The sequence below is a fragment of the Lissotriton helveticus genome, chromosome 5_1 (genome assembly GCF_964261635.1).
Source record: "Lissotriton helveticus chromosome 5_1, aLisHel1.1, whole genome shotgun sequence".
Taxonomy (NCBI): Eukaryota; Metazoa; Chordata; class Amphibia; order Caudata; family Salamandridae; genus Lissotriton; species Lissotriton helveticus.
Window position 1 is genome coordinate 1,575,591,232 of NC_136065.1, and position 72,089 is coordinate 1,575,663,320.

The 72,089-nt window shown below is 43.1% G+C and overlaps 1 protein-coding gene across 1 annotated transcript; it reads right to left on the bottom strand.

Annotated features, from left to right (window-relative positions):
• Window positions 1-7,976: 7,976 nt before the first annotated feature.
• Window positions 7,977-22,835, bottom strand: LOC144755605 (acidic mammalian chitinase-like). Its single transcript, XM_078644714.1, has 11 exons — window positions 22,755-22,835; window positions 21,037-21,066; window positions 18,323-18,524; window positions 17,352-17,408; window positions 16,959-17,124; window positions 15,061-15,185; window positions 12,783-12,906; window positions 12,503-12,688; window positions 11,633-11,749; window positions 10,704-10,833; window positions 7,977-8,334 (listed from the first exon to the last, which is right to left on the bottom strand). Exons 1-11 carry the CDS (start codon window positions 22,777-22,779, stop codon window positions 8,066-8,068), a joined length of 1,431 nt encoding a protein of 476 aa, XP_078500840.1. The 5' UTR covers window positions 22,780-22,835; the 3' UTR covers window positions 7,977-8,065.
• Window positions 22,836-72,089: the final 49,254 nt, after the last annotated feature.

Here is a 72,089-nt window from a genome sequence, read left to right on the forward strand (position 1 = left end):
AGAAGTCCGGATGGGCACACGCAAATATGAGAAGCTTCAAAAAATGCATTTTGTTACGCATGTGGACATGAAAATGAGAGGAAGAATATTTTGACTATTAAATTGGATTAATTGAAATGGTGACTGTTAGACCTGGCATCATTGGCATGAGTCTCTCCTCCATTTTTTTCTGTTTGCCTCCTCTGTTTACGATGTTTTTGCTGGTAAGTGCTTTGGGCACTGTGCCACTGCTGATCAGTGCCACAGTGCAAGTGCTCCCTATGTGACATTGCTGAATTGATTGAATTCCATGTTTGGCTTATTTGGTTTACTGTCAGTCCCTAGTAGAGTGCACCAGGAGTGCCAGGGCTTGTAAATACAAATGCTGCTAGTGGGCCTGCAGCACGTGTTGTGCCACCCACAAGAGCGGCCTAGTAAAAGTATGTCTGAAGGTCTACCATTGCGAGACCACGTGCAGTCTGGTACTGTCACGCAGACTGCGCAAGTACACCTACTTGCCAGTCCCTAAACCTTCCCTTAACTTCATGTTAGTCACCCCTATGGTAGGCCCACGGGCAGGGTGCATTGTAAGCATAAGGTAGGACAAGCCTGACAAGGTTGGCATGTCCTAATAGTGAATTACAGCCATATTCGTTTTTCACTAGTGTAAGGTAACCTGCTCTCCATCAGTTAGAATGGGCTGCCAGGATTATTAATGCTATAATCCTAGCGGGCTCGGGGAGCATGGTGCAATGTCGAGTTTGGTATCCCTGAACTCAGGGTTTAATAACGCATCCGTTTGTGTGGATGGTTTTTGGACTCTGTGTTTGAAAGTAGCACTTTTAGAAAGTAGCTATTTTCTTGTCTAACTGTCTACCGGTCTCTGCTGGTTCTGGTGTGCGTGTGACAGGAGCTGGGTGGCTCCAGAGGTCTGAATGAGTCAGTGTGGGATGAGTGGGGCATTTGCATTGAGAGTAGGGGAAGAGTAGCTCCTGATAGCCTGCCCTGCCTGATACAATGCTGGCTCCGCCCCCCTGCCAGGCGACTGATGACTCTGTGCCTGCCTGGGACTTTCCTGGCCCACCTCCTGCCGGGCAACTGATGGCCCTGCCCCTGCCAGTGACAATGCTGGCTCCGCTCCTGCTGGGCGGCTGAAGACTCTGCCCTGCACCGTGAATAGGCCAGGTGCTTCGGCCTGGCAACACCCACAACAAACCCAAGATGGGGGGAATTTCCCCTGCATGGACAAAGGGATCAAAGCCAAAAAGGGGTATAAGAGAAGGACCCCTGAACCAAGAATTTAGATCACTTCTGACAAGGAAACCTGAACCAAGGACAAGAAGCCTGCTGATCTAAGGACTGCCTCCCCCTTCTGCCAGAGTGCTGTTTATTGGGGGAATCCTGCATTGCTTCTTTATATTTGCCAAGGAACCAGGAGAGAGGAACTGTGTGTGTACTCTCAATCTTTGCTAAGAAAATCTCCAAGGGCTGGAAGAGTGCCAGTCTCCTGTTGAAGTCACAGGGCTAAAGGACTTCATCTGCTTAAAGTGCTGTTTGCTGGAACTTGTGAATCCAGCACCTCTGAAAGAATCCAGCAATCTCGACACCGACGGACGCCGCCGAATTCAGCTCGACATCGTGAGTAACTACTCCAGTGTCCCGCTTCCTCGACGCCGGCCGCCGGGCCCGATCGACGCCAGCAACAACGCCAGTGAGTAGCGAGTTCGGCTCCAGCTCCAAGTGACCTCGTGTCGGCACCGCTGCTGATCGCATCGACTTCGAGCCCTCTCGACGCCGTGAGCGCTGCTCACTCTTGCAACATCGACGACGCCGTATCCTGCTTCGCCTCGTGAGCGCTGCTCCTGCCTGACTTCGGTCAACGCCGCTGCAGATCGCCCCGACTCTGAGGCCCGATCGACGCCGAAGACGTGACGCCGGACATCTCGACGCCGCTGATCATCGAGTGCTTCACTTTTCCAAGGTACTGTGTTGTTGGGGTCTGTGCGACTCCAGGCTCGACGTAGCGCTCCTCGCGGTCGACGCCGAACCTTTGAATTAACTTTGCCTCGACGTCGTGTGACTCCCGTGTGGGTTACATTGTTGCCAAGAACTGTGTTTTAGAGAAGAAGAGTTGCTTTTGATACTAAAGACTTTGTGCTAAGAAGAAACCGTACTTGAACTATTATTTTTCCTTCCAAGAGTATTTATTAAGATTGTGGTATATTTTTGTCGTTATTTGGTCTTGTGCTAAGCCTTATATAAAAATCCTTATTTTTATAATACTACTGTGTCGTGTCCATTTGTAGTGTATTCACTTTATTACTGTATGTGGTCATAAATGCTTAACGCACTGCCTCTGAGATAAGCCTGTCTGCTTTGCCAAGCTACCAAGGGGGTGAGCAGGGGTTATCTAAGTGTGTGATCCCCTTGCCCTGACTAGAAAAGGTGTGTCCCTATTTGTCAGAAGTGTATACCTCTGCCAACTAGAGACAGCCGCTTCTAACAGTGACTAGTTGGTTGGATCTAGAATCCAGTAATGCAGTGCGTCTGGGAGTGGAGCATGGATTCTGCGCTCCCCACTTCAAGTAAGTTTTCCGCCATATTGTAAATCAGTCCTATAAATATCTTTGATGGCCTGTAAGTGGTCACTGATGGAGGCATTGTTAGCGCCCTCATCCTATTAGACCTGTCAGCAGCATTTACATTGTCAACCTCAGAATTCGCTTGTAGGTTGTGATGGGACATTAGGGACAGACCACACACAAAGTGAAGCAAAGGACTAGCCTGCAAGAATAAATGTTGTGTAGAAAATGCACCTTTGGTTCAACATTTCACAGAAAAACAGCACCTAGTGATGGATTTTAAATGAACAATAATTGATGAAGTAACTGTCATGGTTGCGGATAAGGTTAAAGAGTAATACAGAGATACAGAGGCTGCCTCACAGGCAGTGATAAAATGAAATTAAATCTTACTGCAAATTCGTTAACACACTTCTGTTGCCGGAATTTGTTTTCAGTGATGCCTCAATCAAGATGGCGAAGAAAAACCAAAGGGGATGATGGACGGAGCGTTGACAATACAAACACTCACCCCCAGTCAACTGATCTGGGTTTAATCCATCACCGTTCTTTAGGTTCTTTAGCTCACTCCGCCACCCCAGTTCAGACATGGCCATATGCAAATCAGTCTGACCCTGTGCCTCATGGGAACAGTCCAGCCCGAACTGCCAAGCCATGTCTTCCCTGGACCGGAATCAAGCTTCCCAGGACCGGTTTCTGGCATTACAGCCGTCTTCAGCCGGGCTTGCTTGAATCCAGTGGCAAAGTGAGCATGGGACTCACGTCTGAGAATACCCTGCCAACTTAAGCGAACAAAGAAAAACCAAAGGGGATGATGGACGGAGAGTTGACAATACAAACACTCACCCCCAGTCAACTGATCTGGGTTTAATCCATCACCGTTCTTTAGCTAACTCCGCCACCCCAGTTCAGACATGGCCATATGCAAATCAGTCTGACTCTGTGCCTCATGGGAACAGTCCAGCCCGAACTGCCAAGCCATGTCTTCCCAAGGCCGGAATGAAGCTTCCCAGGACCGGTTTCTGGCATTACAGCCATCTTCAGCCGGGCTTGCTTGAATCCAGTGGCAAAGTGAGCAAGGGACTCAACGTCAACGTCAAGTTGACTGGGGGTGAGTGCTTGTATTGTCAACACTCCGTCCATCATGTCCTTTGGTTTTGGTCAATCAAGATGGCATCCGCTGTAGACAAGAATGTCATAAAGTGAAACTAAGATGAAATATCAAAAGACTTGGTGTGTCTCATCTCATGAGATTTTGTGGTGGTTACCATCTTGAATCCCAAGAATAAGAGGAGACAGCATGGTGAATCAAAGAACTTCTCAAACTTGCTGCTAGAGTATTGGAAATCCTGGATTTTTTGGGAGCCATGCTTTGTTTTTCCTATTGGCTTGGATGTCTGCATCTCTTGCTGCTGCTACTGGTCTTGAGAGTCTGGTAGGAGGGTGTACTATAAACCATGACTGTAATTTCCTGAACTTTCATATTATCTTGCAAGGAGTTGCTTGTGGCTAGATTTGCCCCATGGAATGAACATTACTGAACTAGGAATCATTTTATAAGCCAAAGGTTAAAATTTCTATATATTCGTAAACTTTACTGGTTTGAGAGTGCTGTTCACTTCTATGATACTGCAACATTTCATTTGCTTTTTCTGGAGACTGTTAGAAGTAAGGTGAATTTTTTAACACATAGGGCCTCATAACGGTGAAACCGCCACTGACAGGCTGACCGTGGTGGTCTCACCGCCACCTTAAGGCCATTTTACGCCCGCCAAAATACAATGGCAGGCGGGCGGTTCTGTGGCGGTCGGGTCCCGCCAGTGCGCCAGATGCCTTCCTATCGCTAAAATGGTGGCAGTGCCTACCGCGACTGCCGTGGGGATTAGGTTGATCCCTCCCTGCCAACCTTTCCATGGTGGTTTTAAATACACTCTTCCTTTCAATTAATTGAGAAATGCACCCATTATTAGTTGATTCTTTTGTTAAGCAAAACCTTTTGCCACTTACTCGAAATGACATCTTAATCTTCTTTGTGATTAAGCATTTGTCTTCTTCAGCTCCATTAGTAACAACGTACTTTTCTTTGCGACAATTATAGGAGTATGCTTTGGTACTAACCACTGTAAATACACTATATATAGGCTCTCTATTTAGCAGTATGCAGTTCCACATGTATGTAGGTCACTTATGCCATTGACCTGCATTGTAATTTCTTTTATGTTTGCACATTTCGGTAGATAGTGGTATTTCTTGTTTGACTTGATTATTATTCATGATGACATTCAATGCAGCATTGGTCCTTTCACAACTTTCTAGAGCTGGGATGATACCAATAGATAACTATGCTATTGCATGCACTCCTCGTTACATGCCAGTCCATTGTTTCTATCTTATCTCCTGTACAATGACAAACCTTCAAAACAAACGTGCAATAGCTCTTCTTTTGCTTTGGATGCTGACATCTTAGCCTCTCGTCTGTAGCCACCTCGAACCACTCCTGCGTTTGCTCCACAGTGTTACTGCTTTAATGCATATTGTAAATTATATAACGTGCAACCACTCTTGTTAATGGTTACTTCCCTTTGGGTAACTGCAATCCCAAGAGAGGTTGGTGTTGAAATCCTCCTAAGCCTAAGGGTACCCACATTGAATTTCAGGCATGGAAATGGCTTAGAAGCATTTGCCTCACCTCGCTCCATGGTAGGACCTTTCTCATGCACTCATTGCCATTTCACATGCACCAATATGCCCACCTCGCACATGCCACACAGGCCTTGCCTCACCTGTTATGATTGTTCCTCAACACCAGATCTGTCAGCAAGCAAGCCACCGAGATCTGGGACACCATCAATACTCACTCCCTGGACATTCTCATACTGACAGAGACCAGGCTAAAGCTCACATCACCACCCACCATCGTCACAGCCATAGCCTGGAAGAGGACTTGCCATCATCCACAAGGATTCCATCACCTTCACCACCTCCACCGATGAGCACACAACCTTCATGGAACATATGCACTTTCCACTGCAGACTAGCAACCACACCACCATCAAAGGCACTCTAGTTTACCGACCCCTGCACTACGCGCCACCTTTAGCTATCTCCTCACAGAATGTATCATCCCCGCTGCCATCAGCTTGAATGACTTCATCTTACTAGGTGACCTCACCTTCCATTGACTGAAAAGATCCCAACTCCACTGCCCTACTTAAGAGCCCCGAGATCCTGGGACTCACAAAAATCATCCAAAGCCATACCCACAATGCAGGTTACACCCTCGCCCCCATCTTCACAGCCAGCAACAAGGTCAAGTTCAGCCACCTCGCTTAGCTCACTTGGACAGAGCATTCCTTTTATCCACTTCTTCATCAATGCACCCCATCCCCCACAGCCAAGACTAATAACAACCTCAGGAGTAGCTGGAACAAGATAAAGAACAAAGACTGGACCAACACCCTCAATGCCCACCAACCAAACCTCATCAGTGACTTGCATGATGACATCAAAGCCTCAACAACTGGATCACTACTAGTGCAGACACCCTAGCCCCCCTGAAAAACATCAGACACTCAAGAATCCACACACATGCCAGCTGGTACACTTAGGACCTTAAAAACTCAAAACGCTACAGCAAACTGCTAGAGAGAAAATGGAGAGCCAGTCGAGACACCACCGCAAGAAACAGTTACTAGTCCACGCTCAAAAAATATCACACCCAACTTAACGAGGCAAGAAAGAAAATCCCTAGCTCTCACATTAGAAAACAGCTCCAACATCTGCAAAGAGCTCTGTTAACATTGTCAAAGACTTCTCCAACTCCTCAGCTGTCACCAGCTCCATCACCCCTTCGCAAGACCTCTCTGACTACTTCTCTAATTTCTTTCGCAACAAAATCCTCAAGATTTACAGCAACTTTGACCCCAATGTAAGACACAACAACTCATCAACCACCTGCCCACCACCACAAAATGGAACCACCAGATCACAAACTGGAAAACCCTCACCCCAGAAGACACAGCCGAAATCATGAGAACAATCCACTCCAGGGCCCCACCAACTCTTGCCCCCACAATATCTACTACCAAGTAGAAACTCTGATAGTTCCCACCTCACTACCATCATCAACACCTCCATGCAGAAACCACAGCACTCCAGACACAAAAGAGCTCAGCAACTTCACCCATCTCACTCCAGCCCTTCCCATCCAAAGTCGTGGAGAAAGCTATCCACAAACAACTCTCTAACAACTTAGAACAACACCACCTATTAGACAAGTCACCGTCTAGATTCTGTCGCAACCAGAGCATGGAAACCTATATCATTGCAACAACCGACGACATCCGGATCATTGTGGACAAAGGGGAACCACAGCACTCATAGTACTCAAACTCTCCACAGCCTTCAATATCGTCTTGTAAGGTGTATTCTTCTGTTAGCTGAGTGACATTCAGATCTTTTTTTGAGCACATTTAATGGTTCAGTGCTGCTCGGCTGCCTCTGTTCTTACGCTTGTCTTCAACACTGAATGCACATGCGCAGCTTCCAGTTTGCATTATTATGAGTAGGAGAGATCTCTAATCTTCACACACCCCACACAACAACTCTCATATAGGACTCCCGTTTCATCAAGCATGCACTCTGAAAGGGCACCCATGAACTCAATGTCGAATAGTGTGCTGCATGGACTCGTCATCTGTAATATAATGCTTAATGCTGCTTGGTTGACAGTCTAACATTATTCAACATATGGCATCACTCATCGTACTACACATAGAGTGAAGATGGCGTAATTCAGTGCTCTGGTGGGACTTTTATAATGAAGAGCTCTTAATGCCATGGTACTGACATTCTTTCTGTACATCACCATGGATATTGTGCAGGTGTTGATATTGTAGTACTGAAGAGTGAACAGCAATGTTCATGCTCTGTCACTTTATAATGTGGAAATCTTGAAAGTATGCGGTTGCATAGAGATCACCTTATGAATGGTTACTGTATAGTCTACCTCAAAAGAACTAAACCATGCTTCAAGCACACGAGAGGCGGTGGTGGTGTTTATATTTCAATTCCCCAGTTTATAATTTCACCGACAAGCATAGCATTTGAAACGTTGTCGATAGTTTTTTTAATCTTGGATCCCTAAGTGTAAGTCCTTGAGGATATTCATTTTCAGCTGAATGGTTGAGGTCCAAGGATATAGCTCCAAACCAAGAGGCAAAGGCAGTGTGAACGCTGGATGGACCCCATAAATATTTGTTTCCTGCTGCAAAGAACTTTCAAAGCAAGAGAAGGGCAGGAGTCAGATGACACACATTTTCCATTGTTATCTTGGAGAGAAAGTCCTGGAAAGAAAAGAATCCACATATCCCATATCCCCAAGAGAAAACAAACAAAAAATACTAAAGCAAATAGTTTGGCTGGACATTGATTTATTCGTTCAGTTGTGAATCAAGCCATTCTTTATTTCACAAAGCTCCAACAGGGCTTCTCAGGTGGTTATTTCATGGAAAGTCACAGCAATTGCAGCTTGGCTTAAACACTAATCCTGCAGCACATGACATAGGATATGTTATGTTATTAGCACACTGGTAAAACTTATTGGCGTTGGTTGGGTTGACGTAGAAACCATTGGCCTTGCCAGCACAGAAATTCATGTCAACATCTGCGCTCTGCGTTGTGGTTGTGATTGGTGGAGATGGGGTTATCGGTGGTGGAGTTGTTATCGGTGGGGGTGGTGTCGGACCACATGATGGGCAGCTGCTTTCAGAACCTAAAAAGAAATAGTCATAGATGTACAATTTAAAAACGTTGTATACCACCAGCAGCAGTTGTCTGATGACTGCTAAAAGTGAGACCACTGAAGAATAAAACAAGTCTTTTCTAAAGAAGTCACATGATCATGAAATATGAATTATGCCTATTGACAGTATTTTTAGGCCACCTTTATATATGAGATTGATGCTTGCTGGTCATGTACACAATGTCCAAAGCATGAAATACTGCAGAACAGATTATAATATTCATGCAGTTCCTGGGATATAGTACAGGAATATTGAGTTTTAAATACCATGCTATCATAGAGAATATATTGACAAAATATCAACAAGGTAGGTATGTAGTGGTAAGTACAGATTTATTAGAGAGATGTGGAGTTAAGAATCTTAGATTTAAATCTTAGATTTACACTCACCTATATATACTGAAGTCCACAATATTTTGGTTACCTATATTTTTGTTTCCAATATTTTGAAACACCATATTTCTGTAGTTGATATTGTCTGACATAAAACTGCTCCAAATATTGGCTTGTGCTGAGGTCTATTACAGTTCACCCTAACTCATCCTTAGAGTATACCCCTTACACCTCTCATTAAGGCTTTCAAAGTCTATAACAACTGTCTCCAAACAAAACTGATGAAAAAAAGTGTGTACTATTTTAAAGTAAATTAACTCTATTTTTAATTTTTAAGTCCTGTTTTTCCAAACCATATGGAATAGCACACTGCAAAGTACTTTGTCATAAAACAAGAATGTTTTGTCAAAAATGTAATACTTTTTCATATAATTGTGTTAAACTCCATGATTTTGCTCATAAGCACTTTTACTTATCAAATTTGGAGTTCAAGGCAGCAGTTCAAACTCCATGTTCTATCTGTGAACCGATCAATTGAACAAGAAGTCTATGTGACTTCATAATTATTCCTTATCGTCAAAGTCCAATAAAAAATAGGAAAACTTTGAGGGATTTATGAGAGGCGGTAGTGGCAAATAGTGACATTTGAAAGTGGCCGAGTATGTAGTAGCCGACGTGAGAAAGCTTAAAAGACAAACATTTTGGTTCAGCGTGGGTCCTCCTCCCGAGAAAAAAATTGAAAAAAGATTGGCAAATGGTGCATTTTAAAGCAAACAAATTTTGTGATAAAGCAATGCTTAAAAAGCAGTGGGAACATATAGCCTTGAGATATTAAACACATTAAAAACTGTCCCTTATCTTACTGCATTAATAGGTTCAACAGTTACTGTAATCTGTAAATTGTACAGCACAACAACTCCAGCCCTTAAAATTGTGTGCTTGTCCACTGTCTTGCACTGCATGAGGCATCAACTTTGGATGAAAAATCTCTAATCAAGCTTCGGGAAGCATGCACAGCTGCTGGCTGCAATCAATCATATTGAAAGATGTCCAAATAGGTCTTTAAGTGGGATGAAAAAAGGGGCTCTCTAAAAGGGAACATGTCAATTAAATTTCCATGATTGATTCCCATAGTGTGCCACCCAACCGGTATGTTGGTATCTCTCTGAGATGTAATGCATCCAGAGATATAACACAATAACTGACATACATCTAAAACCTGTCAGTACGATTGGCTTAGTCAATGGCTGTTAGCTATTTAAGATAAGTGAGTAACAACAATGATTTGCTATAAATAATTAACATTGGAAATGTTTCAATTCTGAAATTGTGAGTATGTGAATTAAATTGCATTGAGGCCTGTGAAAGGAATTCTGGCCTTCAGTTATGTTCACTTTATGTTAGAGATGTATGCTCTTTTTCTCCACACATCCCATCCATCTGCAAATCTTCAACCACCTCTCTTTCCTCTTCTGCGCCCTCCTTTTACTTTTCCCTGAATGCCCTTCTTTGCATCTCTTTCACTTCACCACATAAACTGTACTCACTCACAATTAAGCAATTTATTTCCTTTTGGGTTGCCTCATAAACATTTTGACATCTGTGTAACCCCTTCACACACATTTCTACAGAATTTCAATTGCAACTGGAATACATGACCATTGCGCAATGTGCTTTCGGACATGCCACTTTGCTTTGGCTTTCGCCTCAGAGCTCTCAGTCAAAGCCCCTTGTAAACACCTGGCACAGTTCAGAAAGTTGATTTACTGCCTGACTTCCGTCTTCAAAGCGAGGTGGGACAGGCAGCCTGGGACAGACAGCCAAGACTTAAATACATCAATCTGTTTAGAGATATGGTTGTATCTCTAAACAAATCAATCTATTTAATATTTTGCAGGACTGTGTAGGAATTTCAGTGGGGCGCAGCCATGAGGCAATTACAATAGGTTCTTTTGGGCTTAGACTCAATTGTGGATAAATAAGAGCAAGACTTGAAGCATATCTACCTGCCAAGAGATTCTTTAGCATGGTGATGAGAGGGTACTTCCCTTGACCACAGAAAGATCCACCAAAATCGTCCAGGTCAATAGCCCAAACCATGGCACCTCCAAAGTTATTCTCCTTCAAGAACTTCACCTAAGGATAAAAGATATGAGAAAGCAGCTAGAATCTTTCCTGATGAAAAAATCATTAGTTCAAAGAGTTCTAAAGTGGGTACCACCAGAGAAATATGTTTAAGTATCCAGGTTAATGTTAATATTAAACCAATGCACTGATTGTTACTATTCAGAGAAAATCTTCTAAGTCAAAGATCATCAACAATGTGTTCTCCCAATCTCTGATGTGGTGACCCCCAGAGGACATGCTGGTCAAACACAATTCCGCTGTGAAGGAAATTAGGGGATAATCTTTTCTCAAAAAGTATATATTCAAATTCAGTATTCTTTATTTCGAACAGGGGAGCTTGTAAAAGATAAAATGTGAATCTGCAGAATCATGTTATAAAATATTAAAGGTGAAATGGGCACTGTATGACCCTGATCTGCGGTACTTGGAGAAAGATCTTTCTACTATAAATTATAGACACAGCAGTCTTTAGGGCCACTGACACTCAGAGAAAATAAATGTGCATCAAATTTCAAGGAGATCAAATGTGTTCATGCCCAGATCTAAAGACAGCTCCCTTTAGGACCCAAATCTGGAATTAATGAAATGCTCAGTGTGTGTCCATGGATCCTAGGATTGTCCTTTGGTAGCTTCCAAGGTTTACGGTTGAACTCTTTGGCTAGGAAGATATAATTCTATATATGTTGTCAAAGATTGCAGTTAGAGTCGTCTGAATAGACTGCAAGAACCCTTGCCTCGGATGGCAAGTTTTTTTAATAATGTTTTGAATGGAAAGTTAATGATTAAAGATATAAAATGAAACACTCACTTTGCACTTGTAGCTACGCTCATCCTCATATCCGACCCATTCATTCCCTTTGCACGCGTATGAGATCTTCTGCTCTTCACTGCATCGCTTTGTAGCAGAGGGTAGGAATGTGCAAATCTGCAGAGAAAGTATTGTTACTGGTAATATCCACCCAGTGCCCTTACATTGTGTATTCCGAAAAATAACAGTTAAAGTAATGGTTACAGGTTGCTACTTGTCTATATAGATTGTAAATCTCTTGGGAAATGACGTTTTTGGTGCACATAAGTGGAACTTACAGGCATAAAGAAATCCCAGAAATCCGCTGTTAATGATTTAAAGGCTAAAGACCCCTGATTATTTCCACTCACTGATCAAACTTCGAATGTGGACAATCTGTTAGTATGGTATATTTCTCAGAGTTGTAATTGAATGTGATGGAGCAGAACAGTGGGCATTCAAGAGAGTGGAATGGCCATGCAGATTGTGATGAACAAGCACACATTTGTAAACTTTACCCAGGCATTTTTGCAAATCAGTTCCTACCCTGTAAACCTAGGTAAATGTGTAAATGTAAATACCCATTCAGGGTTTGAAAAGAAATTATACATTTACATTTTTCATAGATGTTATGGAGGAGAATTTTTCTCGAGGATAGTGTTGTTTCATATTCCCAGAGGGTTCTTCTGTGGAATGTCTTTGAAGAAGCCACTGAAGCAAGCATGGTGGACAGGGAGTTTGCCTTGACATTTACAATACTTGTGCCACCCTAGAAGGCACCTTTGTTGCGTGGCACATTCTCACAGAGACCTGTATGGTGTATTGTTTCCACATTATAACTGAACCACTAATATTCCGGCACATGACCATGAGAAATATGGAAAAACTTACCTCATAATGGGCCCAGAAGCCAGCTTCACGGGTGTAGGTTCCAGCAGATCCTGCCCCACCAGCCGGGGCACCAATTCTGCAATCAGCCGGATTAGGCAGGCGGAATGTTCGGCCATAGGTTGGGAACCCCATGATCAGTTTCTCGGCGGGAACACCGTTATCTCTCCAGTATTTCATTGCGTACTCCTGCCAATGCAAAAAGGAAAAGATCTTACCCTTTATGACTATTAAGCTTAAGGAGGTATATTAGCCAAGGAGAAGCACGTAGAGGTTTTCTTACGCAGTTGAAGTAAACAAAGTCCCATTTGTCTTCTGGCCCTGCATGGAGAGGGCTGTTGTGTCCTGTGAAGGTGTCCCAGCCTCCATGGAAGTCGTAGGTCATCACACTGATGAAATCGAGGACTCTGTAAGAGAATGAGCTTATTTAAAATCAGCTCATACTTTTGAGGTACAGCACCCTAGTACCTTTCTGACACAGCCACACACTAAGGGCCAGATGTAGGTAAATATATTTTACCGACTCATAAATACCGAATTTTACCGATTCGGTATTTATGAATCGGTAAAATATAAGGAGGGAGATGTAGGTAAATCCAGATGTGGATTTACCGAATCTGTAAAAGTCGGTATTTACCGATTCGGTAAATACCGACCGGTAATGCCAATTCATGCCTATGGGCTTTGAAGCCCATAGGAATGAATGGGCATTACCGATTCGGTATTTACCGAATCGGTAAATACCGAATTTCACAAGGGTGCAGGGGGTGTCACTTTGACACCCTCTAGCACCCCCAGAACAGGTTCGGGTGCCATGTGGCAGGCATACCTGCCCTAAGGGCAGGTCTGCCTGTCATATGGCACAGGTGTGCATGCACACATGTGCATGCACACCGGAATCGGTATTTTACCATCAAATTGAATTTGATGGTAAATTACCGATTCTGTAAGGCTTGTGGGACTCAGAAGAGTCCCACCTACATCTCAAAATTACCGAATCGGTAAAAATACCGATTCAGTAATTTACAGAATCGGTAAATTTACCGATCGGTAAATTTACCGATTCTGCCCCCTACATCTCAAAATCCAATTACCGGTCGGTAACGGCCGAATTCGGCCGTTACCGACCGGTAATTGGCCACCTACATCTGGCCCTTAATGTTGTCGGTGTACAATGGGAGTGAGTCGTTCAAAGTCAGAGACCTTGAAAGACCTCTGCACAAGGAAACACAATCTTCTGCCCCAGGTTTCTACCCAACAGGCATGGGAAGTCTCAAATTAAGAAGCATTCACACCCTACACTGTCCCTTAGGTTCTCTGGCTCAGGTCTGAGCAGCCCAGGCTGGTGGCTGCCTGCATGTATCAGTGTTAAGGAGGCACAATTCCAGGCCCCTGATCTGCAGACACATAAGTGTCAGCTGCCTCTAGGCGAACAGGTCGACTCCTCTTATCACTATCCAGTCTTTGCACAGCCCCTTGCACATGGAGTGCCCTGAATTTAAACACACTCATATTTGGCACATTGGGAAACTCTGGTACATAGGGACAGAGGGGCAGATATACTAGCCCCTTGAGCCACTTTTGCGTCACTTTTCGCATGTTAAAAGTGACGCAAAAGTGGCGCAAGGGGCCCGAGTTTTTTGTTTAAGTTCACATTATTAGATCTAGAGGACAGGAAATTATGTCAGTTCTGGTTCATGGCTACCAACTCAACCAGTAGCCCTGATCTTCTCTGATCAGTTACATAATGTAGCCCACAAATGGAGTCACCACTCTGTGCTTTAAATAATGGGTGTTAAGATTTCTTAACTCAATCACACTCTTTTTATTAACCTCCGAAGAACTAACATTTAAGTCAGGCCTGCTGAGAGTCAATTATGTGACCTAAAAGTTACCACGGACATTGCTCTGGGCGCTCAACCTACTGAGCTGTATTACTGGCTGTCATACGTTTGGTTGACCACATGTGAAGCTGGGATGGAGGGTATTTACCCAGAGATTTTTCAATAGAAGGAGATTGAACATTTAGGTGCATGTAGGGCCCCCTCACCTTTCCACAAGAATCTTCAGATGCTGGACCCTGCAACCCTCCTGAAGGACAGGGGCGGGTGGGCTGAGACAGAAGGGAAGCTTGCAACTGTTGGAGCCACCCCACTGTGACACAGGTTTCACATCTGGGCTCAAAGTCACCCAAATTGCTCATATGCACCTACTTTGTCACCCCGAGCCAATGAATGAGCACGGTGAGAGCCATCTTACTATCCCACCATGCAGTGACTCTGAGACTCTCCAACCCGGGTACGTCACCCCCACAACCGGAACACACTAGCCCAGGTCTTGGGTCTGATGCTTCTGCGTGATCTGCACACACCCAAGACTAGGGTTGGTTTTTGTGAGTATGGTGTGTAGACATTTTACCCAGAAACACTGCCGGGTTGTGTACGGCATTGGCAACAGGCTGTTGGGTCTGGCTAGATCGAGAGCCCCGAGGCTCGTCATCACTGAAGACACCTCACAAGGCACTACTTCCCAGGGCTCCAGGGCCGGGTCTCGGTACTTACTTCCCAACCTCAGCAATCTCATATCCGGCGTCGATGGTTCCTTTGCCGGCGGACACGGCTGCGGTGACCAGCAGCCGGGGGAGGTTCTTGTCCCGGCCCTCCTTCTCAAAAGCTGCCAGAAGTTCCTAGTCCGGCAGAGACAAATGAACAAGGTCTGTTAAGTCACCATTTTTTTACAGTAGCAATATCACCAGAAGTAGATATTTGCACTGATGACACTTGCAATTCTCTGAAAAATGGCATGTAAGTTCTGTATGTCTTTACCCACAGAGAGAGGCGCAGGTGGTGGGAGCATTGCCTGGCACTGAGTGGGCATACACATGCAAAGCACTGTTCCTAGGAAAAGTGTAATTCCAGATGGTCACTTGTGAAAAGGGCTGGAATTGTAGCCAAAGATTTACAAGCAATCCAGAATCCACACGTGCCAGAGACGTTCCCACAGATTCTGGGTAGTAATGAAGGATTACCTAATCAAGGGCTCTCAATCAGATTGGATAAAATTACAGGTGGCAGAGATGAGATAAAACTATATATTATATCTTGTGCAAGAACTGTGCTCGTTCTAACAAACAGATCTCAAACAAGGTGAGTCCATAAAGCCATGGTTCGGGCCGAACCAGGACGTCACTTTTGAAATCATTTGAAAAGAGGGATGGAGAAGTGGGTGCTTCGACGGCTCCTCCTTTTCCACAATCATCACGTTAACATTTACAGTGATAAATATTAACTAATGGACTGGGTATGAACCTTGAAAAACATTATCAATCAAAATAAAATGCGCAATAGCGTTCATACCTTTTTTATTTATTTATGTATTTATAAGTGGTGGAGGGAAGCAACATCAGGGCGCGTGTGGGCGCGTGGTGGTTCGGGGATAAAGCAAAACGGGAGACGAAGGGCAGCAGCAACACTGGAGTGTGAATTGGGGGCTCAAATGGGCGAAAGACATCAATTTGAAGCCGACAGGGAGAAAGCAATGAGCAAGAAGGCAACGAGGGGGAATCGGGGATAAGCATATGAATGAGAGAGAGGAACACAGAGAGAGTGGAAGTATATAGTAATGCGCCCGTGCTCCAGGGGCAGGACACCCACAAGAAGACGAAGGACAGTTTGAACAGCAAATGAATATGAAGAAATTAAATTAAATTAAAGGGCACTAAAGCTAACCATTGTTAAGCAATGGGCGGGCGCTAAGCTCACTCTAAAATAACAATAAGTCTCACGCTATCTAAGAGAAGACCTCATAGCTAAGCACATAAGCAAATACTGGCATTGCCAGTGCTCTCATGTGCCAAGGAGTGTAAGCACAGGCATTCACAAAGTATGTTTAAATATGTTACATGCACAAATGCTCTTAATTACATTAATGCCAGTCCTAGTGGCTTGACAGTGCAGGGAAAAAGTAGCAAGTAAACAAAAAAAATTCGGTATACAAGAAATAAATAATTGAATGTGTCAAACAGAATGATGACTAAGTGTGGTTTTCAGATGTAAAATGATCCCTGAGTATTCAAAGGAAACACTTCCTGGGAGACAGCTACAACATGAGGTTACACGGCAATGTTCCGCTAGGTGGAGCCAAAGCCCGCCACATGTATATTTCAAAGAATTGGCAAAATCATCCATAACACAGCAACACCGCTATCGAGCTAGACCTAAAAAAATCTATTTGATAAACCCGGGATAGCGGTTCAAGGCCTCCTTTAGTTTCCACCCACTGTCCAAGCCCAAACTACCCGTATCTCACGATGGGGCCCCAGTGCCACTGCGTGCAGCGGTGTTTACTGGTGAATGCGTCTGCCGTTTTATCCCAATGGGCCTCATGCAAGGCGCTCAAGTGAACGACCGTGAAAAACTAAATGAAGAATAGCATCTTAAAAGTGCACCCTCGCTCTCACCTCACACAAGATAGTGAATCGACGCTTGTCCTCTGGCGGGCTTCCTCTCGACCCCGGGTATTCGAAATCCAAATCTATTCCGTCGAAGTTGTACCTCCGCAGGTGCTCGATCACGGAGTCGATGAAGATTTTGCGGTTTCCAGCAGATGCGACCATTTCTGTAAACCTGCAACGATGAACGAAGGTTGGTGATCGTGGCGTTTGTAGATTAGAATTAGTGTGCAACTCTCACCATTCACGACTCCATCACATTTTACTTTTTTCACACCCACGTCGTCAGCAATACGATTTAAATCCGAATCATTGCCACTTTTATTGATATGCTCTTTCATTGTTGCCTTTTCCTCTTCTTTCCCCTTTTATCAACAATCCCCGGCCAGTAACCCTCCTTACTTCTGCGTGCCGAAGTTCCATCCTCCCACGGCGAGCAGGGTGAGCATCTGGGGGTTTCTATGCGATGGAATAAAAAGAAAACACAAATGCAGTTAGCTGTAGAGCGGGTGTGGGAGACTGACATCTGTCTGATTACATCATCTTAGGCACAGTTCTCCCACGGTCACAGGGAGGTTTCATCAGATTCTGGTCATGCAAACCTAGCAAGCCAGGCCCGCCAAGTAAGTATCTCTCATAATCCTCAGTGCCAGTAGGAGTCACATGGACGAGTGCCTCGTTCCATGGACACTGGAGAATGGGCAGGACACAAGGCTTACCTGCTGCTCATTGGCAGGCCTACAGACCCACACTTATTCCTTTCTAGCCTCTGTGGTCATCTGCTCCATGGTGACCGCACACCTACCCTCTGCATTGCACCTTCATCAGGTCAGCTTCTTGCATGTGCCTGAGGCTCTTCTGTGGGAGTTTACTGCATTGACTGTTCACCAGATTTCGAAGCAGTGGAGAGCTAGGGGAATGGTGTGGTGCATCGCTAGTGAGAGCGCAGTGCGTGTGAAGTTTGGATTCTCACTTGTAGCACAGGGCCACATTCTGATGCCATACTGGGAGAATAGGCCTAGGTTTGGAAGCCATTTCTGGAGTATTGTTCCCAGTTCTGCAGGTCACAGTGCCAGAACAGTGTAGAAGAGAGCTGGCAAGATGGTGTGAGGTCTTTGGAACAGAGAGGGAAGATGGCCCAGTGCGTTTATGGACATACCTGCCATTCAAAGGGACTCGCAACTACAAAAGGATAAATTGGCATCTTCATTAGTTAAAATATTCAATTTTGGGCATGTTGTTTTCCCCAGACTGATGCCTTGAACTTGCTTATTTCCTTTCTCCTTAATTCATTACCTGAAATCCCTGAGAAGTACCAACATACTCTTTACCACTTGATGGCACAGGTCTTCCAGACATTCGAGGTTACTTACACTTTCTTCAGGTTATTGTACTCGACGTAGAGGACGTCGTCATTCCACTCGTAAGGGGCGATCTTATGGCCGCTCATGGTGGCGAAGGCGTAGACTCCATGGGTGCAGAGGTGGGGGTCGACATTGTTTGGCTTGTACTTGGCGGGTTCTGGTCTGTACTGGGACCAGTTGGTGAAGTAACAGACCAGCTTGTAGGAAAAACCTTAAAGACAGAGAGCAGAGCTTAGAACCAGGCGGCATGGAAAAGCGGGAGTGCCGGGCACTCTGATTTTGTAATAAGTTGAGTTGATATGGAGACACACCAAGTCTCTTTGTTAGGGTGTGAGTTTTGACCTCTGATCGTCTCATTCAGTGTTTGGGGAATCCCACCTTTACCCACTCTGTCAAACATTGTTCAAGGTTAACAACTTGGGGCTCAGTCGCACTCCCTCTCACAGCCTCAAGCTCTCAGTCTCCCAATTAACTTCAATGTAGAGTCAAATCTGAAAATTATATTTTTTTCTGTGAAAACATGTTTTGGCTTAAAACTTACTGTGGATCTTGAGATATCTAGTTATGATAATCATACTGTTCCATTGAGAGGTGTTGAACCCACATCTTTGTTCACCCTGCCATGGTTAGATTTGCCTTGGAAATGTACATTTCTGGCTGTGGTGCTCTACAAATCCTATGCATTTGAACTTCCTAAAAGGTATTGCAGTGCCTCGTTATCACTTTACCGTTCCCACAAGAATGCTCAGAGTACATGTAAAATATGAAAAGCAAAGTGCACCTACTGCGCACAGAACACGAAGATGGCGAGCTGAACTGGTGACTTATGCTGCTACTGGCTACTTGTATTGGACCATGTGTGGCGTGAGCTTGTATTTTTACCTTTCATGAAGTATTGTGGTGGTGCGCTTGGTACAACGTCAAGAGCCCCCTGTACGAGGCTGTGGTCTTTTAAGATGGCTGAACATTTCTTGGAGTTAAGACTTAAGCTGTTGCAGTCGTGTTAGGAACACCTTTTCAAGAGAAGAGCACAAGAACAAAGGAGTTGTCCTCCTGGAAATGAGGAACTCTTACCACCAACACACATCAGGACCTTTCCAGAAGACCTTTTACAGAGTGGTTGGTGATATGGAGCAGAATGGAGTAGTAATTTAACTGGGTGATGTACTTAGAGGTGTCTGAAGATAGTGAGTGTGAGAGAGAATGAACTGTGGAAGACAGTAGCCATAGATTCTCTACTTCCTTCTGTGTGAAGATGTCCATCTTATCATACGTGCCAACATTTGGGAACAAGTAAGCAGGATATTTAGAAAAAAAGGTAGGGAAATTAATTTCCTATCACCTTGTATTGGGCTAGAACTAGTTTAAAGCAGGAGAAAGCTGCTATTACAGGAAGTATATGTTTCTGAAGCAATGAGTGTTGGTTTGCATGCCTTGTGCAGCTGTCTTGGTTGTATTTGGAGAGGAATTCCATGTGCTCGTATCAGAACTTGTTGATCTTTCTTTGTGTTATTAAGGGGAGGGCGTGCACTTGTACGCAAACCTTACATGAAATGTAGTGTTGCAGCAGAGGTTGGTAGTAGGGGTCAGGAGATAGTGTCAATCACTTTTCAACTGGTGAGATCTTCTTGTTTTTTCTTTATCAATGGTTCATTATTTTGTAATCAATTAAAGAAGCTCAACCATTCTCTGAGTTCTACCTTAATCTGTTATAACCTGACACTTTAATGTTTCGCTGGACTGCATGGGTCAAAGCAAACAACTACCCTGTTGCCACAGCTACCTGTAGCATACGAGTCTGTTGGAGGACGTTTTCTGAAAGTCTTGGAATGTGAAGATACTTGCATGGCGTTTGTCCAAATAAAGGGGATGCCAGGAAAGCTACACAACCAAAAGAGAGGTCGTTAATTTTCTACTAATTGCTATTGCTTGGCTCCCATTCCAGGATGGCTGCTGAGTTATTGGTTCAACTAATACAATAAAATATTCGAAAAGTTGTTGCATCGTTCTACTTTGTCACATCCTGGTACATCTTTGTATACACACCCAGTGCTAGGCGGGTCCAGGGAGATACATATCAATTCTGCTGTACTCTTTCTGATAGATGGAGAAAACACACTACAGTTGCTGTTAGTCAGTAGAACTTCGTGTTTTGTGAGACATTGAGGAAATCAAATAGTTTTATGTTCTGTGTATGTGCACTTGTTCTCTGTTTCTTACAGCTGTTTCTCATGATGGCCCCATCATTTCTTAAGTTCATTGTTTCTAATGGTGGGCATGTTAAACTGTACAAAAAAATACACAAACGTAAAAATGACAATAATGAATTGTCTTCAAGCGTTGTTGTTTTTGTTTTTCTTGGAAGCTCATTCTTAGCAGCACAAAATAGAAGTGCCAGTCCAGAATTCAAAAGGTATGTGTTCTCTGGTACCCAGAATGAAAGTCTCCTAGTCACACTATATACCTCACTCATCTATGATTAAAATAAATATGTATCCATATATGGGTATTTGTAAAGCTCAAACCTAGCTAAAGAGCAAAATATCCCTGAGTCTGGGCAGTACAAATGACATGTCACACAAGCCAGCGGACCATAAGTGTACTGTACAGCCCCTCCCAGGACATGCGCCAGGCCACTGCTGCTGACAGACATGCACTTCTCACACTGACAACATCCCAGGGATTGCTCAAACTTCTTTTAAAGGGACAGGCGTTCTTCTTACCTAGCTGCGCCTGCAGCAATAAGGCCAAACCTACAAAAAAAAAGAAAAGCATTGAAAAGCAATTTAGGCTTCTTGTTATAGTCACGGAGGACACAGCAAAAGTATGGGGCCGAGAGCATTACAGGCAGAGACAACAAATAAAGAAATAATATCAACGTGAAATGAAAACTATGCGGCATAACATTAGGATTCCTACAGCAACACGTAAAAAAACACAACATGGCACAAGGGGGTTCCACGCAACGTTATTCAACTCCTAGAAAGGTCTCAATAGTAAAGACCACACGTGCTTTCAAGAACATTCTTCATGATGCCTACTTGACGTCATCTGGCAACACATAAGAGGGGGCTTTAGCAGGCCCGGACTGGCCGTTGCGGGCACCGGGCAATCCCCCGGTGCAGAAAAATCGAGGGAACTTAAGGTTCTCATTAGCTAGCAGTGAACTGGAAGTTTTAAGCGGGAGGAAGGCAAAATGACTTCATTTTATGGTTAGAAACATTGAGAATCTACTGCCCTCATCAGGGTCATAACATGTATGATCACATTACTGGGGGACTGTCAAAGGAATGGAAGTGCCTGTGATTATAACTCCACCCCATTCCAGATCCAACCTTCTCCCCACCCCCACAACCCACACCTGCTGATGAAACCACATTTTCGGGTGGTTTTAAAAAAAAAATGTTTCTAAAGCAGTCCTTAGATACTTTGCACCCACTGGTAGAAGGGGATTTTAATTTCTGGGCAGCGCGCTCATCACAGGGCGAAGCCAGGTACCTCAAAGAAGACTGCAGCCACTCGGCTGTGTGAGCTCGTGCAGCCTGAAAAAGCCTGCTGTAAACAGAGATATTTTACCCGTATTACGAAACGTGCCTAAACCCACCAAAAAAATAATAATTTTACCCATCAAACAGAAATGACAATCAAACCCTGTTACCTTCTGGGCACATAAAATTTGTAGTGAATCCGGTGCTACACAGACCCCACCATAATCACAAATTCCTATCTAGTGCTTACTACTAAATGAATATTTTTTGGGTGGGGTTAGGCACGTTTCATACTTCAACAGACTTGTTAATACCTCCACACACCAGTGAGATTTAGATGCCTTAAGTGTATAACTACACAAACAGAAGAGAGATATTAGGGAAGGATCTAAATATTTAATGTGTGTAACTGTAGCAGGGAGAGATACAAGGTACACGAAAAGTATTTAAATGCCTCAGGTGTATCAATACAGCAGATAACTTGAAGCTATAAGGGAAGATGTTTGTACCTCAAGTGCATCAGTACGACAGAGAGATGGGCGGTATTAGGGTACTATAACTCAGGAGGTGTGTTAATACCTCAGAGGAGATAGATGGGAGATACGAGGGAGCAATTAAGTATCGAAGGTGTATAAATACAGCAGATAGAGAGAGGCGGTATAAGGGAGGGAGGCATTTAAAACCGCAGCAGTATAAACACAGCAGAGGAAAGTACAATGGATCAGGATGAATGGCAGGCTCTTCAGTGGAAGTGGGCGGTGCCTGGACCGGCATCCCGCAGGAGCGGCGGCAGCAGCCCAAAGACCAGATTGCACGAGGCCCAGGTCAGTCAGAAGTAGGTGGGTCCTCTCAGCAGGAGGGCAGAGGCCCCGCGAGGGTGAGCAGGGTCTGTCTGTAGTGTTGGCCCAGGGTCTGCGGGGGCCGTCTGCAGTGAGGTCAGAGGCATGTCTCACCTGCCCAGAGCAGTATCTTGTCCATGGCTGTGCTGTGGGTAGACTCCGCACTCTGCCCGGCGCCGGCTCACGCTTTTATAGGAAGGGGCCGCCTGTAATCAGCGTGGGGCCCGCACACCTGCTGAAAGGCCTTCCAGAGCTCGCACGCGCCTTCGATAACACAGAGAGGGGGGATTACCTGACGTGTCTGGGCCCTGACCCTGGCCTCTAGGAATGCGGAGCCCACAACTGTAAGGTGCAAGGCCGCCCCAGCGGGGGGTGGGAGAGAGGGGGGGGGGCTTTAATGTAAGGAGGACCGCGAGAAAACTGCTCCACGGCAGAGCTGCTGTTTCTTGCAAACCAAGGCCTCCAGATAGCATGCACACATGGCCTATGGATGGTGGAAGGAGAACCCATTAACATCTATCCGGACTATACAGTGGTGTTTCAAAGACAGACGTAGTCCTTCTTGTGGGTCAAACAACATTCGAAAAGGCTAGATGTCCAATATGCCTTGCTGTTCCTGGCAAAATTGACGATCATTGACAAGGAACACACACACTACTTTCCCTCTGCAATGGAGGCCTGGGAATGGCTTGAACTAAAAGGATACCAACTACGAACTGAGAGGGGTGAGGCCACTCAGCCCCACCCTTGGCAGGAACAGCGGTGGCACTGATGGAGGAGACCTACAACAGGCTCCATGGCCGGAGTCCGAGAACAGATGGATGTCATTAGCCAACATGGGGCCTTACTCCACAGGTGAAAGGGGGTAACAAAACAGTGGCTCAGGAAGGGGACACTGCCCAGAGTTACACCTATGAAATTGGATGAGATAATTTAAAATTTGTATTTTTAAACACAGCCAAGGTGCTCTAGAGTAAACATTGGTCTATCTCGTGCCTGCCTGGGAGGTCAGGGAACTGCTACAGGCCACATCTTGCCTGAAATAGTGAACCTGTATCTACACATTCCTGATGTTTGTGTTTTATTCAGTGAGTGAAGAAAGTTCCCCTTGGGTAAATTTCTTAACAGAGATCCTAGCTTGAAGAAACATTTACCCGGATGCACTCTTATTTTCACTCATCACTATCCACACATTTCAGGATTAAGACACATGTAATAGGGAAATCATTATGACACGTAATGTTTAAAAAAATATATGACATATATTTATTATTCACAATACTAAATGTATCAATAAAAATAAGGGAATAGCCCGTCAATCAATGCAATTGGTATCACAAAAATTCATAAAAGCACAAAGCAATAAAATATTAATCACAGTATCCATGAAAGTATAAAAGGAGTGAAAAAACAAAAGCTAGACAAAACAACTCAGTCTTAACAGTTTACACATCCGTTATACTATCATATTAAGGGCATGGAGTTAAGCAGTCTGTAATTAGCTTTTTTGCACCACTGCCCCATGGGCGGATTGTGTATAAAAATCTAGCGTCGACGCGTTTCGATGGAGAAAACTTTATAGATCCATCTTTTTCAAGACTCTGATATAAACACTCTGTATCTTGTAAAACATTTTCATGCAGACACCTGCTATTAAAAAAAGGGAGACTCCCTTAATTGTACTATTTCATAATCTTTTACGTTGGAAGTAGTAATAGAAATCCAAATGTGGCGAAGGCCCCCAAACAGCTTTCTGCTACATATAGCGGGAGTCGCAGTATGTACGGTATACTTCCATGTCAAGACTGGTTATATCTTGTAAATAAGTCTTCCCTATAGTTTTGCCTTTAACCCCTTCCACGCTCATGACAAGCTCAGCTCGTCATGAGCCATGGTTCTCGTGTGCTCATGACAAGCTGAGCTCGTCACGACCGTTAGAACGCTTGCACGCTGGGCAAATTCCCCTGCTGTGCGAGCGTTCTAATGAAATGGGTGTGGTCATGACGAGCTCAGCTCGTCATGAGCACACGACCACCGTGGCTCATGACGAGCTGAGCTCGTCATGAGCACCGGGGTGCAGTGCGTGCCCCCCCACCCCCCAGCACGGCAGGGGAAGGACCCCAGCAGCCAAGCGGTTAATAGGGAACTCGAAGCGTGGTAGGTTGACCGCTTGATTCTATAAATGAAACTCTCTCAGTCTGTCTTATGTCACATTCGGAGATATAGACAAAAACGGTCCCTTTACTCGTTAGGAATCCGTAATGATGTATTACCGGTATGTGTGGTCTTCTCCCTCAGTTCAGTCTGTCTAGACAGGCTGAACTGAGGGAGAAGACCGCACATTCCGGCAATACATGATTGCGGATCCCTAACGAGTAAAAGGACCGTTTATGTCTATATCTCCTAATGTGACATAAGACAGACTGAGAGAGTATCATATATAGAATCAAGCGGTCATTCTACCACGCTTCGAGTTCCCTATTAAAGGCAAAACTATAGGGAAGATTTATGTACAAGATATAACCAGTCTTGACATGGAAGTATACCGTGCATACTGCGACTTCCGCTATATGTAGCAGAAAGCTGTTTGGGGGCCTTCGCCACATTTGGATTTCTATTACTACTTCCAACGTAAAAGATTACAAAATAGTACAACTAAGGGAGTCTCCCTTTTTTAATAGCAGGTGTCTGCATGAAAATGTTTTACAAGATACAGAGTGTTTATACCAGAGTCTTGAAAAAGATGGATCTATAAGGTTTTCTCCATCGAAACGCGTCGACGCTAGATCTTTATACACAATCCGCCCATGGGGCAGTAGTGCAAAAAAGCTAATTACAGACTGCTTGACTCCATGCCCTTAATATGATAGTACAACGGATGTGTAAATGATTAAGACTGAGTTGTTTTGTCTAGCTTTTGTTTTTTCACTCTTTTAATACTTTCAATCAATCAATCAATCAATCAATCAATCATAGCATTTATAAAGCGTGCTATATACCCGTGGGGTTTCAAGGTGCTATTGCTCGAACAGCCAGGTCTTGAGGCGTCTTCTGAAGGTTAGTAGGTCCTGCGTCTGCCGTAGGTGTAGGGGGAGGGTGTTCCATGTCTTGGCAGCGAGGTGGGAGAAGGATCTGCCACCAGTGATGGCTCTGCGGATGCGGGGGACGGAGGCAAGGTCGGCGGATCGTAGCTGGCAAGTGGGGGTGTAGAAGTTGAGGCGGCTGTTGAGGTATGCCGGTCCGGTGTTGTGGAGTGCTTTGTGTGCGTGGGTGAGGAGCTTGAAGGTTACTCTCTTGATGACTGGGAGCCAGTGCAGGTGTTTCAGGTGCGGGGTGATGTGGCTGCATCGTGGGATGTCGAGGATCAGCAGTGCGAATGCGTTCTGGATGCGTTGAAGCCGTTTGAGGAGTTTCCCCGAGACGCCTGCGTAGAGGGCGTTTCCATAGTCCAGTCTGCTGCTGACAAGGGCCTGGGTGACCATCCTTCTGGTTTCGGTGGAGATCCACTTGTAGATCCTGTGAAGCATGCGGAGGGTGTTGAAGCAGGAGGGGGAGATGGCGTTGACCTGCTTTGTCATGGAGAGGGTGGAGTCGAGGATGACCTCTAGGTTGCGTGGGTGGTCGGTGGGGATGGGTGCTGTTCCTAGCGAGGTGGGCCACCAGGAGTCGTTCCAGGCTGAGGGGGTGGGCCCGAGGATGAGGACCTTTGTTTTGCCTGAGTTCAGCTTTAGTCTGCTGTTTCTCATCCAGTCTGCGACGGCCGTCATTCCCTCGTGGAGGTTGGTTTTGGCCGTGTGGGGGTCTTTGGTGAGGGAGAGGATCAGCTGGGTGTCGTCTGTGTAGGAGATGATGTTGAGGTTGTGCAGTCGGGTGATGCGGGCGAGCGGGGCCATGTAAACGTTGAACAGCATGGGGCTGAGGAGCCCTGGGGTACGCCGCAGATGATTTCGGTGGCTTTGGAGCGGAAGGGAGGGAGGCGAACGCTCTGTGTTCTGCCGGATAGGAAGGAGGTGGTCCAGTCCAGGGCCTTTCCTAGTATTCCTGCGTCGTGGAGATGTGTGCGTAGGGTGTGGTGGCAGACTGTGTAGAAGACGGCCGACAGGTCTAGGAGGATGAGGGCCGTGGTTTCCCCGTCGTCCAGTAGGGTTCTGATGTCATCTGTGGCGGCTAGGAGGGCTGTCTCGGTGCTGTGGTGGCGGCGAAATCCGGACTGGGATGCGTCTAGGATGTTTTTTCCCTCGAGGAATCTGGTCAGTTGTATGTTGACGGCCTTCACGATGATTTTCACCAGAAAAGGGAGCAGGGAAATGGGACGGAAGTTCTTGAGGTCCTTGGGGTCAGCCGTGGGTTTTTTCAGGAGGGCGTTGATTTCGGGGTGCTTCCAGTCCACCGGGAAGGTCGCCGTTTCGAGGGAGCAGTTGATGGCCTTCCGGAGGTGGGGTGCGATGGTGGTGCTGGCCCTGTTGAAGACGTGATGTGGGCAGGGGTCTGTCGGGGAGCCGGAGTGCACGGAGTTCATGATCTTGATGGTGTCGCTGATGTCGATGTTTGCCCAGGCGGTCAGGCGGTTGGTGTGGGTGGCGGTCATGTGGGTTTCGGTGATGGCTGGGGTGGGCGTGGTGATGAAGCTGTTGTGGATGTTTGCGATCTTGCGGTGGAAAAAGGTGGTGAGCGAGTTGCACAGTTCTCATGAGGGGGGATGTCAATTGTGCTGAAGGTGGGGTTGGAGAGTTCTTTCACGATGTTGAAGAGCTCTTTGCTATTGTGTGCGTTGTGGTCTAGGCGGTCTTTGTAGGACGCTCTCTTGGTGGCTCTGATGAGGTGGTGGTGGTTGCGGGTGGCGTCCTTGTGCGTAGTGCGGCTTTCCAGGGTTCGTTCGTGGATCCAGATCTTCTCTAGCTTCCGGCAGGTTTTCATGGATGTTTGCAGGTCTTGGGAGAACCAGTTCGCTTTCTTCTTGGTGTGGCTGGCGGGGGGGTTCTTGATGGGGGCCAGGGCGTTGGCGCAGTCTTCGATCTAGTGTCTGAGGTTGTAGGCTGCGGCATCTGGGTCGGTCGGTTCTGCTGGCGGGTGATGGGCGAGGGTGGCGTTTAGCTGATCATCGGTGACTTTGCATACTGTGATTAATATTTTATTGCTTTGTGCTTTTATGAATTTTTGTGATACCAATTGCGTTGATTGACGGGCTATTCCCGTGTTTTTATTGATAAATTTTGTATTGTGAATAATAAATATATGTCATATATGTTTTCAAACATTAAGTGTCATAATGATTTCCCTGTTACATGTGGCTTAATCCTGAAATGTGTGGATGGTGATGAGTGAAAATAAGAGTGCATTAGGGTGAACGTTTCTTCAAGCTAGGATCTCTGTTAAGAAATTTACCCAAGGGGAACTTTCTTCACTCACTTTGTAAGTGCCCTGTTCCCTTTGGTTTTAAAGGGCCCCTCTCTTTTTCCTAATGTGTTTTATTCAGCCAATATACAAGGGCGACGGACATACAGTGAAATGGGTTGGCGGCCAGTTCAGGGACCGCAGCAGGGTAAAGTGGGGGGTGGAGGGTTTAGTTGGGATAATGGCCATTGTTTAATGGTTTGCTGCGATGTGGGTCCCCCACCCTTTCGGAGGGTTATTTACACCATGACGGGACAACAGGGCACAGTGATGCCATACAATCACATGTAAAATTAAACATCATATGGTTAATCTGCTGAGCAAGAAGGTGAATGGCCTAGGGAACAAGATAAACTGACGATTAGTGGTGAAAGATCTGGCCAGATATGTCTAAAATGTGGTCTTCTTGCAGGAGACACATATGTAGGGCTATAGGGGGACACTACTGGCCTGGGGAAATACACTATTCTTAGCCAGGCAGGCGAGGAGAGTAGCGGATCACTGTCATAATATAGAATGCCAAAATATCGACCTACCAAAATATCAAGGTAAAAATATAGAATACCAAAATATCGACCTCCTATCTCCAAACAGGTAAGTACAAAAATATCGATGTAAAAAATATAGTCAAAATATCGAATTTTTTAAAATGCTTTAAATTAATTAAAAATTAATGAAATAATAAATATAATTAACTTAAACATACTTAAAGTACTTAAATAACCTTAAAATTAATAAATATTTAATGTAAGTAAAAAAAACATACAAATTGATTTGTTAATACATATATATATATATATATATATATATATATATATATATACGTAATATTATTTTAAAAAATACAATATTTTTACCGTAGGATAGCGTAGGTGTAAAAATTACTATTCCCACTCCAGAGAGTGCAACAGTAGGGAAAGCGTTGGATAGCATAGGTGTAAAAATTACTATTCCAACTCCAGAGAGTGCAACAGTAGGGAAAGCGCTGGATAGCATAGGGGTAAAAATTACTATTCCCACTCCAGAGAGTGCAACAGTAGGGAAAGCGTTGGATCGCGTAGGGGTAAAAATTACTATTCCCACTCCAGAGAGTGCAACAGTAGGGAAAGCGTTGGAGAGCGTAGGGGTAAAAATTACTATTCCCACTCCAGAGAGTGCAACAGTAGGGAAAGCGCTGGATAGTGTAGGGGTAAAAATTACTATTCCCACTCCAGAGAGTGCAACAGTAGGGAAAGCGTTGGATAGCGTAGGGGTAAAAATTACTATTCCCACTCCAGAGAGTGCAACAGTAGGGAAAGCGTTGGATAGCGTAGGTGTAAAAATTACTATTCCCACTCCAGAGAGTGCAACAGTAGGGAAAGCGTTGGAGAGCGTAGGGGTAAAAGTTACTATTCCCACTCCAGAGAGTGCAACAGTATTGAAAGCGTTGGATAGCGTAGGGGTAAAAATGACTATTCCCACTCCAGAGAGTGCAACGGTAGGGAAAGCGTTGGATAGCGTAGGGGTAAAAATTACTATTCCCACTCCAGAGAGTGCAACAGTAGTGAAAGCGCTGGATAGCGTAGGGGTAAAAATTACTATTCCCACTCTAGAGAGTGCAACAGTAGCGAAAGCGTTGGATAGCGTAGGGGTAAAAATTACTATTCCCACTCCAGAGAGTGCAACAGTAGGGAAAGCGTTGGGTAGCGTAGGTGTAAAAATTACTATTCCCACTCCAGAGAGTGCAAGAGTAGGGAAAGCGTTGGATAGCGTAGGTGTAAAAATTACTATTACCACTCCAGAGAGTGCAACAGTAGGGACAGCGTTGGATAGCGTCGGGGTAAAAATTACTATTCCCATTCCAGAGAGTGCAACAATAGGGAAAGCGTTGGATAGCGTAGCGGTAGAAATTACTAGTCCCACTCCAGAGAGTGCAACAGTAGGGAAAGCGTTGGATAGCGTAGGGGTAAAAATTACTATTCCCACTCCAGAGAGTGCAACAGTAGGGAAAGCGTTGGATAGCGTAGGGGTAAAAATTACTATTCCCACTCCAGAGAGTGCAACAGTAGGGAAAGCGCTGGATAGCATAGGGGTATAAATTACTATTCCCACTCCAGAGGGTGCAACAGTAGGGAAAGCGTTGGATCGCGTAGGGGTAAAAATTACTATTCCCACTCCAGAGAGTGCAACAGTAGGGAAAGCGTTGGAGAGCGTAGGGGTAAAAATTACTATTCCCACTCCAGAGAGTGCAACAGTAGGGAAAGCGCTGGATAGTGTAGGGGTAAAAATTACTATTCCCACTCCAGAGAGTGCAACAGTAGGGAAAGCGTTGGATAGCGTAGGGGTAAAAATGACTATTCCCACTCCAGAGAGTGCAACAGTAGGGAAAGCGTTGGATAGCGTAGGTGTAAAAATTACTATTCCCACTCCAGAGAGTGCAACAGTAGGGAAAGCGTTGGAGAGCGTAGGGGTAAAAATTACTATTCCCACTCCAGAGAGTGCAACAGTATTGAAAGCGTTGGATAGCGTAGGGGTAAAAATTACTATTCCCACTCCAGAGAGTGCAACAGTAGGGAAAGCGTTGGATAGCATAGGGGTAAAAATTACTATTCCCACTCCAGAGAGTGCAACAGTAGGGATAGCGCTGGATAGCGTAGGGGTAAAAATTACTATTCCCACTCTAGAGAGTGCAACAGTAGCGAAAGCGTTGGATAGCGTAGGGGTAAAAATTACTATTCCCACTCCAGAGAGTGCAACAGTAGGGAAAGCGTTGGGTAGCGTAGGTGTAAAAATGACTATTCCCACTCCAGAGAGTGCAAGAGTAGGGAAAGCGTTGGATAGCGTAGGTGTAAAAATTACTATTCCCACTCCAGAGAGTGCAACAGTAGGGAAAGCGTTGGATAGCATAGGTGTAAAAATTACTATTCACACTCCAGAGAGTGCAACAGTAGGGACAGCGTTGGATAGCGTCGGGGTAAAAATTACTATTCCCATTCCAGAGAGTGCAACAGTAGGGAAAGCGTTGGATAGCGTAGCGGTAGAAATTACTATTCATACTCCAGAGAGTGCAACAGTAGGGAAAGCGTTGGATAGCGTAGGGGTAAAAATTACTATTCCCACTCCAGAGAGTGCAACAGTAGGGAAAGCGTTGGATAGCGTAGGGGTAAAAATTACTATTCCCACTCCAGAGAGTGCAACAGTAGGGAAAGCGCTGGATAGCAGAGGGGTAAAAATTACTATTCTCACTCCAGAGAGTGCAACAGTAGGGAAAGCGTTGGATAGCGTAGGGGTAAAAATTACTATTCCCACTCCAGAGAGTGCAACAGTAGGGAAAGCGTTGGATAGCGTAGGTGTAAAAATTACTATTCCCACTCCAGAGAGTGCAACAGTAGGCGTTGGATAGTGTAGGGGTAAAAATTACTATTCCCACTCCAGTGAGTGCAACAGTAGGGAAAGCGTTGGATAGCAGGAGGGTAAAAATTACTATTCCCACTGCAATGAGTGCAACAGTAGGGAAAGTAAATACTTCATATATAAATAAAAATAAAATAAATATTAATACCAATGACAAATTAATTAAAATAATTAACACTTTTATATAATATATTAATTAATCAAATAAAAATAAAAATACAAATTAATTAATAAAAATAATTACCTACTAATACTAATTATTTACCAATTAACAATAAATTAACTAACAATTAAAAAATAATTAAAATTTAGATAAAAAAATAAATAAAATAGAATTACTTACAATTAAATTACTCCCCACCCTATTACCCTATAAACCCACAACCCACTACAGAAAATAAATTAATACAATTAACATAATTATCAATTAATAAATTAATTAAAATTAATTACCCATTATATTTTAATTAATTACCAATAAATAATTAATTAACAATTAATTCAAAATAAATACCAATAAATAAATTAACATATTTCATTAATTATAATTAATCTACTTCCCACCCTATTCCACTATAAACCCACAACCCGCTACAGAAAATAAATTACTAAAATTAACATAATTATCAATTAATCAATTAATTAAAATTAATTACCAATTATATTTTAATGAATTACCAATTAATAATTAATTAACAATTAATTCAAAATAAATGCCAATAAATAAATTAACATATTTAATTAATTATAATTAAATTACTTCCTACCCTATTCCCCTATAAACCCACAACCCGCTACAAAATTATATTACGCAAAAATTAAATACCATAAAAATAAATAATTAATATAAATATTAAAATAAATATACACTTTTCAAACATATACTAACATAAGAAACACTTTAAAAATTGATATTAACTTACTTACCTCAAATTCGATATTTTTGTAGTCTATATTCTGTCCATTCTACATTTTTTTAGTCTATATTCTGTCCATTCTATATTTTTGTTGTCCATATTCTGTCCATTCGATATTATGTCCATCCTATATTTTTGATTCGATATTAATGCTATCCTATTCGATATTTTTGTAGTCTATATTCTGTCCAGTTGATATTGTGTCCATTCTATATTTGTTAATCGATATTAATGCAAATCGATATTAAAAACTCGATATTTTGACTGTATACCGAGAGTAGCAATCTTAATTAAGAGGTAATGGGCCTTTCATATGAAAAAGACGTGGATAGATGAACTAGGGCACTGTACGGGTCTGGGCCAATGGGAAGGTAAAAAACTTGCTTTAGTCAACGTTTATGTCCTTCCGGGACTCCAAGTAGACACACTGATGTATTTAGGTGAACTATTCACCGAGCTACCTTCTACAGTAGGAAACCAATGTGGGATCACACTGTTTCACCTCCCAGCTGGTCGCCCCAGAGCATTGTGGTCAATGCAGTTCACCAAACTTGTGAGCTTGCAGGATTGTCTTGAGTAATTACAAAGTTGTACTGGCCATCTCTATACACGTGTTTCTGGATCATTATCCGTCGTCAGTAGAAATTAGGCTTCAAATATTTGGGGTTGCTGAGCAGGCTGCCAAAGTATTCTCAGGTCACAGTACCTCTCAAGGCGCGCAGGTGCCTCTCCGTGAGCTCGTCAGCTCAACCGGCTCGAGGGAGCCTTTTAAACAGGAAACGAATGTGGAATCGCACTGCTTCACCTCCCAGCGGGTCGCCCCTGAGCATTTTGGTCAATGCAGTTCAAGCGTGTGAGCTTGCAGGATTGTCTCGAGTAATTACAAAGTTGTACTGGCCATCTCTATACACGTGTTTCTGGATCAGTATCTGTCGTCAGTAGAGATTAGGCATCAAATATTTGGGGTTGCTGAGCAGGCTGTCAAAGTATTCTCAGGTCACAGTACCTCTCAAGGCGTGCAGGTGCCTCTCCATGAGCTTGTCAGCTCAACCGGCTCAATGGAGCCTTTGAAACAGGAAACCAATGTGGGATCACACTGCTTCACCTCCCAGCGGGTCGCCCCTGAGCATTGTGGTCAATGCAGTTCACCAAGCTTGTGTGCTTGCAGGATTGTCAGCACTGTCTGCGCCAACTGTGGAGAAACACTCGAACACTCTTGAAGCAAGCAAGTATCTGAAACTGCATTTACCATAATGCCAGGGGCGAACCTTGCTGGGAGGTGAAGCAGTGTGCTCCCACCCCTGTTCCTGTTTAATAGAACTCCTGTGAGTTATTGAGCTGACGAGCTCGTGGATGAAGCACCCACATGCCTGTGAGAGATACCTAACCTGAAAAAGATGTTGGCAGCCTACTCAGCAAACCCTAAATTTGAAAGACTGTAATCTCTACTGATGACGGTTAAATAACCACAAACACGTGTCTAGAGGTCAGCACTGTCTGCGCCAACTGTGGTGAAACACTCGAACACTCTTGAAGCAAGCAAGTATCTGAAACTGTATTTACTATAATGCCAGGGGCGAACCTTGCTGGGAGGTGAAGAGGTGTGCTCCCACCCCTGTTCCTACCTTCTTCAGTAGTTGGGGGTGATTTTATCATGGTCATGGATGGCCATCTGAACAGTGCTCAGCTTAGACAGGCTCACTGGGCCGGCATCAGGAAACTGGACCACTACATCCAGGGTATGGCGTATATCTGGGGGGCACTCGATGGGGCCCATAGGTGTTACTTTTATTATTCGGGGGCACATCATACAAACTCCCACACTGACTTTTTCAATTCAATGGGAACCATCCGTAGTGTCATAGAAGCTGATTTTAAAGTGATAGGGATCTCCAACCACTCTCTGCATGCTGTGACGATGGACTCGCCCCATAGGCAGGGTCAGACTGACCTGATTGCAGGCAGCCACAACCAACTATTTGATGAAAATGTAAAGTCAGTACGGGATGCTCCCACAGTATGAGAGGCATATAAGGCCACTGTGCGTGGGGTGATCATTGCCGGGAAAGAGGGAGTCAGACGTAAACGGAAAGAACGCTGCATAGAAACAAAGGGAGGTCTACGACACTTGAAGAATGAACACATATCATGTCCCTCGACTGAGGTGAAGGCACACCTTCCTAGCAAGAAGGATGAATATCGCACGGTAACAACAGATGTGGTCAAAATAGAATATATAATGCAGACAAAGTGCCTTTGCGAAGTGGGTACAAGACGGGAAAGATCTTGACATGACTCAGTCAGCGGGACCAGGGCATTCACCTTATAAAGGGAATCCTGGGTCCAGAAGAAAGTCTAGCGACAGGATCTGAGGGTATTACTGAGACAATGGCAGCTTATTTGAGAGACTTCTATGGAAGTAAGATATGATCAGAAGTGGAGGACATGCGTAGCTTTGTGCAGGACTTCCCCTGTCGGAACCTTGATTGTCAGAAAGCGCATGCCCTGGAAGAGGACATGACTTTGTGAGAAGTGCAAAAAGGACTCACCCAACTATGGTCTAATTCAGTGATGCCACACCTACATGGAAAGTATGGTGTATCAAAGAGGTGGGCTCCCCTGAAATGCTAATCTGGCGACTAAAGTTTTAATCTTGAAACCTGGGAAACCATTGGTCTAGCATGACTAGATGACCGTGGCTGGTGCTTTGACGTTTTAGGCACTGTTTTTCCACTTAAAACTTTACATATTTATAACTCTGGTTCTACTAATTGGATTTAATACATTTTGATGTCATTCATTTGTGAAATCTAAATATTTTTATATATTGGTGTGGGATTTGTCGTGTTGTGTTTTCACTGTATTACTGTTTGTGTGTTGCATCAATACTTAACACAGTGCCTCCAAGTCAATCCTGGTTGCATTTGTGCCAAGTTACCAGAGTGTTAAGCATAGGTTAATTTAGTGACTTTTGTGGTTCACCCTAGCAAGGATTGTGGTAGTTGCTTGAGACGGGTCTTAACCCCCATCAATTAAAAACCCATTTCCTACACTCACCAAAAAGATTCAGCAGAAACTTCACCACATACCTGAATAATATGAGAATCCAATTTCTCCACTAACCAAAATCTAAGCCACATTCTCGCATCACACTGTACTTCACAAGCCCATTGAAAATTGACTAGGTAGTATTCCGTAAGTAGTCCAAAGAATCCCTTGCAGTGACAATAACAGTTGATTTTCTTGTTCATATTTAATTGTGTTTTTCTTAAAAACACACACGATACAGCCAGCACCGTTTATTCTGAAGAGAACTTCTTCAAAATTGCTCCAATAAAATCCAAAATAATCAGTTTCTGTATATCTCCAAGTACCGTGTAAATCAGCTTTTTTCATGTACCCATAAGCTAGAAAGTGGCCAATGTGATCAGCACAGTGTTGTCCAAGTGGAGCCTCTCCCCTTCATAAGCCCATTGATAGGAAGGGCTCTGGAAATGCACAAGTGTTCTGCTGCACCTCCCTTTCACTGTTGATGTTTAAAGGGTGTTGGGAATCAGAGTCAGTGACAAAGGTAAAGTTAAACGTGAGTAAATCTGCATGTGTAAGTTTACACTTACACTTTTGAGTAACTTTACTACCATGGGCTATTTAAATGTACTAGTATAAAGTTACAAAAAAATTATACACTTATATGTCCCCATCCACCTGAAATAGTGGGAGGAGTCACTGAAAACATCAAATGTAAAGTTACTACTAATAGTGGTTTTACGACCATAATTGATGTTTGCTATGGGGGCAAAGATCTCTGCAAGGTAAAGTGTAGGGAAAGTTCAAAAGTTGAATAAGCTTTTTAAAAATTAGATACAATATTTTTTAATTAAATATTATTGTTAATTATTTCTATATATTTTAAATATAGACTAATATAAAAAATGTTACAGCAGTATTAACATAATGGTAGTTTAAAAATGTGATTATTTCAATATATTACATTTGAAATAAAGCTTTTTCTGAACTTTAAAAAAAATCCTACCTAAAGTAAAGAAATTAGAGATTTTTATTATGTATTTAAAGTTATTCAAAGTGACATTTTTAAAAACATTTATAAATATGTTTATTGTTAGAACATTTTCATAGCATTAAATAAAATGCGATTTGATTTTTAAACAGTTTAAATAATTTACATTGTTTTAACATTAGTTCATAAGGGGTTTCTACCTCCATTATTTTAAATGGTAGGATGTTGCAGTAACTTTGAGTTGCCATGGGTGGTACTGAACTTACTTCAGCTCTGAGCTGGGAGATTTTAGTGTCTGTTTTGGGTAGTTTTGGGCCAGAGTAGCTATAGAAGTGCAGTTTGTGAATAGCAATGGACTTATTAATTTGTACATGGGTGATTATACCGCCTTAAACACCTTCCTCACCCTCTCTTAATGTCTCCGTACTCCTCCCTGGATTCCCCCCTCCCTTGTGTGGTAAGTATTCCCCATTTTCCAGTCACGTCCCTTCCACATTTATTACTAAAACATATACTTATTTGTGTGGAGACTCGGCAGTCAGGACGGAGATCTTTCCACAGAAAAAGATCGGAGAGGAGGAAACTCTACATGTAGTATAGCATTTTGTAGTACGTTAGAAGTACTAGTGTAGTGCTACTAAATGTACTACAGAATGCAGCTTGCGAATATGTCCTATTGTGTTTTGGGGATCATTATTCGATGAGGGACCCAAATTACTCAATGCACTTCCAGCAGATACGCAATCCACTCCACCTTCAATCAGAAACTGGTAATAAACATAGCAAATCCTCAAACAAATTTTTAAGTCAATTTGCACACAGAGGTGATTCGCTATGATCTCTCATTTACACACTTCATAATTATCTCAGAATATCCCATACACTTTCTGTGCTAGAAAAAGTTGTTCTGTCAGGCATCTATCTATCGAAAACTGGATACCCACTGGCATCAGATTCAGGAAGAAGGATCCTCTAGACTTATTGGGTCTCAAGAATAATACAACAAAAAGCCAAAGAAAAACATCATGGAGGTCTCCGTCCTCATTTACTTTGTGCTCTGAGAGGCCTATATATGACCTGGTTTGCGTCGCTCTTGCACCATGCAGCGTGGTATAAGAGCAACACAAACCTTAAGTCAGATTTCTGAAGTCAACTAAGGCCACTTTGCGTGGCTCCATAAATCTGTAATAAGGCAATGCAACGCATTCGTCAGATGTTATTCCCCCCACATCATGGCGGACCTGGCACAGGAGTTGGCAATCCCAGTAAGGGATATCTGCAACCTGTCACTATTAACCTCCTCCTTTCCATCAAAATGGAAGAAGGCCTTCATAAAACCTCTGCCTAAGAAACAATCAGTTGACTGTGCTTCTTTGGAGAATTATAAACCCATCTCCCTTCTGCCGGGCTGCTCAAAGATAATTGAGAAGTTAGTTAACCAACAACTATCAGAATATTTGGAACATCATAATCTGTTAGATCAATTCTCAATCAGGCTTTCGTGCGGGATATAGCATGGAGTCTGCCCTGACAGAAGTAACAGACTCGGTCAGGCTACTGTTAGATGAGGGAACTCCTACAATGATAGTTCTTCTAGATCTGTCGGCAGCGTTCGACACCATCTCTCACAGAATCCTACTGGAGAGGCTGCGAGAGATTGGTGTCGGAGGTACAGCATTAGAATGGTTACAGAGCTTCCTATTCGACAGATCGCAATGTGTACAACTAGACTCTTTCACATCTCAGACTACAGTGGTAGACAAGGGTGTGCCGCAGGGCTCTATCAGAAGCCCTACCCTCTTCAATATATATGTGGCATCCCTGGCCACTGTGATAAAAGCTTGTGAGTTCCAGACCATTTCCTATGCGGACGACACCCAGGTGATAGTCCCCATAGAGAATGACCCCATTGTGACCAGAGAGAAATTTAAAACCTGTATGACAAAGATAGCCACTTGGATGAAAAAGAACTTCCTGCAGCTGAACTCCAACAAAACTGAGATCTTATTGTTTGGGAAGGCTGAGGACATATGAACGGAGGAGTGGTGGCCAGGTGGTTTAGAAGAAGCACCCATCCCAAAAAAATGGGCTAAAAATCTTGGCATTGTTATTGATAACAATCTTTCTATGAAGGAGCATGTTAAGACTCTGTCAGGCAAGTGCTTTGGAATGCTGCGTTTGCTGAAAAGGATTTTTCCGTGGATCCCTCTTAATACCAGAAGGGCCCTGTTACAGGTGCTCCTAGTCAGTAGACTAGATTATGGAAATGTGCTACTGATAGGGATGAGGGAAGATTTGTTTTCAAGACTACAAGTCATTCCAAATACGACAGCACGGTCAGCATTGAATAGGCCAGCTCAAACTCCATCTCTTCCCCTACTGAGAGAGTTACATTGACTGCCGATAAAGAAAAGAGCAGTGTTCAAACTTCTTTGCTTAGTATTTAAAGCACTCCATGGACTTGGACCCAGATCTCTAAAAAAAAAACTAGAATGGTAAGTCCCAGTCCGTCAGCTCAGATCCAGCGGAATAAATCTCCTTCAAATGCAGAGAATTAAGAAGGTGAAAACGAGTGGCCGCACTTTCTCTTACTTGGCCCCTAAGTATTGGAATTCTCTGCCGGAGCACCTGCGGGCATGCACTACTTTGACTCTTTTTAAAAAGCACCTCAAGACCTGGCTATTTTAGATGAGTATGCTGCACTTTGGTCTGTTCGCCTCCGAGGCGCCGAGAGGTCCCCTTGGGAATGATTTGTGCGCCATATAAATAATAATAAATAAATAATAATAACGCAAATCTCTGCATTGCCTTAGTCTGGCCTGGGAAGGCATTCCATGGGCACTGCGCGGATGTTCCCATGCAATTCCCATCGTTTTTGATGCATTCCTAGATTTACAAGAACTGGGAAACCTGGGAATGCCCCAAAAAGATGCACCTTCCCAGGAGAGGCGTAACAAGGTGAAATATTTTGATTTCTCCTCGTTACTTCGTCTTTTTATGTGTCATAGAAAGAAGTAAATGCCAATCAGGATTGTTTTTGTGCAGGAAGGTGTACCTTCCTACAGAAAAACAATACTGCATGCAACGCAGGCACCCTTGTACTATGATGCAAGTGTGCCTGCATTGAGACTAGGGTACTGATAGAGCAAGATTTCGCATCGCGACTTGCTAGATTCATGAACCTCGAAACCGTTGTAACCTCGTAACGAATTGTACGTTTTACTAAAATCTTTATTTCCGATATATATGTATCATAGAGACGCTTGCATATGTGTTTTACTAATACGATTAATCTGTGTCCCTAAAATGGCCGCTGCTTGACTTTCCTCTTCTGCGCATGCGTCAGTCACACTCACGTGACTACACTTAGAGATAGTTTTGGAGGGAAAGGGTGCGCATGCGTAATAGCCACAAGATGGCGCATATTTGTATTAACGTGCTGAAGCTTTTGTGCTGCTGCTCTTGTGAAATTATTCGTTGCACTTATCATTAACGCATAGTATATTTTTATAATGATGAAACTTGTATTGTGAAATCAGGACATGTAATACATTCATTTATTTCTATGTACTAATTTGTTTTCGCTTACTTTTCATGTATCCTCGGCACTGAGGGGTAATGGGGGCTTGGGAGTCCATCTTGGAGGGTACTTCTGCGCAGAATGGTGAAGATGGCATTGAAACCAAGCCAAAGAAGGTTGTTGGCAGAGCCTGCATGAGAACGTGCACCTTCACCCAGCCAGAAGCATCTAGATTATACTATATTGTAATACATTGTATAAGTTTCATTGTATTCCGTGCGACTTTCTCATGGGAACCCCAATCTTGCTAGGCGGCACCTTAACATGCAAATTAGGCCTTAGAATAGTCTGTTCTGATTGGTGTGTTAACCAAATCCTACCTTAGGACCAATCGAAATTTGGGGATTCTGACACTTTGCAACATTTGGGGGGTGGTACCCTGTCCCAAAACAGTATATCTAGCCTAGGTTTAGCTAGAGAAATTGTCCGACTTGTCTGAATAGCTGACCTGTCACTGACCCAACGCACTCAATAGGTGACTTGATACAGAGGTGCTGCGGAGCTCTCTGTCCGAAATTTGACCATAGACTCTGAAGCTTTTACTGAACCTTAAGTGCTGGCGGAGCACTTTGCTGGGGAAATCGCTGACCCAATCGGGGTCCTGACTGATAGCTGCAGAGAGGGTGGAGCGCAGGCGTTGCTTCCGAACTGTGGGTGCTGGTCGTATCCTGGTGGTCCTGTCCTGATCCGAATCTGGGTTTCCTGTCCTGTCCTGAGGTGTCCATTCTGTACCTGCTGTCCCACTGAGGGTTATCCTTCCTTGAGGGTTTTCCTGTCCTTAACTAACCCGTGGCCAGGGTTGGTTTTCACACCAGTCTAGGTAAATATCGCTCTGAATTCTTAAACTGTACCTTTCTATTTTTCTGTCTTTGCTTCAATAAAGACATACCTTTGCACGTGAATAATTTTCCATGCTTTCTCCTGCAACCATTGCATTTCATAAAGTCATTTGCATTTGATTTCATAACGTGTTCCTATGTTACCCTACCTTTTAGAAATCATTTTCTGTATTACAGTTTGCAACTTCCTGATATGGTCTTGGTTTTTCTCTCGTAAAACTGACTAAAGTAACTCAGATTTATAGCGTGTTCACTTTGCCCTTATCTTAGTTTTCCTCTCACTTAGCGGGTTCCCTGTCGCACTAGTATTCTTTTGATAAAGCTGTATGACTGCCTTTTACTTGAATTTAAGATAAACTTTCAAAACTTCCAGTTGTCCGTGGTCATTTCATAAAATAAAGTAAATAAATGTTTGGGTTTGTATTTTGCTGCCTTTCCTTTTACAGCTAGCTCCCTGACCCATCGTGGTCATAGGTACCCATAACGGTGGATGGTAAGTTGGGTACACTGGAAATAAATCGAAAGGGAACTCACAATTATTGGTAGTAGATTGCGTGGTCATCTGATCAATGTATATGGTGAAGTAAAGTATATGGGCCCGAAGCCAGAAGTGGCGACATTATTGGTCGGGTGACCCGCGATCTCTAGCAGTAATTTTCTGGTAGCAGAGGATGGTTAGGGAATAGTTAAAGGTTGGGTAGGACTAGTTAGTCTAGCTAAGTCGGATGCTGCTATAAGAGTAGGCGCTTCAAGAGAAATTGATCAATCGCTTGAAATTGTTTACTTTGAAAAATTATGAAATGTTTTAAAATTATTGTTCTTGTTATTATACTGTTATATGTATTAATCCATTCGTACGTAAAACGACTTGCATGTTGTTAGGAATCCCCGGGGAATTGAATAGCGAGTGGTGAATAGAATCCACTTGCTTTGAGGTCATTTGCTCTAAGGAAAGTTGGTGCAGGTTAGGCAGAACTGGAAGCACTGACTAGGGTTTTTCTGAATGTATGATTGAATAAATGTTAGTAACGAGGTTCATTGGCAAAATTCCTACTGTGGCATAACCTAGTGAGGGTCGCACCGGAAGAGTAGCAGGTTCATCGGAGCTCGAGTGAAAGCAAAGGGGTTCGCTAGGGAAACTTTAGGCTCGGATATATCCCGGAATGGTGGATGAGTCTAGGGGAGTAACAGGTTCACCAATGCTAGTGTGAAGGGTAGGCAGAAGAGATCTACTCGTAGTGGGTGAAAAGTAAATGGAAGTAGTTTACTTGCAGTAAAACAAATCTTTCCTGTCTAGACACTTGAGCACAGTGGCGAATGTGTATTCGTTGTTAAATAACCAAGCACTAAACACTTTAGAAAGAAAGAAAGTTTCCGTTACCTTGTGAAGGAGGGAGTCAGTCGCGAAGCGGCTCTGACGTCACTCCGTGCCGCGCTGGGATTGGTAGGCGTAGCGAGCTGGTAGCAGAGCTGAAATTGTAAAGGAGGGGTGAGTACCAAAGCGTGAGAACTGTCTCGCGAAAGGCCGCGCACCCATTGGTCGAGATTATTTTAACTCGTGCATTTCATTGGTCGCACGAAAATAATAGGCGCACTCGGATTGGAAGTGATTTTGTAAACAAGTCACTCGCAAAAATCGTATGTGGCATTCGTATAGACCGCATACCAGACCTGATCCACGTTATATGGGATTTGAGAACGATCAGTGGAAAGGCGTAAAAAACGACATTATGTACGGAACTAAGAGAAAAGTGTCTCTCGTAAACAAAGTGAAGAATTATTTCAAAAAGGACAAACCGATTAAAACTAGAGAAGGTGTTGTCATACCGCAGCCCAACACTCCCGCATCTTTCATGATGTTCGATAAAGGGTACAACACCTGTGTATGGTTGGAGAATTGGGTAAAATACACGAAAGATGACGGAGTATTGGCTTTTCCGTTAGATGGAACATTTAACAGCAGAATTCTATTTAATTTGAGAACCCGAATGAATGACTTACATCCCAGACCTAGGTTAACGCAGTATGAAGCACTAGAGGAATGGGAAATTGAGGCTTTTGAAAGGGATAAGCCCCGAATGGATAAAGGGTTAACTAAATTTTATCCAAAATTGAAGCAAGAAGCACGAGCTAAAAAGATGAAACAGTGGAGGCAGAACATGATAGTGGAAGGGTTGTTTCCCATGATGCCAGCAGATGATCCTTCTGTGGGACAGAAACGGTTAGAAAAATCTAAACATTGGGTACCCATCGGAGAGTCGGATGATGAATTATTAGATGACCTATGTACAAGAAGTCCGCCTCCTTATAATGAAGGACATCGACCTTCCAGTGCAAGAGATATTTCCCGAAGACTTCCTCCCCAGGAAGAAGTTAGGTCCGCAAGTGTAGGAGGGGGTTACCATATACCTCCCTATACCGAGAGTCTAGGACCAGTAGATACCAGAAACATATACCCCAGAATGACAGCTAGTGGAGAGACAGGGTATTCCCGTGAAGGAGATTTTTGTTCTCGACCTCCCTACGGAGGCGAGATGAGACCCACAAGTTCAGGAATGCCGTTATTACACCCACAGTATGAGGAGGAACGAAGGTCCCTAGGATCAGGAAGTTTATTCCCAAGACCCAATTATGGTGAAGGACCTAGTGAGACTCATCCCACTGCCCCGAGTTATGCTCCCACACTGACCCCGCAGGTGTTACATGACAAATCTTTAGAGAGATTACTGGAAGAGAAGGAGCGGGAGGTTCTAGCAAAACAGAGAGCTGAGATCATTCACAAAATGGCCCAGTTAAACACCAGTCCTGAAGCATTGACAATCCCAGTAACAATCGGACCCGTGGTTTCATTGTATGGGGATCGGCATGAAAGTCCAAAACCTCCAGTCATTACTCCCGTCATAGCCCAGCCCAGACCAGAACCCTTAATTGTAGATGAACAGACAAGTGAGTGTGAATCTGAGGTCTCACTGATGGATCTGCCCATTAGAAATACAGGGAAAAGGATGCAGAAAAGACATAATCCTTTCAATGCGAGGGAGATTCAGATGGAATCGACTTCGGGTACTAGAAGTGTCACTTTGGTCACACCTGAGGAAATCGAAAGATGGAGTCAAGAATTAGAGAAACAAACTTCGCAAACGAAACCTTTAGACCTCTACAAACTGAGAGTAGAAATCGAAGAATTAATGGCAGGAAACATAGGATTAGACAGATTAAATACCTACTCTGAAGAAGAGCTGTTGTTTATGTGCAAAAGTCTTACCCGCAATGTCCGAGTACTTCATGAAAAATTGTACATAAGTCTCCCGTCAGGATATTGTGTCCTTTACAAATGACTTCCCGAAATTGCGAGAACAGCCAGTCGACAGGTACCGGCAGGTAGAGAGATTCGTAAAAGTGCAGAAATGCCTATGGAAGGACCTGGATGGGTTCTTCGACATAGTGGTCCCTGTAGATCTGTGGACTGAGTGTAAAATAGCCATAGCTTGGCCTAGTGAGGAATACCCGAGAGATGAAAAAACAGGGGAACCATCAAAGGAAGTGATGAGGAAGTATGAACAGGTAATTCAACATTTGAAAATAAAGGTACCTGCAAAGGAAACTGATTGGACCAAGATAGATAGAACCACGCAAGAAAGAGATGAGACAGTGCACTCCTTTTATGAAAGGCTGTTGCAGGTATTTAAAACATACAGTGGTATAGATAACATCGAGATGAAGGACATGACCCACTTCATTTACAGGTTTGTAAACGGTTTAAGACCCGAAATTTGTCAGTGGATAAAAGATAATAAAATCTGTTGGCATACCAAAAAGATAGATGAGGTCCTACGGTACGCAAAGTACTGTGAGGACGAAATGGCAGAAAAGAAAAAGGCCCTGAAGGAAAAGGTGATGTGGGCTCAAGTGAAGCTCGCAGAACAGCAAGAAAAGCAACTGAGTAAATTAAATAAAGTTACTCAGAACCAAGGTCCTGGGAGAGGGAATGGAGGAAAGCCCCGACCTAAAATGAGTAGAGAGGAAGCCAAAAAGAAATTTCCCTGCCATCAGTGCGGAGAAATTGGACATTGGCGAGACGAGTGTCCGTATTTACAAAATGATAATGCCCAAACACCTGATTTAATTCCACAGACGCAGAATGAAAAGCAAAGAAAGACCCAACAGCAGGTAAAAACGATTCAAGTGCCACGAGCGCCAAAGCCTATATTTAAAGGGAAGTCACCACAGGGTGATGATGTAGAAGTCTGGGGAGGCAATGAAGATAGAAATACAGCAACTTCGCAGTATTTGTTGAGCGATACGTTTTTCTGTGATGACCAGTACTGACGGGGCCTGAGAGGGGAGGACGAGGAGTGCGTACTTGGCGCCTCTTTGCCGGTAGACCAGTCAGGGCCATACATTGAAGGAAAGGTTGATGGAAATGATGTCACCTTTCTATTGGACACTGGTGCTACCCCTTCTACTGTGAGAACAGTGGACGTTCCAAACCTACCCCTCTCGGGAGAAGCAATCCAAGTAGTAGGAGTATCTAATCAATTGATTAGTACATCTGTTACCGAACCCATGGAGATCTCAATTGGAAACTTTAAACAAATGCACAGATTTGTTGTCTGTGATACCAGTCCGGTAAATTTACTGGGACGTGATTTGCTGTGCAAAATGAATTGTACCATCTTTTGCACACCAAAGGGCGTCGAAATTCAAACCCCAGATGAAGACGGTATCTACAAGCTAATGTTAATTAGACCTGACTCAGAAATAAAACGACTGACTATACAGGACTTACCTGAAGAACTCCAGCAGACAGTGAAGCCCGAAGTATGGGACTTTACTGGAAAGGATGTAGGCTTAATGAAAAATATAGATCCAATACAGATAACAATGAAAGAAAATGCAGTTTACCCTAACACTAAGCCTTACAAAATGAGTGCCGAAGTGAGGGCAGGTGTTGCTATTGAAATACAGAAATTGCTAGAAGCAAACATCATACAGGAAGTAATGAGTAGCCCGTGTAATTCACCCATTATGGGCATTAAGAAGCCTAGTGGCAAGTATCGAGTAGTGCAGGACCTGAGAAAGGTAAACAAAATTGTGGTTCCTTGCTGCCCTATTGTCCCGAACCCAGCAGTCATCCTGTATCAGATTCCCTGGGATGCTGAATGGTTCACTGTGATCGACCTATGTCATGCTTTCTTTTCGATCCCATTGCATCCAGATAGCAAATTTCTTTTCTCATTTGCTTTCAACAGTAACGTGTATGTCTGGAACAGGGTCCCCCAGGGGTACACAGAAAGCCCCTCTATCTTTAATCAGATCTTGAAAAAATGCCTGGAAACTTTAGTCTTACCTGGAAAATCTGTTTTGGTACAATACATTGACGACCTATTGGTGGCGTCTAAAAGCCATAGGGATTGCGTGGTTGACACCATTGCCCTACTGAATCACCTGAGTGAAAAGGGACATAAAGTGGCCCCTGAAAAATTACAGTTCTGTTCGAAATCAGTGAAATATCTGGGACACCAGATAGAAAAAGGTATCAGAAAAGTCACCTCAGAGAGAGTCAGAATAATTCAAAATATGCAGTCACCCCGTACTCAGAAAGAAATCAGAATGTTCCTCGGAGTTGTAGGTTACTGCAGGCAATGGATTGTGGGATTCGCAGTCCTTGCAAAGCCTTTGATACAAATGACAAAGAAAGGAGCAAAGGACCCAGTTGAATGGAATGACGAGAGCTTAACAGCTTTCACACAGTTGCGAAATTGCCTGTGTACAGCCCCTGCTCTGGGAATGCCTGACTACTCTAAGGAGTTTGGCCTTTTCTGTGACACTCGTGACAATTGTGCATTGTCCGTCCTGACTCAGGAGCATGGTTTAATCAGAAGACCTGTGGCATATTTTTCTGCCACTTTGGATCCAGTGGCTGCTGGACTACCTGGATGTCTAAAAGCAGTAGCTGCAACTTGCACCAGTTTAGAACAAAGTGAGTCAATTATTATGGGACATCCTGTAACTGTGTATGTTCCACATGCAGTTGTGATCCTATTGACTCGTACGAAAACTCAGTATCTCACCCCTAGTCGGCTGACTAAATATGAGAGGATTCTCATGGGGGCTGCAAATATAGTCATTACCCGATGTAACATTTTAAACCCTGCCACTCTACTCCCTGACTCAATGGTAATGGAAGATAAGGGAGATCATGAGCATGACTGTATTGACCTGACAGAGTTTAGTACTAAACCACGCCCAGACATAAAAGAAACTCCTTTGCTTGTACATGATGAGGAATGGTTCGTGGATGGTTCATGCCTGAGGCATGAGCTAGGAGGCCTAAGTGCTGCTTATGCTGTAGTCACGTTACACAAAATTGAAGAAGCATCCTATCTATTTGGAGTAAAGTCTGCACAAGTAGCCGAATTGATCGCTCTAATAAGAGCTTGCAAATTGGGAAAAGACAAAAAAGTAACAGTGTATACTGATAGTCAGTACTGTTACGGGGTTGTGCATGACTTTGGCCAATTATGGCTACAAAGAGAATTCCTGACTTCTTCAGGTACCCCCATTCAAAATGGAAAAGTTGTTCAAGACCTTTTAGAGGCAATCCAATTACCAAAGGAATTGGCAGTGGTCAAATGTGTTGCTCATAAGAAGGGCCTTGACCCTGTATCTATGGGGAATGACTTTGCTGATCGGGTGGCAAAACAATGTGCTATGGATCAAATGAGAATAAATCCCAATCGGGGTGGGGTTGGAAACAGCTGCCAACTTAGAATGTTTGAAGAAGTGCCTACATGGGATGAAGTGAGAGAATGGCAGCATGTGACGCCCTGGGAAGAGAAAGAGAAGTGGAAAGAACAAGGTTGTAAACCGAGACGTGAGGATGGTGTCATTGTGGGCCCAAATGGTATGCCTGTGTTACCCAGACACCTGCTTGCCCCAATGGCTCGATTGATACATGAGGGATCACACATTGGGAGGGACGCCATGGTTTTGGTATTTCAACAGACGTGGTACAACAAGAAATTCAGGAAGGTAGCAGAATCTCTCTGCCAGAGGTGCTTGACCTGTCAGCAGTTCAACGCTGGCAAAAGAACAGTGGTTGAATTGATGAAAATTGGGAGATCAGGAGGTCCCTTTGTGAGAATACAAATTGACTTCATTACCATGCCTCGTTGTGAGGGAAAAAGGTATGTCCTAGTCATTGTCTGCCTATTTTCAAAGTGGGTGGAAGCTTACCCTGCCACACACAATGACGCCATAACAGTAGCTAAGCTCCTACTAAAAGAGTTGATACCTAGGTTCGGGGTTCCAGTCTTTATTGATTCAGATAGAGGCACCCATTTTCAGAATGAAATTTTGGCCCAGCTTTGCAAAGCATTCGGGATCACTCAAAAGCTGCACTGTGCATATCATCCAGAGGCTTCTGGAGTGGTAGAACAAATAAATGGCACTATAAAAAATAGATTGGCAAAAATGTGTGACTCTACTGGCTTGAACTGGATAAATGCCTTGCCTCTTGTTCTGATGGGACTTAGAAGCATTCCAGATCGAAGAACAGGCCTGAGTCCCCATGAGATATTGATGGGAAGAGTGATGAGATAAGCTTGGGTACCAGGATACAAACTGTTAAGCATTTCTGATGATTTGGTACTTGAATACTGCAAGCAACTGGGTGACCAAGTGCGTTCTATCTCTCGCCAGATTGGGGCAGACGCCGTCGCCAACCCGACCACCCCAGTTCACAAATTGGTTCCTGGTGACTGGGTTAAGATAAAGAAGCATACTCGTTCGAGTTGCCTTGAACCCAGGTGGGGACAAAAGCGCCAAGTAATCCTGGTCACCACGACAGCGGTGAAGTGTGCAGGCGTTCCCCAGTGGATCCATGCCAGCCATACCCAGAAGGTGATACCCGACGAGGAACCTGGAGCAGAAGGTCGTCCAGCTGAGGGGTCTACAGCTGTTGGTCCTGAAGTAGCTGATATCAGACGGCCGAGCACCAGTCCCATTGAGGGTCCCGTAGGCGTTGGTCCAGAGGTAACTGATGACGTGTGGCCAAGCACTAGTACTGCTGAGGATCCCACCGCTGTTGGTCCAAAAGTAGCTGATGACGAGCTGCAGAGGATTTGGCCAGAAGAGTGGATACCCATAATCGACCTTCCGGGAGACCCACTCAGAACAAGAGAGCGAATAAGAGAAGACAGGGAGTGGAATAGAGAGGTCGAGCAAGGCACAGGCGAAGACCCTCAGATCATTGAGATTCACATCAAATCTGAGGACGAAGAAGAAGGTCAGACAGGGACAGAACAAGTGATCGATACTCCTCCGCTGACTCCTGATGTCGAAAAGGGACAGACTAGACACAGTGTAATAGTTCGAGCAGAAGAAAATCAAGGGATCGAAGTGCTCGAGCAGGATCAGACAGAAATAGAAGAACGTGTTCAGGACACAGAAACAGAGACATTTGAAAGCCAAAGTCAAAACTCACCTGAACAAGGCCAGCTTAGTAACCAGGCAGAAGAAATAGATACAAGACCTGGGACTAGTCAGACAGAAAGTGAGAAGGCAGAAATTGAAGTGCCACAAACAAGTGAAAATAAAAGGACATTAGAAGAAAGCCAAATAACAGTGCCAACCAAAAGACGCAATAAAAAGAAGCACATTGAGCCAAGGTATATTAAGAGACTAAGATTAAGGATAAAAACAGTCCAAGAGAAACTTGCAGATATAAGGAAAAGTCCCCGAATTGCAGAAATACCTGAAGATAGCTCCAAGAGAAGGAGTGAGCGAATAAAAAAGACAAAACGAAAAATACAAGGATCCGGAGTGGACCTACTTAATTTTGGAAAACTTTGAAGATCTTGATATTACTGACGAAAGCGACAGAGAACAGATTACTGATTACTCTGCAGAGGAAGAGGAAGAACCGCCGTGAAATTGCTCAGCATAAAAATACCTGGGCAAAGCCACAAAGAGGGGTTAAAATTTTATTCTGAGCCAAAATGTCTGATTCAAATGTGAGTAGTAGACCTAGCCGCAGTTGTTGCAAAACATGCTGCAAGGTGTGCATATGTAGTATAGTTATAGTTATAGTAATCTGGATAGGATTAACAGTTTTCATTCCTTATATGGTTAGCAAAAATACCAATATTGACCCTACCCAGACTCCTGACATTGAAGAACTGACAACACGAAGTGTAGAAAGACGTGAAAAGGCACTCAGACAGACAAAACGAGACTTAGAAGCATCAGATGAGGAAGGACTACATTACCATGGAGTTAGAAACCAGACTCATTTAAATGTTTTCGCAAACCTGCATTATGTAGAAACTATGGAAATAGAAGATTGCTATCTCTGCATGAAGCTACCTACTTCTGTGGCTGAAGGCGTGACATATCATCATCTACCTCTGACCTATGGAATCTCCTGTAGTATTTTAGCAAGCTTATTTTACAAAAGAGGACCGTTACAGTACTATTACTCTAACAATGACGTGATCTTTTCTGAACTTCCTATACGTGGAAATCTGAATCCTGTACATACCAAAAGTGACGTAATACGATATATGGGAGACTACTTTCTGACTATAGGCAATATAGATATAGCTGAAGCACACAGAGATAACTTGACCTGTACATTACATGAACAAGAAAAGATATTTTTGAACATGGCAGAGAAAAGAAGGGAGAGTTTCCAAAGAAAGGCAAATGACAAAAGGCAGAAAACACCTAAATGGGCTGAAAACATGGAAAGCACCTCAAATGGCGGGGCAGGGCCTGCTTTGTTGCTGGATTTCGAGAAGAAAGGGAAACTCTGTCTTCATCGCGAGAAGACTAGTTATTATAATAACATTTTCATTGGTTCCAGTCAATGTGAGCACAATTATAAGGTAATTGGAGGTTGGGGATTCAAAAATGGGTCAGAGCCTGTGTTTCCTGGAATTTATTATATATGTGGAGACAAGGCTTATTTCAAATTGCCGGATCACTGGTATGGAAGCTGCTATTTTGGCATTGTTTTCCCGAGAATATACCATGTGAATGAAATTGCTGGAAGCAGTGAAAATACTAATGGCTTAGTGCGTAGTAAAAGAGAAAGTGTAGGTGAAATAATGGGTAGTATTTTTAGTGCACTGATACCTGGAGTGGGAGTGGTTCTGAACACTCACAGAATTTGCAAATTATCCACAATAGTGGATGTGTTGTCTACTGACACAGCTCATGGATTTCTGCTGGTCAATACCGAAATGGTTGCGATCAGATCAATGGTTTTGCAGAGCAGACTTGCTCTTGACACCTTATTAGCAAAAGAGGGCGGAGTCTGCCGGATGTTGAAGGCGCAACATTGTTGCACTTACATTCCGGACAAAAGTGTACAGCTCAAAAGATATGTGAAAAACATTACTAATTTGGAAAAGGAACTCAAACCACTCGAGGTTGACAGTGCCTGGAAGAGACTGGTTGATGGTCTCTCCAATGTAGGTCATTGGTTTGGTAGTTTAGGTAAAAGCTTATTGTTAAAGGTACTGATGCCAATTGGAGTGATAGGTCTTATCCTATTTCTGATATTCGTCTGTTGCAAATGTCGAAAGCATACTAAGAAGTATCAGGTGAATGCAAGAGGAGTGAAACGGAGTGCGGATGAACTTGAATTGGAAGAAATGAATAATCAGATTTATAAAAAGGTGAAAAATTCTCACCCTACCAAAAATGAAAAAGAGAAGCTGAATCGCTTGTTGGAAGAGATAGAAATGTACAAGGTGTGAAAGAAAGTTGGCATCTGGTTCCATTTTTTTTTTGTGATGATAGTAAATATCATCAAAGAGGGGATTGATAGAGCAAGATTTCGCATTGCGACTTGCTCGATTCATGAACCTCGAAACCGTTGTAACCTCGTAACGAATTGTACGTTTTACTAAAATCTTTATTTCCGATATATATGTATCATAGAGACGCTTGCATATGTGTTTTACTAATACGATTAATCTGTGTCCCTAAAATGGCCGCTGCTTGACTTTCCTCTTCTGCGCATGCGTCAGTCACACTCACGTGACTACACTTAGAGATAGTTTTGGAGGGAAAGGGTGCGCATGCGTAATAGCCACAAGATGGCGCATATTTGTATTAACGTGCTGAAGCTTTTGTGCTGCTGCTCTTGTGAAATTATTCGTTGCACTTATCATTAACGCATAGTATATTTTTATAATGATGAAACTTGTATTGTGAAATCAGGACATGTAATACATTCATTTATTTCTATGTACTAATTTGTTTTCGCTTACTTTTCATGTATCCTCGGCACTGAGGGGTAATGGGGGCTTGGGAGTCCATCTTGGAGGGTACTTCTGCGCAGAATCCGTCATGGTGAAGATGGCATTGAAACCAAGCCAAAGAAGGTTGTTGGCAGAGCCTGCATGAGAACGTGCACCTTCACCCAGCCAGAAGCATCTAGATTATACTATATTGTAATACATTGTATAAGTTTCATTGTATTCCGTGCGACTTTCTCATGGGAACCCCAATCTTGCTAGGCGGCACCTTAACATGCAAATTAGGCCTTAGAATAGTCTGTTCTGATTGGTGTGTTAACCAAATCCTACCTTAGGACCAATCGAAATTTGGGGATTCTGACACATTGCAACATTTGGGGGGTGGTACCCTGTCCCAAAACAGTATATCTAGCCTAGGTTTAGCTAGAGAAATTGTCCGACTTGTCTGAATAGCTGACCTGTCACTGACCCAACGCACTCAATAGGTGACTTGATACAGAGGTGCTGCGGAGCTCTCTGTCCGAAATTTGAGGTTTACTGAACCTTAAGTGCTGGCGGAGCACTTTGCTGGGGAATTCGCTGACCCAATCGGGGTCCTGACTGATAGCTGCAGAGAGGGTGGAGCGCAGGCGTTGCTTCCGAACTGTGGGTGCTGGTCGTATCCTGGTGGTCCTGTCCTGATCCGAATCTGGGTTTCCTGTCCTGTCCTGAGGTGTCCATTCTGTACCTGCTGTCCCACTGAGGGTTATCCTTCCTTGAGGGTTTTCCTGTCCTTAACTGACCCGTGGCCAGGGTTGGTTTTCACACCAGTCTAGGTAAATATCGCTCTGAATTCTTAAACTGCACCTTTCTATTTTTCTGTCTTTGCTTCAATAAAGACATACCTTTGCACGTGAATAATTTTCCATGCTTTCTCCTGCAACCATTGCATTTCATAAAGTCATTTGCATTTGATTTCATAACGTGTTCCTATGTTACCCTACCTTTTAGAAATCATTTTCTGTATTACAGTTTGCAACTTCCTGATATGGTCTTGGTTTTTCTCTCGTAAAACTGACTAAAGTAACTCAGATTTATAGCGTGTTCACTTTGCCCTTATCTTAGTTTTCCTCTCACTTAGCGGGTTCCGTGTCGCACTAGTATTCTTTTGATAAAGCTGTATGACTGCCTTTTACTTGAATTTAAGATAAACTTTCAAAACTTCCAGTTGTCCGTGGTCATTTCATAAAATAAAGTAAATAAATGTTTGGGTTTGTATTTTGCTGCCTTTCCTTTTACAGCTAGCTCCCTGACCCATCGTGGTCATAGGTACCCATAACGGTGGATGGTAAGTTGGGTACACTGGAAATAAATCGAAAGGGAACTCACAATTATTGGTAGTAGATTGCGTGGTCATCTGATCAATGTATATGGTGAAGTAAAGTATATGGGCCCGAAGCCAGAAGTGGCGACATTATTGGTCGGGTGACCCGCGATCTCTAGCAGTACCAAAAGGCTGCCAGGGCAGAGGAAAAGGCGGGTGTGCACCGTAGTGCCTTAAACGTTGTGCATTTCTGTCTATCCCTGTCACACAGTGCATCGCAGTAAGGTGACTTGCTTTGCTGCACTCCATAATATTTTCATAAATTGGCCCCTAAGTGACTATCAACATGCACCCTGATTGAAGTGCAGCTTCCTCTTACAAATATTTTAAGTACTCAAGGATAGTGTTCCCAGTAAGGTGATTAGTTTCATGGATCACAATTTTCCCTTGATCATAACCATTGCCAACAACTTTAATTCCATAACAATTGTTAATCTTACACACTGTTACATTAACGGATTATCATTTAATGACCATCAGGTACTTCTTTTATTAAGGTAATACTTTATCGCTTTTAAATTTTTAGCAGTGATCAGGACCTTGGTCTTAATATTAATAAAACAAAATGCATGGCATTCAATCTCTATAAATTTGGCAGGGCATATATTATGATGCCTGGTGTTCCTCTGGGCTATGTACAGTGTAGAACTGTGGGGACATGTCAGGATTGAGGACCTCGGAAAAATAATTTTGTGAGGAGCATTCTTAATCTCCAGCAGAGTGCCCTTCACCTCCCCTAATTTTTGGACTTGGGTATCCTTCTGATTAACCAGCATAATATGTTCCGTCCCATGATGTATTTCCATAGACTATGGTCAACAGACAAGCTGCAGTCCTATAGAGCCTCGATTAAGGCACTATTAAAATCTCTCCGAGCTGTGTGAAGATTGCCTGGTTCGCCTATATTAAAACTATGACTTAGGCTTGCCTTTATTGTGGGATACCCCAGTTATTGCGCGAGTCCCTCACTCCTTGATGAGAGATCGTCTAAAGGATCATTTGTGGTTGAGGAAACTGAGACATGTCAAAGCGGGGAGCTTAACTGACCTTTTTCTAGATATTAAGCTTACTCCTTCTTATTGACTGTCTTTTTATATTCTCCCAGGACCTACCCCATTGTAACTCTTTCTAAACTGGAGAAATGGGGTCCTGCCAGTGAACAGTTTGTGCATGTGATGGGGCGTGAAGTACTGGAGCTCCGGCAAGTGTTCCCTCTTGCAATTTGGCCAAGGAAACTCTTCATCACTTTGACTTTTTCTGTCCCTCATACATTAGGCAGCACAAACAACGGCCAAAACCTGTGTGCAAACTTTTGGGTTTTTGTCATTATGTCCCTGCACTATGCACTCTACGCTCAGACACCAGAGAGATGATTGTTGTTTAATTGACAAAATTTGTGCATGCTACTTGGCTCATCAATACCCGTAACATCAAAGCAATGAAGCAGTGATATCTTAATGTCATTCTTTCTCTCACTTTACCTGTATTTATTTATTTATTTATTTATTTTATAGCACTTATAAGGCGCGCAGCTACCCACAAAGGGTTTCCCGGCGCCAAGGTAGCAGAGCCCAAAACACAACAGCAGAGGAGACAATCAGCAGCCAACTATTTGTCAAACAGCCAAGTTTTAACACTTTTTCTAAATCTCAGATGATTTTCTTCTTTGCGTATGTGGGGGGGGAGTGTGTTCCAGAGGGTGGGCCCTAGGTAGGAAAAGGATCTCCCACCCATTCTGGCCAGTTTGTACCTGGGAACAGCAAAATTCGCTGCTGTACAAGAGCGAAGGTTGCGGTTGGGCAAATAGGGCTTGGCAAGATCTTGTAAGTACCTGGGGGCAGTGCCAGCTTTGATTTTAAACAGATAGTTCAGGGCTTTGAATCGGATCCGATTTTCCACCCTTAGCCAGTGCAGATCCCTAAGATGTTTTGTGATCCTAGCAGATCTAGGGATTCTGCATAGCAGTCTAGCAGCAGAGTTTTGCACAAGCTGCAGGCGTCTTATCACTGCTTTGTTGGAGCCCAGGTAGAGGATGTTCCCGTAGTCAAGCCGAGATGTAACTAAGGCATTGACTACAGTCTTCTGGGTAATAGGTGGTAACATCCAGACAATTTTGCGTAGCCATCTAAGAATGGTGAAGCACATGCCAGCCACTTTGTTGGCTTGCTGCGTCATAGATAGTCCATCATCTATGATGACCCCAAGGTTTCTAACCTGGGTGGCTGGTGGCGGGAGCCTACCCAACGACGTCGGCCAATGGGGATCACTACAGAGGTCCTTGCTTTTCCCTAAGAGGAGGATCTCCGTTTTCTCCCCATTAAGTTTTAATTGGTTATCCGACATCCAGTTAAAAACTTCGTGAAGGCCTGTTTTGAGAGCAGATGGAGCAGACGGATCAGATTTGGAAAGTGAGAAAAGGATTTGCGAGTCGTCTGCATAGGTCATTAAAGCAAGACCATAACTCTCTGCAAGGTCAGCAAGTGGACGGAGGTACAAGTTGAAAAATAGAGGACTCAAGATTGAGCCCTGTGGCACACCGTGGGGGGAGTAGAGCACATCAGAACATGCCAAGGAAGAGGAGATCTGAAAGGTACGAAGGGATAGGTAAGACCTGATCCAATTCAGTGCCGTGCCACCGACACCATTCTCCTCCAGCCTGACAAGCAGTCTGGAGTGAGAAATGGTGTCAAACGCCGCACTAAGGTCCAACAGAACCAATGCGATCATTTGGCCATCGTCCATTAGCTCCCTGATCTTTTCTGTGACTCCAAGAAGGGCAGTTTCTGTGGAATGTCCAGTCCTAAAACCGGACTGGGAAGAATGAAGCAGATCATTATTTTCCACGTAGATTGAGAGGGCACTATGGATGTGCTTCTCCAAAATTTTAGAGAAAGCAGGAAGTAACGATATTGGACGATAATTGGCCAGTATCGTGGGGTCGGCCGCCGGCTTTTTAAGCAGTGGACTAACCATAGCGTGTTTCCATAGCGCTGGAACTGTGGCCTGTTCTATGGAGGAGTTAAGTGTCTCAGTTATGATGGTCTGCTGACTGTTGTTTTTTAACCTTACCAGGGGTTTTTCTCCTGTTACCCATCACATGTTTTTATGACTGTGGCACTGTCACTTAGTATGTGATTGATGGTATTTATTGCTTTAAACTAAATTGATTGTTTCTATATCTTTAATCTTGAGGTATTGTGTTTTATGGATTATTGATGATGATGACTTTTTATTTCAATATTGTCGATATTTTTTATATTCAAACATCAATAAAAGATTAACAAATTGGAGCTTTACAGTACATTTTCTTCCACCCATGTTTACACGTTTCAGCCTCGATTTAATTAATAGGCCTTATCAGAACTGTACAAAGGGACTTATACAAATATTATGGGGGACACAGACTTTTTATAAGGAACCATCCCTTTCGCACTTTCCCTATGTTCAAATAATAATTGTATCTGATGTAATTTGCTACAGTCAATCATGCACCAATTATGTAATAGACTGGCAAGCTGCTGAAACCTGTGTAACAATTGAAAAGGCATGCCCTAGCTCCCACAAGGCAAGTCGTGTCTTTTGGTCCAGTGCAATTATCATAACTGGCTCGTGGACTAGTTCATTTGTCTGGCTTCTGTTACAGGTTTTCACAAAGGCTCAGCCATAAGAGCATCCGCATCTGTGGAAATGGCACTGGACGACTTCGCCAGATTCTCTCTTGAACTCCAGCTCCTTTCCAAAGCTACATCAAAGGGAGCAAAGACTGAAGGAGCTGTGGGAGGGATGGTCCGAAAGACTTTATTTAATAACTCAATCACAAAACGAACTCTGCATATAATGAACAACCAATCTGTTAACCTTGGGCTGATGGCTGTAATGTGGTTGTATATCTTCAGGCCCTGGATAAGACTTGCTGTGCCACGTTGGATGTCCTGAAGGGTGGAGTGTTTGAGGTCATGAGAGTCCTTAGAGAAGAGCATTGTGGACATCCAGATGTAAGAATATATCAGCAAGAACTTGAACAGGAGTTCTGTATGAGGCAGCCACAGAAAGTCAATACTCAATCTAGCATGTTAAGTCTCGAAGGAAATATGGCGGTTTAACTTCCACACCTGTGTTGGAGGAAAAAGAGCATAGATAGCCAAATCCTACCCACAACAACCAAAACTCCTACTCTATGAATATGTTTGTGTTACTCCAAGCCCTGGGACACTAACTGGCAGTGGTGGATGTACAACAACACAACAGAATAAGGTAAGTATAACATATTTATTTTAAATAAACTTTGTAAATATCAGAGGCAGAATTTTTGTAGTCGCGCTACGCAAAGTTCCGCGAAATGGTAAAAAATCCCCACGAGCATGCAGAGTTCCGCACACACGTGGAATTGCTTGTTCCGCCCATTTGCGATGCTTTTTTCCGGTTCGGAACGCTGTTTGCATGCTCGGGGGAAATATCTCTCAAACACGCATTTTGTAACCGTGAACAAGCAAAGAATTCCACAAAGCCGCGGATCGCGGATTTTTGGCAATTCCGCGGAACGCAAAATTACCCAAATTCCGTGAGTGGAACAGAATTTAACCCCCAGGCCTACAAATTACATGAATTTCGCACCTGGTGGGAGGACTTTCCCTCTTGGTTTAAAGCAAAGAGGGTGGTCCTCTACACATGCTCCTCCAGTCGTTTGCCGCAGTGGATGCTGCAGCACCTGAAGACACCCTGTTTTCACACAGATCTTTTTTTGGGCTGTCTCTGACCTACATAGAGGGAGATAAGAACATTTTTAGAAATGCTAATAATAGATATGTCATAGTAAACATCACAATTTGAATAACATAATTTTGCCTACTTGATCAGAATTTGACTTTACATGCTTTGAGGCCGTTTTAGTTTGTTCGACATGTTGCTCCATCACAAATGTGACGTATATACTGTGTGCCTTAATACCATTTCATTATGTAATATAAAACTAGTAAAAAGGGGGAAGGGATATCTAAAATATTGTGATGGAGTAACATGTCTAACAAAGTCATAATCAGGGACTTTGTTGAGATTTTAAATTGTAGTTAAACGTGCATTTTTGTTTTAATTTGGTCATCACTTAAGTGTGTGTGATGCCATTAAGTACCATATTCTGTGTCTGAGTTTGTTCTTTTTGGGCAAGTTACTTCATCAGAACATGAAGGAACGTTCATCTTATTACAAGTGCATTATACAGCATAGGACTTGTAATTATGTGTGCGGGATATCTGTCACTTTATAGTGTAGTACTCCATGCAAAACATCAGAGAGTACCCTGAGCACACAAAAAGCAGTATCAATGTTATCAAGAGAATCAAGTGCACTGTGAAATAATAAACAACAGGGTGCTTATTGCCTTGCCTGTCGGAAAGATTGCTTCCACAGCCAGGGTCACCCTTGGCTCAGATAGTGTCATGTATTACATCACTAATGGCATTCATAAAATATTCAGTGCACAACATGACATGCTTTGTGATACCATGGATGTTCTTCAATTTGTCTCTCAGATTGTTGTTGCCATGGTCGACCACCCAAATTCTCCATGCCCAAAGGAGTCCCTAAATGCCCTGATCATTATCTGACAGACTGTATTTTGTTTATAAAATACCTGGCTGATTATGTACTGGGGGATTTGTGAAGCATGGACCAAAAGAATAGGTCAACTCAGTGGTTCAGATGCTTATATTTCTATTATTGTTTTAAAGAAAAGAATCAAAATGTTTCATTGGGTTGGAAGCTTCACTAACATCGGGGTATGTGAATATCAAGTATGGGGTTCGTCTGTCTTCTTTTCCTTAGGATTTCAGAGTGGAGTGTCAGCGAGAGGACATGTATGGCGTTGATAGACCGTGGAAAAAGTATTTGGTAACTATTAGTGAGGGTGTTTCTGTATGTAAATTAAGCTCTACTTTTCACCCTCTCTGTGCTGGGTGTCTTCACATATTTGGGAAGTAATTCCTTAGATCAGCGGTTCTTGATCTATCGTCCAGGGACACATGGGGGACCGTGACGCCTGCTCAGACTGCTTACAAAATTAAATAATATTAAACAAATTAAGAAAGTGTATATAAATTAAGAAGCTAAATTTATAATTTTAAAACGTTCTGTAAATGTGAAGGAATTTGAAATTGGAGGAAAAAAGTTGGTATCCGTAGATTGATTTGTGAGAGCAGAGTAACTGCATCAAACAGAATCCAGATTCGGCAATGGTTAGCCTTAATTGAATTTAGAAAAGCAGCAACCTTCCCATTAAAATTAAAAGTTTTTTTATATATGTTTGTTAGACAAATCAAATACATCAGCATTTATCTATTTGTTTGATCAATGCTTGTTTTTGTTTTTTTTGTGTATTGTTTTACATGTCAAATCATCTAAACTGGTCACGGTGGGGACCCCGACTTCCAGTGATAACTCAGTGGAGGTCCGTGAATTTCAAACCTTGTTCAGTGTGGGTCCCCAAATTCTAGTAATGATTAAGTGGGAGTCAACAGAAGTCAAAAGGTTAAGAATCACTACCCTTGACTATAAGTAGGGCTCCCATTTTATGGTATTTATTTTTAACATTTCCGTCAGTATTTATTTTTAGGCCATTTTATTTGGAATTTATCCATATTTATTTTATGTTTTGAGAATAAAATGGTATATTTCCACATTTATTTAACTGACAAACATGCACTCATACTTTGATGCCTGCCATGTTTTAGCATGTTAAGGAGGCAAATAAATCAAAACACTACTCCGACAGGTAAATATTAACATTATATACAAATATATGTTCACATATGGCTGTATTTAAGGGAATCACATTCTGTTTTTAAAGCCCATGGTGCTTAGCCGTTGGAATTCATGAAGGACAATAAGGAGAGTCACTTACAAGAAGCACAGTTTTCATTTTTTTGGCTTTTAAAAATAAACAGAGACAGGAAATAAATTGTTTTCTGTTTGTATGTATCTGTAAAAATCTGTAAAAACTGGAAGCCTTCATTATAAGTTGCCTGAAAGCCACATTGTGGGTTTTATGAAGACTCTTGTCACAGAGTAAGGTAACTACTCTGAACAGAGATTCTCTGACCCTTGTTGAGACTATCTCAGCTCTGTGGGAACAAAATGTAACGCAAAATTAAGATACCCCAAAATTTACCTCATTCGAGTCTCCCACAGTTTACTGAATCAGAAATAGTGTTCAAACTCAGTTTTATGAGGCAATCTGTCCCCTCATAAAGGTACCTCCCTAAAAATATCAGGATAGTAAAACAGTTAAAAAAGTAAAGGGGACCACTCAGTAATTTAGTTTAGATCAATGAAAAGTTAAAGGGTTTTATTACAAAACTTCAAAATAAGCGGTACAGAACGAAAAGGCTCTCAGATGCAGAGTTATACCTAGTATGTAAAAATCAGAAAACATTCTCTTAGTCTCAATGGGCTGTAAAATCAGAGCAGGAGCATCCCTAGTAGAAAAGGAAAGTTTTCAGGCTCACCCCCAAAACCAAGGTTTTTTATACACAATTCTTTCATAGAATATTAGTATTTTTGCATTTTAATTGTGGTGCTAGCAAAAGTATAATTTCTTTAACAAATTAGAACACAAAAAAGATAAACGTCATTCCATTAACACATAAGCATGTGAGGAAGTGCCCCGAACCTCCACCCCTTCCGAAACCCGACTTACCCTCCGTCTCATCGCCAAGGTCTCCATTATTTACAGATAGCGCTGACGACATCAGGGGCTGGAAAAACAAGATAACAGTAAAAATAGACTGTGTTTCAACTTCGCAGGAAGGGCTTGCATCATCACGACGAATGGGCCAATCAACGAATGGGGGTGTGTTGAAAAAGACCAAACCCGCTGCCATAGGGGGAGAGAAGAGAAAATAAAGGAAGGACTCGATCGAGGAGGAGGTGGGGAAGAAAACAGCAGCAGAAAAAGGAACGACCAAGAGAGACGCCTGCAAAGAAGATGCCACAGGAGAGGACGCGAGTGCCGAAGAAGACTACATATTGGCGACGTTCTGGGATTTGTCTTACCTTATTAGATGTTGGAGCATCCACAAGTACATCGCATTTTACCTGGTTTGCATTTTTTCCTCATTTGAATCGTTCCGTGCAGTTGGACTTCGTTACCGTGCTGGACAGGACTTATTGAGGATTTGCATTCCTGTCATTTATGTCTGCTGTGCTGTTGTCATCTTGGAGCGGTGGTCGATCCTGAGCTGCCTGCTTTGTTTGCTGCTCTTTTGACCGCCGGTTCAGTTTAGCTCTGTCGAACGCACCAGTTGCTGTTTTGGAAATTGCGGCGACTTTTATGGATTCCTGAAGATTTGTGAGAGCCAGCCCTGTTATTATTGTTACAGTATTTTGAGGACTTGGTATCCTACTACATCGCTTGTTACACGCGCGAGCCGCGCGGTTTATTTTGGAAGTTCCAGGCGGCAGCCATCACTGCACACCTTTCTACCCTGTACCCTGTAGCGACTTTCATTAACTGGCAGTCTCATCATTCAGGCTGTGATTGTGGCGGTGTTTTGAGGGCTTGGAGCGCCCTCATATCGCTATAGGTACACAAGCGAGCTGAGAGCTTCAGACGCTCGAGTTGGGAGCCACGGTGTTGTTTATCTTCGAAGCTCCAACCTTCTTGTCCCACGAGATGTTAGTCACTGACGATTGCTTGGCTGACGCTGAATATTTAACGAGATGCATTACATCATTACGTCTCCGCCAATTTGGAACGGGTTTGTTTCTATCTACCCTTCGTGTATCGGTGACATGCACACCTTGCTAATTTTCTTTTCTTTGCTTGTTTCGGTGACACGCACACCTTATTGTTATTTATTTATTACTGTAATATTTTCTTAAAATGTGGCTATTTTATACAGTTTTAAAATTTTTAAATATATATTTAAAAATAAATTTTTGGATTTTATAACACCATGAGTACTCTTTGTGAAAATCCTCCATCTCCATTTTATTCTGGTCCTAACCAACCCAGCATGAAATGGGAAAAATGGTATAGACAATTTAATAATTATTTGCTTTCTATTTATGGTGACAGTTTTAATGCCAAGAGAAAAAAGCGTTACTTTTAAATACGTTGGGAAGTCATGCGGAGGATGTTTTTTAACATTTACCTCCATCTCCAACTCCAGTAGGAATGGAGAGTGGTGATTATAATTGTTTTACCGAAGCGATAGATAGAATTAAAAAGAGATTTTTTGAACAACCTCATATTGTGATGGCGAGATATAACTTTTATACTAGACACCAATTGATTAATGAATCTGTTGATGCCTACATTGAAGGTTTAAGAGTTTTAGCGGCAGAGTGTGATTTTGGGACTCAAGTAGATAAATATAGTACAGACCAATTAATTATTTGTTGCTGTAATAAAAAATTCAAGAGCAACTTTTAAGGCAACGCAATCCATCCTTACAGGAAGCTATTGAAATTGCCAAGAGTGTTGAACGCTCTTTCACTTCATTCAATAGCATCAATGTTGACAATATCTCTACAGGTGTAGCTGCCATTAGTATGAAAGAGTCCAATGCCAAATCTGCTAGCTTTAAAGGTAAACCAAACAAGACCATTACATCATTTCCACCTGTTCAGCAGTTTTCCAACACTGGCAAATTGTTTTGCACTTGTTGTGGTTCAAAATCTCATTCCTTTCAATTTAGACATTGCCCAGCCAGAGGCAAGGAGTGCTATAAATGTAAAAAAGTGGGTCATTTTGGTGCATTTTGTTAATCTAACAGGAGAGTTGCCAGTTTGGCTGATGAGGATGTTGTAGACCAAGTTAAAATTGAACCAACATTTGAAAATTCCATTATCTCTATAACAGAAGGTGATTTACAAAGTCACAAGTTAGGTCAAGTTACTTACAATGTAAACAATGATATTGATTCTGAACCATATGCTCCTCCCATGTGTATCATTACCGTTGATGGCAAAGAAGTAGAAGTCTTGGCGGACCCCTATTCCTCCTATATCATCATTTCGGATTCCTTTTTATATAAGTCTTAGAAAGATAAAACTCTTGAACCTAATGACATTCGTGTTTATGGTTTGGGGAGTAAAGAAATTGAAATGTTAAGATATTTTGTGTCTGATATTTCTTTCAAAAAACATATTTGGAAAGGTTTCTGTTGCTGTTGATGGATTACAAGTGTTGGTGTGAAAGCACCATGGAAAATGCAATATTACTTTGTGTCCCAATGCAAAAATATAAGTATGTATGGTTGAAGATCTACAAATTGTACATAGTGATTTTCAGACCCATGAAGAAATGGTCCAAGCCATTGTTGACAAACATAACAAGATTTTAGAAAAGAAATAGGAAAAGTTAAGAGGTTTTCTCATAAAATGGTGTTAAAAAAATGCCATCCCTTCCAGACATAAAGTAAGGAATGTTCCTTTGTCTGTGAGGAATAAATTGGCTGCCATTATTAAAAAAGTGTTTGCTGATGGGGTAATAGAGCTTGTCAACGCGTCAGAATGGATTTCTCCCATCGTTTTAGTTAAAAATATCGAATGGAGAGCTAAGAATGTGCACTGATTTGAGACCTGTAAACTAACAGGGTACCATCAAATAGAGCTAACAGAGGATTCTTGAGACATTACTACCTTCATCACACCTGAAGGAACCTTTAGATATATTAGAATGCCTTTTTGTCTCTCATCAGCTGCGTCAGTGTTTGATAAATTAATGAATTGCTAATTAGGAGACGCTGATGGAGTTGTAGTATTTCAGGACGATGTCCTGATATTTTCTGACACTGTCAAGAAACATTACGCAACTGTTGATCAAGTTCTATCTGTTTTGGATGATAGAGGTATGACTATTGCCCATAATAAGTGCAAGTTCTTTTCATTTGATGTTGAATATTTAGGTCATTAGATTAATGGAAATGGTATTTTTCCCAAAAAAGATCTTCTTTTGTCTATTAAGCATATGAATAATCCTCAAGATAAGGATCAACTTAAGTCCTTCTTAGGACTATGTGAATATTATTCAAGATTTGTTCCTAAGTTCTCTGATATAGTTCTTCCATTGAGATTGTTTCTTAAAAAAGGCACTACATTTGCCTGGACGAATGATCATTCACAAGCTGTTAATGCCATAAAATCTGCTATTATTAGTTGCAACCCTTTGTCTCCTTTTTCATCATCTGCCACCAACAGTTGATGCTAGTGCTATAGGTCTAGGCGCTGGGCTCAATTAAATCAAAGCAAAATATGAAGTAACCATTGCCTTTCCTACAAGACCATTGTCTACTGCTGAATCAAAATACTCTACAGTTGAAAGAGAAGCTTTGGGTTGCTCTTGGGCAGTCGAACATTTTAAAACCTATTTGTGGGGCAAGCCATTTAAACTTAAAACTGATTACAAACCTCTACTTTCTCTTCTTTCTAACAACGGTGTTTGGAAAGTATCTTCCAGGTTAGTTCGTATTTTGGCTAATTTGTATGAGTCTAATTTTGAGGTCATTTATATTACTGGTTCTCAAAATTTAAGAGCTGACTGTTTGTCTAGGTTATTGTCTAATTCTCAAATGCATAATCAAGCTGAAAGCTTGGAAGAATGCGTCGTTGCATCTGTCAATGATATGGTTCTTCAATGTCTCAAGTTATCTTAAAAGAGGAATGGTCAAAAGCCATGGCTTTGGATGAAGAATTAAAATTGGTGCAAAAAGATATTGTTGAAGGATGGCCATTTGAAAGAAGTCTTTCCAAGGAGCTTGCAGTATTTTGGAAAGTTAGAGAAGAGCATTCCATCAATGATACTCTCATTTTAAAAAGGTGATTCTTTTGTTCCTCCATTTTCTATAAGAACAAAACTAATGTCTATTGCTCATTTAGGCCATTTTGGTCAGTCTAGTACTATTAAAAAAGTTAGAGACTTTTTTTGGTGGCCTTATATGGACAGTTGTGTTATTGATTTTTTCAAAAATGTTCCTTTATGTGCTGATTCTGACAAAGTTTTGAAGTTACAACATTCAGATGTTGTGTAAGTTCGAGTTCCTGATAAGCCATGGGAAAGAATTGCATTTGATGTTCTAGGTCCTTATGAAGGAATCTCAACCGAGAAATTATATATTCTAGTTGCTATTGACTATTTCTCCAAGTGGGTTACATTTAATGGGTCAGTCCATCTCATTCTTTAACTGTCATTAATTTTCTTCAAGAATTAAAAAAAAAAGAAGGCTTACCATCAACAATTGTTTCTGATAATGGGCCTCAATTTACATCACATGTGTTTTCTACGTTTGTTAAAAATGCTAATATTTTGCAGATTACGACTGCTCTTTACTCTCCAAACATGAATGGCCTTGCGGAAAGATTTAACAAAACCTTAGTGGAGGGTAACTCATTAAGCAGAATTAGTTTGGTCTTATCAATGCACTCCACAGTGTACTACTACATTTTCACGTTTTGTTCTAATAAAAGGTAGAAAACCTAGAAAAGAATTATCTCTTTCGTAGGCTAGATCTCTTGAAACGAACTTGGAAATTGATACAATACACAAATTGGCTAAACAAAGCTGTTGCAATTCAAAAAACTCTGTGTTTTGAAGACAATCAACTTTGCAAATTGGTGACAAAGTTAAAATCAAACTACCGGTCTATGTAAAAAAAGGCCAGTCAAAATTTTCTGATGTTTTTACTATATAGAAAGGTGGTAAAACATCTGTTCTGTTAAACAATGGTTCTTGGTGAAGTATTTCTAAAATTGCCAAAGTCAAGTTCTGCATGTTCTTCTAGTCCAGATTTTCTAGTGATTCGATAATTTTGGAAAGGGGAAAGGAGTCAACTGGTTCTTCTTCTTTGGAAAATGTTGATAATTGCGCATCTTCTTCCAACTCTTCCATTTCAGCTGATACCAAGAGACAGTAGTTGTTACCTAAGAAATTTAAAGATGTTGTATTATATTTATGGTATTCTTGCTTTTGTTTATTTCATCTTTCTTTTGTTTTGCAAGGAAGGAAGATGTGTTATATTAGAATGTTTGATAGAATGTTCTTCATGATGTTCTGTTACCATGGGTACATTCTCCTAAATCCTTGTGCTATCTTTGTATCATTTTAAATGTTAGCTTTTGTTCCACATTCTGAAGAGCAGTTCTTCCTCAGTTACACTGCTGCTCTTCAGGAGGTGGATGCTCCAATAAACAACTCTTCGACTTTACAAGAGACTCTGTGGATTATTGACCTAATACACCTCCTTCCTCCGGATCTTTTAAAAAAAAAATTGTATTGAGTTTTCCATCAATAACATACAATTAAAGTTCAATATATGCGGTGAACACACAGCTAGAACATGAGCAAACATGCAGCAAAAATAAATCAGAGTACATAAGTGGCAGCAGACATGTACATAGTGTAGCAATGAGGATGATTATACATTACCAAGGAGCTTCAATAATTCAAAGACCAAACAAGGCATCATATATTTGCCATTACATCTGCAGCAGAATTGGAGTGTCAGGGGGATATAACGTTATGTAATGAAATAATTATGTTACAACAGGAGTATCATTGGGGAGTATCATAGCATGCAATGGTAGGCACATTCATTGGGAGGTGAGATTAGTCTTAGAACCTGTCTGCAGCAGTGCATGGGTCCTCCAATAAATATGTCTTTAGTGGGCCCCAAATATCACGAGGACAAGAGGAGCGAGGAAGAAGTTCAGCATAAGTGCATAGTTGATTTTGCCATAGAATCATGTCTGACAGGCAATCTTTAAATTTGGGCGCCTGTCCCCTACCCCACCGACAGGCTATTCGCCGCTTAGCTAGAGTAAGACAGAAGAACACCGATTTTCGGTGCTGAGTTGGGAGTTGTTCAGTGTATCCTAGAAGGGTTACAAATGGGGATCTCAAGATAGGCACTGAGATCATGGAATAAAGGGCTGCGAGGACATGTCTCCAGTAAGTATTTATCTCTGGGTATTCCTAGGCAAGGTAGAGGAATTCGGAATTTTCCATTCTACACCTGTCACCCCTGTGCGTGTCCCACAAACCACATTTATGGAGCCTAACCGGGGTATAGTAACTGCGGGGCAGGAATCTATAATGAATAATGTGGAGTCTGCTATTGGAAGAGATCTGTTCTGTCTGTTTACAGCAGTATAGCCATTCTGCATCAGTGAGATCTTGACCCAATTTTGCCCACCACCTGGCACGGGCCCGGCACCGGGGATACTCAACGTCACTATATAGAGTGTAGTAGAGTGTGGACACCAAGTGTGAAGCAGTGGGTGCACATAAGACGTGGTGTAGAGGGGCCAGTGTTGCAGGCTCTGAAGGGTAGGCAAGGCTACTAGCTTGAATGCCATGAAGAAAGGCGAGCATATAAAAACTTTTCCATAGTGGAGGGCGGGGGATAAGGGCACAGTTGTTGGAGGGTGCAGAACTTGCCATTAGTATATAGGTCTCCCCAGCAGTGGATGTTCCGTGTATGCGCAGCTTTCTTGAATAGACCTTCTTGCAATAGTGATATTTTTGGGTGGTAAGTAAGTGGTAGGATAGGGGAGTACAAACAGGGCACATGCATGTGATCTAGGATGCGAGACCAGGCTGTGATCGTGCAATCTATGGAAAATGGGCCGCTCCCAAGGGGCGTACTATTAGACAGAATGACGCCATCATGTGGGATAGGGTCTGCAAGCCAGTGTTCAGTGGCGACATGAGGAGTGTAGCGAGGAGGATGGAACCAATAATGTGCATAGTGTGCCTGGGCATATATGTAGTAAATGTAAATGTAAATGTAGTATACTTGTAAAGCGCACAGCTGCCCCAGCAACGGGGCGTCCCGGCGCTGTATAACTCTGGGGAACCCATCCTGGCTTTCCCTGTGGGATGGTCCCTTGCTGGGAGTCCCCAAGGTGGAGCCAGGCATCCCCGGAATTGGTGGGGCCGTTGTGGAGATTAGGCAAGCTAATGCCCAGAGTTGCCGAGTGGAACCCCTGATTAGAGTAAGCACCAAAGCGAGAATTATCAAGTCCGCTGACCAAGGTCCACGACCCTGCCGCGTCGGGAATTGAACCCTGGTCCCAGGCTGACTTCTGCTCTCGGGCCTGCCGCCTCTAACCAGTGAGCCACACTACTCCACATAGTATAGTTTGAAGTTCGGTACATCAAAGCCACCATGTGAATAAGGCTGCATTAATGTGTCCCACCGTATGCGCGGTTGTTTACCGCCCCATACCAAACGAATCAATTCCGACCACAGGGAGGCGAAGAAATGTCGTCCAGGATCATAAGAGATGTTAAGGAAAAGATATAAAAACTTGGGGAGAGTTACCATTTTGATAAGGGATATGCGCCCAGCTATAGTTAATGGAAGGGCAATCCAGCGAGCAATGCAGCCCGTGATGTGTTCCATTGCACACCCATAGTTGATCTGCATTAACTCATCCTGATCAGCCATTATGCGAATCCCCAAGTATTTGGCATCGTCATCACACCACCCGAGCGGAAAATCTGTTTCAAAGGGAGTAACAGAGCTGGTCAGAGGGAATATTTGTGATTTGGACCAGTTGATATGAATACCTGATTGGCCGCCGAATTGAACAAACTTGCTCAATAATGGGTTAAGATTGTGGCTTGGGTCTTTAATATAGAGGGTAACATTGTCTGCATAAAGGGAGATGAGTATCAGGCGAAGGAAGCAGCGGAGGCTCATGTGGGTATAATGCTGTCTGATCTTCGCTGCCAAGGGTTCCATAATTAAAGCAAAAAGAAGGGGAGAAAGAGGACACCCCTGTCGTGTGCCCCGAGATAAAGAAATTGAGGGAGAGGTCTGTGCTTTAATCAGGACTTTTGCCGTGGGTGAGGTGTACAAGAGCCAGATTCATGATATAAATCCTATGGGAAGTCCCATACACTGCAAGATAGTGAACAAGTAGTTCCATTCCACTGAAACAAAAGTTTTAGAAGCGTCAAGATACACTGCTACCAGTTGCAACCTTGGGTCCCCTGCATGTAGGATAGAGAATAATTTCCTGTGATTATGGGAGGTGGCCCTTCCTAGAATACACCCAGCCTGGTCTGGGAGAACCAGCTTGTCCATCAGTAGGCTAAGACGGTTTGCTAATAATTTAGCCAAGATTTTTGCATCTGTGTTTATAAGAGAAAGTGATCTATAAGACTCGCAACGATCCGCGGGTTTGCCTGGTTTTAATAATAACGTAATTAGCGCCTCTCCCATTGATGCGGGTAAGTTCTGTGTCTCCTGGGCTTCCAAGAAGACCCCCTTAAGTACTGGGAGCAACTGAATAATATACATTTTATAAAACTTCAATGGGGAGAACCTCGGAGCCTGGCGCCTTTCCAGAAGCCATTTGCATTATGGCTTCATGCAGCTCATCATCCTGAAATGGCGCCGCTAGGAATTCACGCTGAGAGTCCCCCAGCCAACCAAGAGTTATATATTTTAGATAGGGAGAGAAGTCAGGGGAGCTGTATGCTGCGAACTGTATAATTCCTTATAGTATGGGACAAATATGTTTAGTATGTCAGAACTGTCTCTATACCGGTCCCCCACGTCATCCACCACATCCAGGACATAACTAGAAAACCGAGGTTTCCTAATAGCCTTTGCCAATGCTCGGCCAGGTCATTTGCCCTCCCCATATCGGAGGACAATAAAATATTTACCCCTCAATTTTACCTCCCGGTCCGTGGTGTCAGTGTATTCTGTGAACTTTTCACGGAGTGCAGCACGTTTGGCACCGGAATCAGCAGCCCACATGTTCATTTTGAGTTGCTTGATTTCAAGTTCAAGGCGTTGCAGGTTTCTCCTGATATCTTGGAGCACTCCAAAACTTTTAGATATGCAAATGCCCCTGACCGTAACTTTAAAAGCCTCCCAGAGTATACCCATATCTTCGACAGAACCCGTATTTCTAGTAAAAAAATCTGTGATCTCTTCCCCTAATTCTGCTTGGAACACAGCGTCTAGGAGCACTTCCGGTATTAGGCTCCAGCAGCGCGGGGTGGCTATGGAATTGGGCGGCAGTAGTTCAAGGTACACCGACGCATGATCTGAATATGTGCGCGCCAAATGGTTCACCGTTTGAATCCAGGGGCGTCACTCAGCGGGAGCAAATCCAGTAATCCAGTCTAGACCAAGTTGTGTGCCCTGCCGTATAAAAAGTGCCTTCTCTAGTAGTGGGATGCACATAGCGCCACGCGTCTACCAGCCATGTTCCGCAATCAGCCCAGAGAGGGCCTCCCGAGCGTTGGTGTAATGACGAGGAAGGGGGTTGGAGCGATCCATAGAGGGGCAAATGATAGTGTTAAAATCCTCGCCCCATATAAATTGTGTGGAGCCTATTTTTAGGATATGTCCCCATAGTGTGGTGAAATATTCAGGGTTGTCCAAATTAGGACCATAACTACAAGCTAGCGTAACTGATTGTGTGCACAAAGTATCCCAGAGTATACAACTGCGGCCAGAGAGGTCACTATATGTGCCTCCCAATATAAAGGGTGTATTCTTCTTGACTAATTTAAGCGTGCCCCGTGAGTATGTAGCGTGCGAGGAGAACGCCCGTGCAGAGGCCCATTTAGCTCCAAAGCAGGAAGGACGTCTAGGGTCTATGTGCGTTTCCTGGAGCATAGCTATTTGTATGTGGTGTCTATCTAAGTATGCTAATATCTGTCTCCGTTTGCGAGGGTCACGAAGGCCCCTGACATTTCATGTGATCAATTTGATGCAGGGTAGGTCATTTTGCATTGGTATTTCAGGTGTTGTGATGATGTATGTCGAGTCTGATAATATCAAAGGGTAATGTGTCCAAGCACATAATAACGATCATGTATAGCTGTAGTTGTCCAATACGTACTAAAACGATAAAAACATTTCCCATCCCAGTCCCTCCCCCACAGATCAAAAGACCTCGATGAGGTATCTCTATAGCAAACTATTAGTACCCATGCCACCCCCACCCACAACGGCACCCCAAACGTGCCGGCATGTTGTTGCCCACCCAATAGCTCCCAAAAACGCAGGGAATCTACTTTAACTAGATTAGGCCAACAGAGCAATAGAAAATCATAACAATAAAAGCCAAAAATAAGCATGTGACATGGGGGATCTCCCATGGGGACGCCAGGGGGCAGTAGTCCCTTCCCATAGCCTAAACTCTGCCTACAACGCAGTCCCCGGCTGTCAACCTATATAGGGGAGAGAGTGGCATGAGGGGAAAGGGTGCTTGGCGATGTGTCAGATTTATCTACTCACAGTTCAACAGGCAATTCAAATATACAGTTAGAACCACTGTGAATGAACGAAGCCCCTAGGGCACTTATCTGTCCATGATTCTGTACAGGAATGCCGGTCCAGGCAGAGAATGTGGACAAGAGTCTCATCCGTACTAGAGGGGTGATATGCATGTTGACAGCATCTCAGTATATGGTGAATATGGACCAGTAAGGGCAAGAGCGGTTTATGATGGGTAGACAGGGCTTGCGTCCTCCCTGCCCCCGTCTAGCCACTTGACGGTGAAGATGATCTGGAGGTGTCGTCTCGGCGTAGAGAGCATTTCGAGATGGTTTACAGAAAATCATCTGCCTGTTGCGGGTTCGTGCAGAAGACATGTTTGCCATTGTGCGAAATCCGAAGCCTCGCAGGATATAAGAGAGCATATTCTATCTGA

Coding starts and splice junctions, on each gene's coding strand:
- LOC144755605 (XM_078644714.1), bottom strand. CDS start 22,779: ATGGACAAGATACTGCTCTGGGCAG. Junction 12,689..12,782: donor ACTTTGTTTACTTCAACTGC/GTAAGAAAACCT, acceptor TTGCATTGGCAG/GAGTACGCAATGAAATACTG. Junction 8,335..10,703: donor GCTAAAGAATCTCTTGGCAG/GTAGATATGCTT, acceptor ATTTCTTTTTAG/GTTCTGAAAGCAGCTGCCCA.